At 38.7% G+C, this 72,089-nt stretch overlaps 2 protein-coding genes and 1 long non-coding RNA gene across 10 annotated transcripts; 2 read left to right on the forward strand and 1 right to left on the reverse strand.

The window, feature by feature from the left end:
* Nucleotides 1-9,433: 9,433 nt before the first annotated feature.
* On the forward strand, nucleotides 9,434-10,917 carry LOC110863870 (dnaJ-related protein rsp1). The gene is made up of 4 exons (XM_022113118.2): nucleotides 9,434-9,714; nucleotides 9,814-9,865; nucleotides 10,211-10,278; nucleotides 10,357-10,917. The coding sequence occupies exons 1-4, from the start codon at nucleotides 9,580-9,582 to the stop codon at nucleotides 10,810-10,812; spliced, it is 711 nt and encodes a 236-aa protein (XP_021968810.1). The 5' UTR covers nucleotides 9,434-9,579; the 3' UTR covers nucleotides 10,813-10,917.
* Nucleotides 10,918-34,352: 23,435 nt separating this feature from the next.
* LOC110865048 lies at nucleotides 34,353-39,302 on the forward strand. Of its 8 annotated transcripts, none has more exons than XR_004860362.1 (9): nucleotides 34,353-34,576; nucleotides 34,683-35,369; nucleotides 35,452-36,065; nucleotides 36,167-36,368; nucleotides 37,202-37,246; nucleotides 37,498-37,572; nucleotides 38,229-38,314; nucleotides 38,396-38,805; nucleotides 39,043-39,302. It is a non-coding gene; the product is annotated as an uncharacterized LOC110865048 (long non-coding RNA). The 8 variants fall into 8 exon arrangements; XR_004860361.1 differs by having other exon boundaries at nucleotides 34,683-34,978; nucleotides 35,218-36,065; XR_002550330.2 differs by having other exon boundaries at nucleotides 34,683-36,065; nucleotides 37,202-37,572; nucleotides 38,396-38,462; nucleotides 38,630-38,805.
* Nucleotides 39,303-39,479: 177 nt separating this feature from the next.
* Nucleotides 39,480-41,241, reverse strand: LOC110865047 (extensin-3-like). The gene is made up of 3 exons (XM_022114241.2): nucleotides 41,181-41,241; nucleotides 40,998-41,082; nucleotides 39,480-40,886 (listed from the first exon to the last, which is right to left on the reverse strand). The coding sequence occupies exons 1-3, from the start codon at nucleotides 41,184-41,186 to the stop codon at nucleotides 39,733-39,735; spliced, it is 1,245 nt and encodes a 414-aa protein (XP_021969933.1). The 5' UTR covers nucleotides 41,187-41,241; the 3' UTR covers nucleotides 39,480-39,732.
* Nucleotides 41,242-72,089: the final 30,848 nt, after the last annotated feature.

Below are 72,089 nucleotides of genomic sequence, written 5' to 3' on the forward strand. Positions count from 1 at the left end.
TGGGATAACCAATCCATCCCTATGACGATGTCGAAGCTTCCAAAGACTATGGGAATAAGGTCGATGGAGAAAGCTTGACTGGCTAAGACAATACTACAACCCCTGACTATCTGCGTGGCTTCTAAACTCTTACCATTAGCTAGTTCTACGACGTGTTTGGTGTTTAGGGGTGTTGGTGCACGTTTTAACAATTTACTGGCTTTCACAGAAATATAACTTGTATCCGCACCCGAATCAAATAAAACAGTAACATAAATATTGTCGAGGAGAAACTTACCCATAACTACGTTGGGATCGTTCACTGCGTCGCCTCGACCTAGCACAAAAGCGCGTCCCCTAGCTTCGTTGCCATTATTGTTGTTGTTCCCACCGTTGTTGTGCCCGTTGCCCTGGTCGTTGTTGTTGCGGTTCTGGTGCTGGTTCAACTGAGGGCAATCGCGTTTGTAATGACCTTCTGCCCCACACTGGAAACATCCCCGGTTTCCACGCTGTGGTTGCTGCTGCTGTGGGTTTTGAGGAACCGGTGGCGGAAGTTGCTGATTCTGGTTCGCAGGTCGTGAGCTCCTGCAATCTTTGGCTTCGTGCCCTAGCTTGAGACATCTCTGACAACGTTCTTTACGACACCTCCTACTGTGGTTCCTGTTACACTTGTTACATAGTGGGTGAACTCCCCGGTATCCACCCTGCCCCTGACTGCCAGATGATTGCTGACTCGAATTCTGGTAGTCATTCGTCCTGCGCTGCTGTGCTTGAGACTGAACGGAAACTGATCCCCTGCTGGAATCCCCATCCCATTTCCGCTTGTTGTCGTTGGGTGTAGCAGAAGTAGCAGTGTAACACCCCAACCCGGAAGGGCTGACGTGTCACAATAACGGTAACATAAACAAAAGTCACAATTCCATTTATTTATTTGATAAGGATACAACCACACGACTATTAAAATTAAGATTAATATACAAGCGGAGACATTCATCTTAATTAACTAACATCTTCAGATTTATTCCTAGGCTTTATTCTTCTCTCTTTTCCCCTCCCAAAGTAACCTGTGGACCTGTATATACAAAAAGTTTACGGAATGAGCCGAATGCTCAGTACGGAATTTTAGGCTCAAATAACAAATAATGCTTCATATGAAATCTTATCCGGATGGAACTTTAGGCGAAAATGATACGATGCAAGAACAAAATTTCATAATCATATCTTACGGATGTACCCATGAGCAAACTTAAAACGTGACAATACACAGGTAGCTACTCCTGCATAATTATCACATGAGATGGCGAATTGGCATACCCGTTATCCACCTCCTTATACTTAAATTCTAGGATCGATCCATACGCCTCCTAATAGCCTTATGTACCACACTTGTACTTAAGAGACGCCGTGAACTGATCTCTCCGTCACGGATGGAGCACATGATGTCGATGCCACAACAACATGCTCGTGGGACACTCCACGAGAAGCGATACTCAGGGTATCAGAGTACAAATGGTCTTATTCACATAACTTATAAAACTTATTTTCATAACAAAAACGGAACATATATTGGAACATGCGATAATGAGTATAACAACATAATACTATCGCATGACATGAAAGTTAAATCAAATGATAGGAATCGAACGGACTGTCAAATGAATCGATAATCAAAGACGTGAGGAGTTTTTAACAGATATAGTAACTTAGTGGTTTATAACAATTTGAATATGAAGCAATAAAGAGTGGGGTAAGGATCCGTACCTTAATAACTCCAAAGTGAAGCTACCTTGTGCTAATATTTTAGATTTATACGGGCAGCGTTTAGACTACTGATTAATCTTTTAACCTAATTTAAATAACATGCACACAAACTAGGTTAGTAACTTAATACAGCATTTACGTCAATTCACGAGATCAAACCCTCACAACTATTATCAAGTGCAATACTTAATAATTCAGTCGGATTCACAACGAATAACAGAGCATAGTCCGAATTCGAACAGCACTCAAATATTCAAGTTGAAATCACGACGAATAATCAAAGTACAAGCTCAATTTGAGCAGCACTCGGACAATCGTTGGATAGTTATAATCGATCGGACGTTGAATCGTAATAGCGATCGAGTTATTACCCTGATTGCGGCAGCAATTCGAGATCGGTGTGTGTTTTAATAGTATATAGAGTATAACTTCGTAGGTAATTCGACTTTTAACGTCGATTTTGTGCCAGAAATCAAGTCCCAGACCCGACTATTTATAGCTGGAAAATGTACTCCTTCGCGCCACGCGAAAGAGACATGTGTACCCGTCGCGTGGCGCGACGGGTCTACTTTCTAGCCTAGGTTGCTTCGTGTCTAAGTAGCTTAGCTGAGTTGGTTTCGCAGGAAATTTTAATTCAGACAACGAATTATAAAGATAATCGTCAACTAGGTTTTACCCCCCTGAGTTTTAGGGGCCCTGATCCTGATTCCGATTGTTTCGAAAATTTTAGGGTTAGTGCAGAATTACTTGGGTGTCTTAATTAGGGTTTTCTTAGTGGTTAATGATTTTAAATTTATGGGCATTACAAGCAGCTGGAGTAGTAGTTGCACTGACGCGTTTGGGCAGCTTGTTCTGTTCTACTGCCTGATCTGTGAGTCGATGAGCAAGACGCTGGATGTCTTGGATGTTGTCGAGGTTTGCCGATGTAACATGGCTCTGGATCTCTGGCGCAAGTCCCTTGAGATACAACTCAATGCGCTTCACTGGAGGGTCCACCATAGTTGGACATAGAATGGCCAGTTCGTTTGACCGCTTTGTATAGGCTTCAATCTCTGACCCCGTCATTTTCAAGTGATAAAGCTCGTTCTCCAACTTGTGGATGTCATCACGCGTGCAGTATTCCCTCTTAATGAGTTCCTTGAAGTCGTTCCAGGGTGTGGCGTTAGCAGGTGCCAACCCTAAGATCTGAACTTGGGCGTTCCACCAAGTTAGTGCTATTCCTTCTAGCGTGCCAGTGGCGTATTTCACCCTGCGAGCCTCAGGGCATTCACACATCTCGAACACAGACTCGAGTTTTTCAAACCAGTGGAGTAGTCCCACTGCCCCTTCCGTGCCACTGAAAGTACTTGGACGACAGTCCATGAAGTTCTTAAAAGTGTAGACAGGCTGCTGCGCTGGTTGACCTATTGTGTATGAATAGGACGAGGTTAAATACGAGAGTTAATGCAGGATCTAAGGATCCTAGTGTGAGTCTATACTGCAGGGTATACTACCTGCTTGAGCAGCTGCAAGTGCCGCAGCAACTTGAGCTTGAACGAGAGCCTCTAGCTGGGCTTGAGTCATGTTAATTCGTCCAGACATGATCTTCATTGTAAAAGTAGCGTAAGTGAGAATGGTTCGCGAGTAGGGCGATGACAGAAAAGCGTAAGCACGTAGGTATTCTCATGTAATAAAGTCATGTGTATCTAAGCGTAATGCGAGCAAAGTTCTATATAGTTCTAGCATGCAGGCAATAAACATAAACCTTATTACCTAGGATGTCGAGTCTTGCACGTGGAGCGAAGCGTCGTTGTGAATCGTTGAGAGCACTGTTCTGGTTATAGTCTGGTTTTAATAAAAACGTTTTTCCATATTAAAACCGAGTTCTCTATAACCAATGGCTCTGATACCAATCTGTCACACCCCCAAAATCCCACACGCGGAGTACCACCGCTTGGAGGCGTGACGTGACCAGGATCAAGCCATCAATCATATCAAACATATCATTTAAGTGTAAAAGTAGAAAATGTATCTCATCGTGACATGACTGATGTTCATAACCAAACATTATTTAAGTAGCGGAAGCATAATAATGAAAACCCAAAATAAGTTATAAGTTCAAATATCGTTCACGACCCGTATCCCACAACGACCTGCTCCTCCCTGTGCAAGCTCCATAATGTACCTAAGGTCCTGCAAGGCATGCAGCAGATAATCAACAACTAGTTGAGCGAGTTCACAGAAAGTAAGTTCAGTAATAGTAATGGTATAGTAAGCATTGCGTTCGTTCATGTATTCATGTATCGTATTAGTTCGTATCGCAGCCCTCTAGGCATGTATGCGAAGAATAGGGAAAGTTCTCAAGTATTCTAGACTATGTATATTTGTATCGCTGACCACCCCGGCATGTGTGCGAAGTTTAGTATGTATAGTTCGCAGCCTTCCTGAGGCATGTGTGCGAAGATTAGTCATAATATCGCAGCCAACCCCTGGCGTGTGTGCGAAGATCAGTTCAAGTAGGTATACTAGTCTAGCCGTAATCTTATCATTTACCATCCTCACCCTGAGGACCATATCATTAGGTTCCATTAACTAAGTACGCGCGAAATAATCATCCGATCCCATTCCCACCCTGGGAACCCCATGCCTTGGCTGTGTGAACTCACCTTGGGTTGCTCGGCAGATACACAGAAAGTACAGGTAAGCTAGTAAGTGGTCAACCACGTCCTATCATGGTTATTATACAAGTCAAGTTCGTATATAGCACGTATGTTCTACACGTATTGTACACAAAAGCAATCATGGAAATTCACATACGTAACAACAGTCCAATAGAAATCAGATAACAATTCTAAGTATTTGGCCCAAACAGTTGGGCTTGTAACAGTAAAAGTCCAATAGCAAACATAGTCGGTCTCGAGTCGAGACTATCGGTCTCGAGTTATGCTGGTGTCGAGATCTCGAGTCGCAACGAATGAGATCTCGAGTCGCAACAGGGGTGTTCTCGAGTCGCAAGAGAGCTGGTCTCGGTTTGTCATGGTCCGGTCGAGATCACACGGTCTCGAGTCGCAATCCGGACCCGCAACCAGTGTCTCGAGTTGTGCTGTTTGTGTGCGAGTGTTGTGGTCTCGAGTCGAGACTAAGAGTTCTCGACTCGCAACCTTGGTCGAGACAAGCAGATTGTAACAACTTTCCATAATTCTTAGCAACAATCATTCCGTAATATCAGCAAACATCTATGGCAGTTTCACAATCAGATCAAATCAGTAGTTTATTCAAAAATTATGAACATTCATATCATCATCATCAAGAACAACAATCGGATCCTCAACATGCAGAACATATGACCGGATTCATGTGATTAATAGACTATCATGCAACCTAAATCCTAACCCTTTATCATAACATCACAACCGGTTAACAACATATATTCGAACAAGAACAATGACAATAGTAGTAGCCTTCAATCCGGTTATCATGCATTCATAATATCATACAACCTATGAACCGAGTTACTAGCATGCATAACCCTAAAGTAATCATATACAATCAAAACAATCACAACATCATCTAATATAAACTAACCGATTATATCATCAACATCACCAAGCATGAAATCGGTGAACATATACTAACCGGGTGAAAGTAGGGGATCGATTCGGTTCACGAGCTTCGAAGGGTGTTTGCCGTCGGGTTCCAAAGCACACGAGAGAGAGAGAAGTAGAGATTAGGGTTTTGTGTGTATAGAGTGTTTTGTAAAAGTGTGAAAGGGTTACAACACTCCAAGGTGTTAAACGTGTACGGTGGGTGGGCCGAACCCTCACTTGGGCCGCCCTAAAGTCCGAATACAAGTGATACGGCCCAAAGGGCTTGTGCGACCGGTTGGGCCTTGTGCGATCGGGTTATGGTGTACGGTTTGGGCTCGTTCACTATACTAACATTTAATACACACATATCACATAAACATGCATTCATTCAATTAAAGTAGCTCATGTAACATTACAAAATAGGTCTAAAGTACGAGTTGTCACATTATCCCCAACTAAAAAGAAATTTCGTCCCGAAATTTGGTATGCACTCACTGAGGAAGCTAGGTAAGTTATATCGTTCACTAGTTTTCCTGGGGTGTCACAGCTTCATTGTCTGTGATGCACGACTTTGGTCTGTACAATTCATGGTTCTTTTGCAGACGGTTGAAAACTGAAGAATTCTCTTCATGGACGTCTTTGCTGCACATGAGAAGGGTGTTCATAATAACTGCCTGTTTCATCATAGGTGTCGCGCGTATCGTGCGCGCTTTATCTTCTTTGAGAAGCGTGCCTCTCATGTTGCCTTTGTACATTCTCTTGGTCTGGTGCGCTCTCTGCCTTGGTGTGGGAGTCGCGATAAGGGATGGTTCCGCTTGCAAAATTTCTTGTTGCGCGCTCAACTGCGAGTACACGACATTCAAGGTTGCCTGCTGCTTGGCATACCAGGAGGCGAGCGTTTCCATTTCTGGAAAACCCAACAGCGTAGATACGCTCAGTGGTGCTGGAGTTGAAGGGCCAGCACCGTGACTGTTGGGGTAACCATTTGGGTGGCACGAACGCCACTTGCGTGGATAGCCCCATCGTTTGCGGTTTCTCCTTCGGCAAACTCGTCAATGGATAGGTTTTGGACGTGCGACGTGTCCTCCCCTATTCCCATTGAGAGCGTGTGCCGAAACCAAAGTCTGGTACTCCTGGATCATCCATCGATCGAGAGAGCATAATAGCTTAGAAAAAAGAAGATGAAAGTGATTGTAAAAAATTGGTGGGCGCCAATGAAGAAACACCAAACTAATCTGGTGATTAGCTTGTGGTATGTGCCTCAACAAATAAGGTTAATCTTCTTAATCTTCTCCAAGCTGTGATCGGGTTCTTCCTGCAAAACACTAAACACCCCGCTAAGCTCATTAAGAGGAGGGGAATAGGGGGTTCTTCTCTTAACCACTCTCCGGCATGCGAATAAGTATATGTTTTAAAGAAATAAGTGTGTGATTAATAGTGAGAGAGTAAGGAGCAGAATGAATAAACCTGTAGATGAAGGCACCTATTTATAGCCGGAGTAGTGAAAAAGGAGATGGGCTGATGGGCCTTGGGCCAGGAGTCGACAACAAGGAATATCCTTCTTGTCTGCAGCAACCGTTAGTGCTTCTGGGTGAGGACGGAGTTGGCGCACGTTGAATGGATCCACGTGTCCTGACCGTTGTCCTTGTTGTCTCCCTACCATCAGCGGCTGAGTGGAGATTGTGGAGCAGATGTCAGCGCAAGCTGATTGGTGCCACGTATGCGTCCTTGTGTACTCTTCTGTCTCCTGTACGATTGCTAATCGTGGAGCACGATCGAATACATCCTGTTGGACGCTCATTGGTCCACTGCTCTGCCACTCGTACCTTTGTACTGTCCTAGGACTGTCCTAAGATGACCTGCGCTCCTACCCTCCGCACGGCCTCTGGGTAAACCCATTTAACCGGCGCAAGGTCCAGGAAGTGAGGGCTTTCATCGAGGAAGTTAAGTGTGGAATTTGGTCCTGTCTTTGATTAGGCCTCGCGCGCGACCTATGTTTCACCTGATTAATCGGCGCGAGGTCAAGAAAGTTTGCAGAATAATGCAATAGGAGTATGGTCCAGCGCGTGACCTGATTGGTCGACGCAGGTTTCTGGGACCGTACCCCTTCACATGCATGCTTTGATTACAAGCTATTTTATCGACCGGTAGAGTATTAAAACTTAGAAAGTGGTTAAAAACCTTGGATGGGTTTGGGAAACTTCAGTTGGGTTTCATTTCACCAGAATAACAGTAGTATTCAGATAAAACAATTATTATTATTATTATTATTATTATTATTATTATTATTATTATTATTATTATTATTATTTTATTTTTATGATACATATTAATAGTAACTGGTCATGAACAGTACACCGAAAATTTTGAGAATTAATTATACAAATTATTTTATTTATTATTTAATTTATTAGTATTTATTTTATTATTTTTAGTAGTATTATATTTATTATTCAACTTCATCTTTTAATACATGTGAAGTGTAATTCACGATGAACAGTGAAATGTAAATTTTTATTTACTACATTATAATATTGTTATGATATTGTATTATTATAAATACTTTTTATTATATTTTATTTTGCGCTTATAATTTTTAACATAATACTTTTTTATAAAATTTTGAATACTTCATTATGATATGCTTATTTTTATCTACATCTAGATATAAATTTTGCTCAATACCGAAGAACTACTTTTTCGATATCGTAAATTGTAGCAAGTGTCAGTGTCGTACCGGAATTGTGACGAACCGAACCAATTCCAACCGAACAAGATCCTCAAGGAAATCGAATATCAAAACGTGTACCGATATTTGTTTTTATGATTTTTACCGATGTTAAAAGCGTGTCGATATCTTTTAAAGTCGTACCGGTATTGTGACGAACCGAACCGATTTCAACCGAACAACATCGGCACCGGCATCGAATATCGAAGCATGTACCAATAGTTGTTTTTATGGTTTTTATCGATGTACAATGCGTGTCAATATCTTTTTGGGTATATAAAGACTTTATTTTTTTTTTTTTTTGCTTTCTCTTTCAGTCGCTATACCGAGTGTTGGGACGGTATGGTAGCCATACGATCTTAATTTATCAAAAGCAAAAACAATAGAAATAAATACCGGTAATAATACAAATGGTGTTCAGTCGGTTTCAGTTCGATTTGGTACGATAGCGGCGCAACAACCGTTTTCAATAACGTTTGTATGTCAATGTTGAAAAGGTAAACATAGAATGCAAACCAACCGAATGATACTAACTAAACAACATCGGTACCGGTATCGATTTTCGTTTTTATTGATTTTGGTCAATATAAGGTTTTCTCTTTCGATTACTATAGCAAGTCCGGATACCGTAACGAACTGAACAGATACTAACTGAATTCCCGTCGCAAAGCGCGGGGGAATTCACTAGTTATTATTATTTTAAATTTTGTAGTAAGATAAACAAGACAAGAATAAACGACCTTTACATGTGTGAAATATTTGGAATTCCTAATTCTCTAAGTAGATAGTTGAATCGTGCGTCGTCAAGTGTTGCGGCACCTATAAATATTAAGATTTTACACATGATCACGTATATGTCTGGTCTTGTACAGTTGAACATCAACATCATTATTGGAGTGTTGTGGCATTTGTGTAACAGCCAGTCATGAATGCGATGCAAAATATTGGGCCAAAATGATGGTGGGCTTGAAAGTATGGGCTATTCGGAAAACTAGTTGGCGTTGCTACAACTTGTTGAAAGGTAAACCCATAAAATAATGAGCCAGTGGACGAACTGTAGATGCTCGGCTCAACGCCTCGAACTGAACGAGCTCTATTTTTGGTTTAATTTTCAATGACTACCCAAGTCTCGATTGTTGTTGAACGGAAGCCGCAAGCGGAAGCCAATTGGAAAGTTGCGGTATCATATCATTGATACAACATCAAAAAAGTGTATACTTAATATACTGTAAATATACAAATTAATATCAGATTTTTGAATGCTACAAAATTAATAAGGCACCTGTCAACCCTTCGTATTGAGTGGTTCCTTTTTTTTCAACTTTTATTTGGTAATTTAAATAACAAAAAAAAAAGTGTACCCCAATACCCCAAGTCCCAATTAGTCCCGACTTTCAAAATTTGATTCAAATCACCGCAAAGGATGTCCTCATTTTTCTTAACTGCCCCACCTTCATAGTCTTCTTTTCCCTTTTTAAAATTCTTAAACCAAATATTCAAAACCCAAAACCGAAACACCCCATTCTTTAATCATCTGCAAATCTCATGGTGCAATCTGAATCAGATTCAAAAGTCAATTTAATCAAACAGATATGTGACATATCAAACCATGCGAATTCATGTGTCCATCATGACACTTTCGACTCAGGCCCTTTCATTGATTGGTATATTCTTCTTCAAGTAAGCATCTTTTTTTCCTCTTGAATTCTTTTATCTTTTCCTTTTGGTTCCCGTGATTCGAATATGTTTTGTTTGATTTGGTGTTTGTTTCTTCAACAGCTTGAGGATAATGTGAATCTTGATACAATCAGAAAAAGGTATCATAAATATGGTATGTTGCTTTCTTTTTATATTAGATTATATTTAAAACTTTGTAAATATGTTGTCCTTGCATTAACAACACCATAAACCCTAATAATGCATGTGTTTTGGAAATCGAAACATGCATGTAGTGATTATAGGGGTTGGCTAAACGTACCCACCATTTTCGTTTGAAAACATCAAATTAAGGTGATATTCCTTTTTCTTTTTTTTCTTTCTTTTTAGTGTGAAAATAAGGAATATTAATGGTTTGACAACTTTATGGATATAATTAAAAATAAAAGGAATACATTCATTTCACTTGAGCCTTTATTTCACAATATGAATACGGGTTTGATTCATAGTTAATCTACAGCCTTACTACTCCATCCTGATAAGAACAAACATCCCAAGGCTGAGTTCGCTTTTAAGCTCGTATCGGAGGTTTGTTCTTAATTCCCTTGTACTAAAATCCCATCACACAGTCACCAAACCAAATGTGTTTTCTAAATCCTTGTACAGGCATATGCATGTCTCTCAGATGAAGCAAAACGATTAGACTTTGATGTCAAAAGATGGAAAAATCTCTGCAGGGAGTGCATCAAAACACCACAATCTAGAACCAAAGTGAAAGGGCCATCATCTCCTTCAGATAGATCAAGATCTAAGAAGATATCCACAAGAATGAAAGAAGTTAAAGCTAGATTTATGGAAGAAGCAAGAGTGATAGAAAAGTGTTTGAAAGTAAATGCAAATGTTGATCTTTTTGATAAAGAGATACCGGTTTTTAATCCAAATAATTATGTAAATCAAGGGTATCCTCACTTTCGAGTTGGGAGGCGCAACGAGCTCAAGAACTCTAAGTTGTTGAAGAAAGGATTCAAATTTGATAACCAGGAGCAACGTGCGAAAGTGAAATGTGATTCTCCAATATTTCAATGTAAACCAAATAGGTCATCAGTCAAACTTCAATCATAGTTAGCAAACTCTCTCTTAACCTAGTCATTGCTTTAAATTTTCTGCTAATTAAGTTGAAGTGTACAAAGTTCTTGAAATTAAGTTAATATTCCAAATTAACTGAAAGTGGAGTTTATTGCATAGTCTCCATGGTTTTCATGGGGTTGTTGAGTTTCGATTATTAAAAATATGCAAATTTATTTGGTAAGAAGTAGATGATGAAGTTATGTAGTAGTAGTTGAATTGTTTGTTGTTAGAATCACTCAACATATATTTGAATGGTTGAACTACTAGTTTTAAGGTGTATCCAACGAATGGATAACATCCAATCTCTAATACCAATCAATACTATCAGTTATGCCCACAAGGGCTATAATGCATGTTTTTTTTTTTTTTTTTTTTTTTTTTTTTTTTTTTGATTGAAACGATAAACTTCATGTATTAGGTTATGACGCTTCCCAAATCAGTGAGCCTCATTTTGCCTCACTCTGACCAGATTATGTTGTTTTAACCGGGCCCACGCTGACTTCAGAATTTGGCTTTTACGGGCGTTCCCCCAGGAAACCATACCGCCGGCTGCCACTTGATAGACGTTGTGCCGCCACAAGAGCAGAACTCTCTGACATAACACACTGTGGGATGAAAACCCAGATGGGCTCGAGAATCGAACTAACAACCTTGCACAAGGTCTAGTACAAATCCTTTGCCTATATCCATCCTAAAATAACACAACTAAGAATTGAACTTAGGTCTCAATTAGAAAACCTAAGCATCCTAAGACTAGGCCACTTGTAAGGGACTATCTCATATGCATGTTTAAATGTGAGTTCTCCCCCATCCACATCTGTTTTATATTTGAATAATAAAACCTTCAAGTGACTAGTAAAAAAGTGTTGGGTTGTGAAGACATTTGCTTTGGGTGGAAGACCCATGTTGCTTTCTTATTTCATAAGCTGTTTAACATAGTTTTTTCTCTGTATTTTAGTCTTGTATTGTAATCTTGGGCGTTATCAGCTTAAAGAAATAGTCTACTTGCAACTCATTGACGTAGGTCTCTAGGGGGACCGAACAACATAAAATATTTGTTTCATGTGTTTATCGTTTTATTATTTTATGTCTGCGTATTTATATTGTTTTTTGTATGTTGGTTCTGATGTGCCATTTAGCTTTGGCTTGTTAAGTGAATGCACAAAATTGCACGGAAAACGATTTGCATAAGTTCGTGGGTATTAGGGGAGTGGGGGTGGTCACTAGTGATAGAATTCCATCACTCATAAACATCCAATCAAGTTCCGCCATGTCATCAACCATTATTTCATCACTCACAACCTTTTTAGTGACGGTGGTCATCACTCACAACACCCAAAAATAAACCCCCATGTTCCCTCACAATTTCCATTTTCCACGGCGTGATAAAATCCACTCGTTATAAATTTCACTCGTTATAAACTATGGTGGCGGCGGTGTTCTAAGGTCCATCACTCGTTATTTTTGGCTATCACGGAACATTAACGTTCCACCCCACCGCCCTTATGTTTGAAGGGTTTGGAAGAATCGTCGTTAGAAACCAGGTTTGCGATCAACAACAAAGTCAGCTAAATGAGCCGTGATTGACTCTTGTGGGGATAAGAAAAAAAAGGGGGTTTCTTGGTGCAATATCTCCACGTGAAGTTTTTTTCCTTTGGAAATTGTGTCATTCAAGGAAGCTTTTTTGGATTTTTTATTCACTTCTGATGGTAGTTGGTTCATGGAAAAAAAATTATGTAGTTTCTATTTGTGGTAATCACATCAAGAAACTAAGAGATTTTTTTTTTTCTTTTGGCGGTTGTGGTCGAGATTAAAGTCTCGCGTTAAACTCTTTGCAATCGCAAGTAGATCGTGTAGTGATTTAGGGTTTGTGGTTGTCGACTGTTATTAGTCGAAGGGTTTGATCGAAGGTTGCTAGGTCGGTTTGAATTCATGAGATAGATGGGGTAGGCTATTTGATTGCGATGAGGTTTTCATCGGGAGTTGAATTTCAACTGTGATTGAGAAACGTCTTTGGAGTCTTCAGATTATCGAATATGTGGCCGAGTAAGGTGGGTGGTTCTGTCACACCCCAGATTTCCACATGCAGAGTACCACCGCGATGCGTGTGACTGATCAGGATCAAGCCACCAATCATGTTGAACAACATAAATAATAAAACAGTTTTTCATCACAACCAATACGATTAGTGACTAATAATGTCTAAGTCCAAAGTTTAAGTTTAAAAGAACGTTTAAAGATAACAGCGGAAGCATAAATTAAACAGTTCAAGCAAAAGTTTAAAAGTTCATCCATAATATTTATTAAGGGTTAACACGACCACTACACTCCCCGCTGCAAGCTCCTGAGAAATCACTGGGTACCTGCAAAGCATGCAGTAGGGTATCAACATAAAGTTGGCTAGTTCACGAGTTGTCCAATTTTAGTTCCAAAAACGAGAGTTGTTCGATTGTGTATTTACAATCATGTTATGGGGAGCTACCTCATCTGTAAGCCTATTAAACTACATGATACCGAATACTGGTAACTGTCAAGTTGTTGTGCCCCAAGTCAATGTCTCTATCATCATTAACCAAGTAACAAGGCATAATAGTTCACGCCCGATCCCCCTGGTCACAAAGTGAGGTTTGTCAAACTTAATAGAGCTATCTACTAATATCCTCCCCCCCCCCCCGGACGATTAATCGGTAATGTAAGTGGGGAATTAATGATAGAGTTTCGTTTAGTTTGCTAAGTCATGATTTATAAATAATATTCAACCGTATTCCCCCTGGGAATGGTAGTTTAAAAGTATCCTTCCCCTGGATAGTAGTCCGTCCGTGTCCCCCCCCCCCCAGGACGCATGCTTTTAGTGTGTGTGAACTCACCTTTGTTTGCTTGGCAGATAATTTACTTGTTTTAAAGTTGGTTAACCATGTCCTATCATAGTTACCAAGTTTGATCAGATTCGTATTCAAGTGACATCACGTATTTGTACACATAGCACATAAGTATCATGTAATTTAAACACACGGACTTATTGTAATTTCATCAGGTGAACAGTAACAGAGTTTAGCCTAAGGTGTGCCATAAATGTGCGGCCCACTTCCAAGGTGTGCGACCTGTTTATTAAGTGTGCGGTTGTCACACCCCAAATTTCCAACCACAAACCCAGTGGGCCCGGTGGGGAGTATCGTGACGTAAGATTGGTATCGTCATAGTCAATATTCACAGATAGCACAGTGGAAGTCTTGGAGTAAAATTATTAATACAAACCAATTGTCCAAAGTTCAAAATAATAAATACAAATGGCTCGTAATAATAAGAATCCATAGGCGGATCATAAAATGTACAAAAGATGAAATCAACAGACTAATAGGCTTATGCAAAGGAGTTACAAATTCCTCTTCTAGCATTACCGAGCAGCTTCCAACCTATTTATGTATTTGTACCTGTAACTTAGTCTTTTGAAAATACGTCAATTTTCACTAGTAAATAGAATCAACTAACAAATTTTGAAAATATTTCAAAATTGATTTAAGTGCACAAGGCACATGAAAAATCTTTTAATAACTTGGGATAGTTAAAAATGATCTTGTATACAGTTTTACATGGCTGTCAATACATCTGGGACCCAGTACTAAACACTGACACATGATTAACCGACTCACCAATTAAACCCACAAAGGGGTATCCCCTGATCAACGAGTAAGAAAACATTTTATATAAAGCATTAGCATCTGACGGGTGTATGCCTACACCCCATGCTCAGTCGTGGCCATTATTACTTTAATGAGCTATGGATATCTAGGACACGGTCGCGTTAACCCCCAATGTTTAAGTTATCAGTCAAAATGTATTAAAACAGGTTATGAAAATTTTGTAGCCATAATCTGGCATATGATCCCATACCCGACCAAGCGGTAATAATTTACCGTATCCCAAGCCCGTATAGGGAAAATAGGTTTAGAGTATTTACCTGAGCTAATACTTGATACAAATGTAAGGTTTATAGTAACTCAGCCGTATTCAATTAAGTAAGCATAGGTAACAATCATAGTAAGGCTCTAGTCTGGAATAATGGTATAAAATAACGAATTAGAATGCTAACGGGTCTTATGTAAGTCGTAGGCTTAGACCGGCTAGCTTAAAGTATTAAAAACGATACGATACGCTAGATTAAGCGATGACCGGAATAGAATGTAGTTTAAACCCAACAAGTACTAGGACTTGTATAATATGGGTAAACTATTAACATTCTGGAAATTGAGATAAAAATGATAAGGTTAAACCCGTTTTGGTAAACTTATGTAAACTAGTTACATAAGCCTAACCGTACGCGTATAAGCAATAACGGGTAACCGGATGAGTCATGAACAAGTTCTACATGCCAATATACTTTAAACAAGTTATAATATTAGTAGTATATCAACTTGTATGCTCGTTAAGGTTTTAAAAATAAATTGTGCCTCATAAGGGCGTTTTAGTCATTTAGCGACTTATAAAAGGAACTTGCATATAAACTGATGTTATAACCATAAACATTCTGGAAAAATAATTTATTTATGATATAATATCAGTAGGATATTAAACATATGTGTGTTTTATAGTTTAAGACCAAACTATGCACCATAGGTGCTTTTTGGTCATTTCACACATGGTTTAAAAGCTTATTTGGGAATCTGAGTTTATAACATGTACCTACTGTAAAAATAATTCAAATAAGTTATAAAATCAGTAGATAACAACTCTTGGTTGATAAATATGGTTTAAAATCATACTATGCGCCGAAAGGGCGTTTAAGTCGTTAAATGACGATATTTGTGATGTTTTATCAAAACTGATGTTATGAACAGATAGTGTCAAAATATTTTATTTATAATGTCATAACAGTAGGTAATTAGTTTCGTATCACATTTATGATTAAAAACCATTTTAAGTGCCAAAAGGGCATTATTGCCATTTAAGGACATAATACAAGAACTTGTACATAAACTCAGTTTGTAAACTGACTTGATATCCCAAAATATTCTATTTATGATATTACATCAGTAAGTAGTAAGTTTCATAAGGTAAATTATGTTTAAAACCATTTTAAGTGCTAAAAGGGCATTCTGGTCAATTAAAAGCATAATTTATGATATTATACGAAAACTCAGTTTATGACCAGTTTAATAACATCAAAATATGTTACACATGTTAACATATCAGTACATAAGTCATTTGCAAGTTCATTAGTGACTAAAACCTTGTTTTTAATAAAAAGGGCAAATTAGTCAAAGTATGGCATAATAACGGAAACTTGCATAAAACTCGGATTACTATTATGATCATGTAATATAACCTCAGGGGGTTATGCAACATAATATAATGATCATAATGGAACCTTAAATCAGTATCAAACTAATCTAATTCGGGTCAGAATCGAAAGTCAAAGCAGAAGTCAAACTTCGAGACTTTCGGTTGCGAACCGACCCTAACACTGGAATTGACGAGCCGAACATGTTTACACATGTTCTAATAATTATTACCAAGTTGTTTAAGTGCTAAAAATAACTTAGAACACCTACATTATCAAATTATGATTATTTCAAACACTGACCCATTTGACTTTTTAAAACAACAAGTTTGACCCGTCAATTGTCCAAGCATACGTGATTTTCAGGAGGTGCCTTTTTGAGAGATTAACACCTACCTAATTACGACCACGTAGCCATGTTCGTCGCGAACAATGGCTGGACCATTAAGGTCTAAACTGAAAGTCAAATCGTTTATTAAAAACGTTTGACTTTTGGCTTTAAAAAGCCTATAAATGAAAATGCAAGGAAGGAGATCACTTACAAGTGATCCTTGCACAAAAAAGAACTTGTTTGGAAGCTCCCTTTAGTTGGGAATCTCCAGAGATGAGAGGAATGAAGAAATGAGAAGCGGTGCAAGTTCAACAAGTGAACCATGGCCTCTATTTATAGTTATGGAGAGTAAAGGAGGTGATCACAGTTGTCTAGAGGTGTTATGAGAGGCCTACAGGTGTCCTAAAACGTGGCACAATTGATATACAAGCCCATGGTTTCGAATTGATCAAGTTTTGGTTGTATGTGTGGCCTCCAAGCAAAATTCACAGCTGGAAATCAACCTTCTGCCAGATACATGCCGGGCCATATCCACATCTCGCCGCGGGGCGCGACGCCGTCAATAATCTTTTAAAGTTTGGCAGGTTTAGCCCCTTGACCTCCAAACTCTTGTATACTTTTATAAATATTTATAAATAGCATAAATAGCCCCTCAAGTTATTATTTGACACACCCGAGAGTATGACCGAACATTGTTAGGCTCTCGGTTCGTTAAAGGGTCACTCAGAGGTATAAATTAACATGTCGACGCCTTTAATCCTCCAAATAACAATCTTTCGATTTAAATCACAATCGGTTCCTCTCGTCCAACAAGTGGCTCATTTGAGAACACGGATACCGTTAAAGGTCACTCAGAGGCATAGTTTAAGCATGTTGACACTTTTAGTCCCTCCACGTTCATACTTTCATCATTCGGCAAAAATAGTCCCTCCTAGCCAACATTAGGCATCATTAGGAATAGGGACACGTGTCAATATATTATTGGACACGATTTTACGAGGTGTTAGTGCGGTCCAACACATGATCTAGTGGTACAAGTGTGTGCGACTGTAGGCCCAAGTTAACATATCAGTCCATTTAACAGAGTGTGCGGCCCACCATTGGACAACCCAAATAGAGTGTGTGGCCTGTCCAAAGTGTGCGATCATGCAATGTGCAGCTATACATTGTGCATTGATAAGTTGTACGACAAAAGTGTGTGGTCTTCCTAGTGTGCGACCTTGCTTAACTTCCTTGCACCCTGTGCAATCACAACTTGTACACTAGAGTGTACGGTTCCAGAGGTGTGCGACCCTTTGTGTCATGATGTACGTTGTGCAGTTTGTGTGGTACCTTTAACGATTGTACGGCATGGCAACAAATTAAACAAAATCATTTCATGCTCAGATGTTTCACCGAATCAAAGCAGACAATACAAAATTATAATTCTTACAACAATCATTTTACATTATTTTCAACATTTGTTTGTGTAGCTTTTCGTTAGCCCTAGTTATGAACTATCTATGTCAAAATCAACCAATCTCATGCTAGCGTGTACATCCTAACGTAATTTATGAATCAAGAATAGCGTTCACCGAATCATCTTCATAACAATCAGTATTCATTCAGATTTACAATCAGAATCCAAAAATCTTTACAACAACACATTCATAAAGATCTAAGCTTTGTGTCACACCCCAACCGATGGCGGAATCATCGGGGCATGGCACTGAGCGAAACAGATTGTCCAGAAGTTTCCATAACAATTATCATCACTACTCAATTTAAATAACACATCCCATACCGTGTCCCAAATAACAAACAAATTATTACAGATAACAACCAGTCAAATGTTCTGTTCCGACAACTCAGATTTAAAGTAAAACAAATAAATATTGTTCGAATGCTCCTAAAGACCCAGCCTGACAAGATCAACAGACAACTATGCTACAGTTGCTTTTCCTGACAGACAACTATTTGTTGGGGGCCTCTAGAGCTTTATTCTAGCCTCGCTTTCCTAGCAAGCAAACATCTTAAACACACAGAGGAAAACGAAGCATGTTAATTATCGACATGGACCTATCGATACCAATGACTGCGGGTTGACCGTTCGAGACGGTTCGCAATACATGATTACCACCGTAATCCATGCAAGTAATTGTCCTTAACAACCCCCGTGTGAACGGGTGCTGAGTCCAAACTATAGTACTACGTCGTTAAGGTAGGTAGACAGCATTCCACATGTAAGCACAATCAACAAGCATTCATTTAGTCACGTAATACATGCATATTGGTTAGCGTTCAAATAGTTTGAGTAGTGTGATCGATTGTGTTTTGATGTAAGTAACGTATGTAACACCCAAAAGTGTTGAAAGCAAAAAGGGATCGAGTATACTCACAGTTGTTGATTGATGGATATAAGGGAGCGCTTGAGTAGGGTTAGCCTGAATAGTTCGATAGCATAATGATGAATACACGTAAAATGGAAACAAGTGCAAGTGGGTCGAACAGCCTGGTCGATCGAACAGTAGGTTCGATCGAACGGGTTGTTCGTTCGGCTGGACAGTTCGTTCGGACAGTCTGTTCGATCGGCCGGTAGGCTCGATTGGCTGGATTGTTCGAGTGGATTGTTTCTTCCTTTGAGTAGGATGTGTTTGTGTATGATGGTTTGAACTTTTGAATTTTCGTTGTAGTATTTGAGAACACTGAAGTGTTCTTACCTTTCAGGTCAATCGATCGAACGGTCTGTTCGATCGGCCGGCTTAACCGATCGGTTAGGAACTTTAGTAGTAGTCCTCAGCAGGATGTCAATCAATTGAACAGTATACTCGATCGAACAGCATACTCGATCGATCAGCATGCTCGATCGGGTGGCATTCCTATACGTCGAACGAATTGAAAATCGACTAAGTGTTGAAGCATAGTATCTCATGATCCGAAGAGTAATTTTGACAAACGGCCTGTTCGATCGAACATCATCTCGTTCAATACTACACCTCATGAAATTGTTAAAGTGTGGGGCCATATGCTAGCCGATCAGCTGGCCTGGTCGATCGGCTGGCATGTCCGATCGGTTGGGCTGTTCGTTCGAACAGCCTAACCGTTCGGCCAGCATCCTGACCTGGTCGGCCTGTTCGTCTAACACTTAGCTATTTTGATTATTTGACGTTATATTGAGGTAGTTTGACAACGAGCTTAACCAGGGAACCTTCGTTCTTACTTGTTTCTCCGGCTCGGACAGGAATCACCCAAGTCCGGCCGGTGAACGGTTCGGAACTGCGGTTTAACGTTTATCCCAAACTCGGTGAACCTCGTAGGTAGAATCCGAATCTTAAATCACACAACCATTGGAATGATTAGTGAGTTGGTTCAAGCTCCGTTTCTACCGGTTTGAAGGCATTGAGTGTAAAAGAGTTGAAAGAAAGTTGGAAATCCTCCTTTCAATCCTTTACATCATGTAAATGTTTAGATCTTTGATAGATCTTAGCTTGTTTATGTGGAAATCGGTCAGATCCGAGCTATTCATGGTGGATTGAGGCCAAAGCATGATGTTCTTGAAGAACACCATGATGACATCATCCTAGAATGCTTAGATCTTGATGATTTCACGGTTAGAAATCAAGATTTGAAAGATAGAAAGGTGTAGGAGCATGTTTTGATCAAGAAAGTACAAGATTTAGGATGAAAACTTACCGGGATCGGAAGAAATCTGAGAAAAGTTGAGGAGCACGAGCTGGTCGATCAGAGAGTTTCCAAAAGTTGAAAGAATGACAATGACAGCCCTATTTAAAGGCTCCAAAAGAGGAAAGGGCTGGCCGATCGGCCAGGCATCCCGATCGGACAGCCTGCTCGATCGGACAGTCTGTCCGATCGGCTGGGTTGTTCGATCGGCTGACAGCCTGATCGATCAACAGCCTGGTTCGAGTGTTCGGTGCGACGATTTTTGATATTTCGATTTCGATTGAAGACGAGACGGGCACGATATAGTTTCCTATTCAAATTACTTTCAGTCCCAACTACTATATCTAACATACAATCATCTATATTTCACCCTATCCTTACGTTACCATACGTCATAATTCGATTTCGATTGCATTCGATTTGAGATTCGAGTTTCGATTTGAGTTTCGGTTGATTCGATTGAATACCACACAAAACATAAAACAAGCAGGCACAGGTAACACATAAGGCACACACACAAGTAATATAACACCAAATTCGCATAGTTCGAGATTCGAGTTCGATTGATGATTTGATTAGCTTGATTACTGATTGATTAACTTTATCGCATTGTTACTTCCTACTATTCACAGTCGTAAGTCGGTTCGCGTCGATCAAACATTCGATTACCTCGATTCTTTCTTGACTACAACTCTTACTCCACATAATACAAATAAAACATAAAATAAACTAATTATAGCCAAAGAAAGTCAAAGTTGACTTGGACTTTGACTTTGACTTTGACATTCGAAAACACGGGGTGTTACAGCCTCCCCTTGTTTAGGGAATTTCGTCCCGAAATTAGGCTCGAAGCTGCACAGCACCGTGAAGTACCAATTTGACGCTCTAGATCTTTATTTGAACAACTGCGGGTACTTGGCCTTCATGTCGCTTTCGAGTTCCCAAGTGAACTCCGCGCCTCGTTTGCCTTCCCATCGGACTTACACGATAGGGATGCGCGAGCGTCTGAGTTGCTTGGTCTGGCGATCCATGATTTCGACAGGCTTTTCCATGAAGTGTAGCGTTTCGTTGACCTAAAGATCGTCGAGGGGTACAATCAGATCATGGTCAGCTAGGCATTTTCGGAGGTTTGACACATGGAAAGTCGGGTGGACGTTACTGAGTTCCTCCGGTAGTTTGAGTTTGTAGGCGACTTTTCCGATCCTTTCCAGAATCTTAAAAGGACCAACATATCGAGGCGCTAGTTTCCCTTTCTTGCCGAATCTGACTACACCCTTCCAAGGTGATACCTTTAGGAGTACGTAATCGCCAACGTCAAATTCAAGGGGCTTGCGTCTTCTATCGGTGTAACTTTTCTGTCTTTCCCTGGCCTTTGCCAAGTTGTCTCAAATCTGGAGGATTTTGTCAGTCGTTTCTTGTAGTAACTCGGGACCGGTTAATTGCGAATGACCGATGTCGTGCCACACAATAGGCGAACGACATCTTCTTCCATATAAAGCCTCGAATGGTGCCATTTGTATGCTGGCATGATAGCTGTTGTTGTATGAGAATTCGACCAACGGTAGGTGTTTGTTCCAACTACCACCGAAGTCTATGACACACGCGCGGAGCATGTCTTCAAGAGTACGGATCGTTCTTTCAGTCTGTCCGTCAGTTTGAGGATGGAATGCAGTACTTAGGTTAAGCGACGTACCAAGGGCCGCTTGAAACGTTTCCCACAATCGCGAAGTAAACCGAGCGTCACAGTCCGAAATGATGTCACGAGGCGTACCATGATTACAAATGATCTCGTCGGTGTAGATTCGGGCTAGTCATTCTACTTTGTAGTCTTCCCGTATTGGCAAAAAGTGGGCTGATTTGGTCAAACGATCAACTATAACCCAAATGCTGTCGTGACCTGATGGCGTGGGCGGAAGTTTGGTTATGAAATCCATAGCTATATTCTCCCACTTCCATATTGGGATTGGAGGTTGTTCGAGTAAGCCAGAAGGTCGTTGATGTTCAGCCTTAACTCTCGCACAAGTCAGGCAACTTCCAACATAGAGGGCGATATCTCGTTTCATACCCGGCCACCAGTATTTGTAACGAAGATCCTGGTACATTTTATCGGCACCGGGATGAATAGAGTATCGGGACTTGTGGGCTTCGTTCATTAGAATCTTTCGCAAATCGGTCCGCTTAGGGATCCAAATTTGGTCCAGATAATAGAAAATCCCATCTGCTTTGCTTACAAGCTGAGCTCCATCGTGATAGATCCTCTCCTTCTTCAAGGTGCGTTCATTAAAACAAGCATGCTGGGCTTCGCGGATGAGAGCTTCGTGGTTGTGCTGGGCTTGGGTATTGCGAATACTGAGCAAATAACTCCGTCTGCTGAGTGCGTCGGCTACAACATTTGCCTTGCCCGGGTGATAACAAATCTCACAGTCGTAATCGTTAAGAAGTTCTACCCATCGGCGTTGACGCATGTTAAGTTCTTTCTGATTAAAGATGTGTTGTAAACTCCTGTGATCGGTGAAGATCATACACTTGGTACCATACAGGTTGTGTCGCCAAATCTTCAATGCAAAAACAACCGCGCCTAGCTCGAGATCATGGGTTTTATAGTTCTTCTCGTAGATTTTGAGCTGACGAGATGCGTAAGCTATAACCTTGTCCCGTTGCATGAGAACACAGCCAAGACCAAGGTTGGAAGCATCACAGCAGACAATGAAATCGTTGTTTCCGTCCGACAATGTGAGAACAGGAGCATCGCAGAGCTTGCGCTTAAGGGTTTGAAAAGCAGACTCTTGTTCAGTTCCCTAAACAAAAGACCTGTCTTGATGGGTAAGAGCGGTAAGCGGCACAACGATCTTGGAGAATCCTTCGATGAATCATCGATAATAACCCGCTAATCCAAGAAATGACCGGACTTCAGACGGGTTCTTTGGCGTAATCCAGCTTTTGACTGCTTCAATCTTCGCGGGATCGACATGAATACCCTGACTATTCACGATGTGACCCAGAAACTGAACCTCCTCCAACCAGAATTCGCACTTGAAGAACTTGGCGTAGAGTTGGTTCCCCTGGAGTAACTCGAGAACCAAACGTAGATGCTGCGCGTGTTCGGCTTTCGACTTGGAATAAATCAAGACATCATCGATGAACACGATGACGAAACGGTCAAGATAAGGTTTACACACGCGATTCATCAGATCCATAAACACTGCGGGCGCGTTGGTTAGACCAAAAGGCAAAACAACAAACTCATAATTGCCGTATCGAGTGCGAAAAGCGGTTTTGGGTATATCTTCCTCTTGAATTCGCAATTGATGATAACCTGAACGTAGATCGATCTTCGAGAAACACTTGGCACCTTGCAACTGTTCAAATAAGTCATCGATTCGAGGCAAAGGGTAACGGTTCTTGATGGTCAGCTTATTCAATTCCCGATAGTCGATGCACATCCTGAACGACCCATCCTTCTTTTTGACGAAAAGGACTGGCGCGCCCCATGGAGAGGTGCTCGGGCGAATAAAGCCTTTTTCAAGTAACTCCTGGAGTTGGTTTGAGAGTTCCCTCATTTCGGATGGCGCGAGTCGATAAGGGGATTTAGCAATAGGGTTAGCTCCAGGAATAAGGTCAATACGAAAGTCGATATCACGAGTTGGCGGTAGTCCAGGAAGATCATCAGGGAACACCTGAGGAAATTCACGAACCACTGGGACGTCTTTGACTTCAACCTTCTTTTTCTTTTCCTTCTCTGCTACTACAATGTTAGCCAAGAAAGCGCTGTATTCCTTGCGGAGATACTTGCTAGCTTGGACGCAGGACATAAGTTTGAGGCCTTTCGAAACTGTTTCACCGTACACACATAATAGATCACCATTCGCGAGCGAGAATCGAATCATCTTTTCGAAACACACAACTTCAGCATGGTTTTCGCGAAGAAAGTCCATGCCTACTATGACGTCAAAACTTCCGAGTTGCATCGGAATAAGGTCGATTAGGAAGATGTGATTGTTGAGCTCGAGGGTACAATCACGAAGAACAGAGTTAACAGCGACGGTTCTTCCAGTAGCAACTTCGACTTCGAATGACGAGGGAAGATAAGAACGCTTACGACTAAGGAGCTTCTCGAATTCAAATGACACAAAGCAGTTATCGGCTCCAGTATCAAACAAACATGATGCATAAATACCATTCACAAGGAACGTACCATTAACCACGTTGTTGTCAGCCTGGGCTTGACGGGCGTTGATGTTAAAGGTTCTGGCACGGGCTGCTTGCTGTTGCTGCTGCTGGGGTTCTTGTTTCACAACCCTGTTCGGGCACATGTTTGCAAAGTGGTTAGGATCACCACATGCAAAGCAGACTCGAGCATTGACCGCGGGTGCTTGAGCTGCAGGTTGGCCTTAAGGGGCTGGAAGTAGAGCTTGATGAGCGGCGGCTTGAATTGGGGCTTGACGGGGACCATAGCGATAATTCGCAGTGAAATGCCCGTAGAGGTTGCAGTGGGCGCAGAAACGACAGGCGATTCCCACCGGATGATGGTATGAGCATGTCGGGCAGAGCGAATGGGGACCTGTGTAAGCGCGCTTAGCGGGCGGCGCATTGATCACTGGAGCTTGTCGGTGGTGAGACTGCTGCTGAGCCGGTACGGCTTGCAGAGGAGCAGCAGTCGTTGTCACAGCACAGTTCTTCTTGCTGGAGCTGTTGTTGTTGTTGTGCTTCTTCTTTCTTCTTGATGACTTGGAGGGTTGAGCAGTGGGGGTGTCGACGGTCGATGTGGCGGTGGCTTGGTGCAGAGACTTGGTATGCTTATCCCAAAAACCTGACTTTACCCGCTTGTCATTGATCTCAGCGGCAAGCAGGTAGGTTTCTTCGATCGACGACGGCTTGGCGGCATGAACGAAATCGGCAACACAATCGGGTAGAGCTCGAATATACTTCTTGATGGCCATGTCTGACGTCTTGACTTGATCGGGACAAATGATGCTGAGCTGTTTAAAGCGTGCAGTTAAAGCAGCGTTGTCTCCATCCTTCTGCTTTATGTTCCAAAACTCGTCCTCCAGCTTTTGGTGTTCATGGGGAGGGCAAAATTCGTCCATCATAATAGCCTTTAACTCCTCCCAAGTCAGCTCATAAGCTGCATCATTTCCGCGCTTGTTTCGTTCGGCCGTCCACCAGTCTAGAGCTCAGGACTGGAAGACACCTGTAGCATTGAGGGTGCGGAGATTCTCAGGACAGCCGCTTTGAGGCAGAGTGACTTCAACTGAATCGAACCATTGAAACATGGCGGTAGGGCCATCTTCTCCGGTGAATTCTTTGGGTCCGCATGCTTTAAACTGTTTGAAGTTGAAACTAGTCCTGTTGGCATCCTTAGGAGCATCGATTTGCGACTCCTCGGACGACTTGCTGGCGTTTTCGAAGACATCGCTCACAGCTTTTGCCACACTCTTGGCGATGATAGTAGCGAGACGCCTGTCTCTCTTCTCTTGGTGAGTAAGTGGGGTTTGGTGTCCAGATGACGACAAGGTCTGCAACAGACATCGTCGTATGTCTCAGACACAACAAATCGAATCTCACCTCACACGTCTACTACTTACTAAAGCTTAGAAATACGTCAAAACATGCATCACATAATTACTTAAACACAAATTCATAGATTCACATAATCACAGAAGCACATAAGCACGTAGGCACGTAGAGCACAGAGACACCTAAGCACAGAAGCACATAAGTATTTAATCGCAGAGGCAGTCAGAATACAAAAACCTATCATTCAAAGCTCGCGAGTCGTTCCTATATAGCGATTGCGTATAGTATATCGAATAGTATCGCATAATCATATAGCATGTCGAATATAGTATAGCGTATATCGTTTCATAGTATTGTCTAGAATTGCAACGACTTGTTAGCGTTTTGAGATATGATAGAAATACGAGTCGTGTGTGTTGATCGAAGTGATAGCAAAAATCGGGCGAACATCAAAATTAATCACATAAACAGGTAAATACACATAAAAACACGTAAAATCAACGAATCATCAGAGTTGGCAGTTGCGGGCTCAGAATCGAAACACATGAAATCGAGGAAATGGATTGTCTGCGGCTACTAGACATTGACTACCCAAAGCGATTCGACTATTCACAATAGACTTGTCGTCACTTTTCGACTTTCGGGATCGCGTTTCTGTCTCGATTCTTGGGCATTCAACACGTATCCCCTAGGTCATACTCGTGAGTTCAGGTCGTTGGAGTCCGTCGAGGATTTGGTGAGATGAGTAAAAGTTGGAATAAGTTGCCAAGGTTCGGGTTTCATCCCTGGCTTAGCAATTTCTTCCTTGTTTTAGTAAAATTTGAGGAGATCATTCATCAAAATATGGATTTCCCTCCTATTTTGGTATAATTCTCCTCGTTCGTTATCGAAAATAATGAGGAAATCATCGATAGATTGATAAAATCAGCATTGATCAAACAATTTAGTCGGGAGTTTGCGGCTTTCACACCTAATCTCGACTAAATCGCTTGACTTTACTTGAAAATTCGAGTGCAGTGATAGCGAAGAATATTAGAATCTAGCACATAAGCTTGGTCTGTTGGTTCCTAACTATAGTCTAGGTCTCTAAGACAGCGACCCGAACTAGGTCGTGTCCTACCTAATTCTCTATAGTTATGGCTCTGATACCAATCTGTCACACCCCAACCGATGGCGGAATCATCGGGGCATGGCACTGAGCGAAACAGATTGTCCAGAAGTTTCCATAACAATTATCATCACTACTCAGTTTAAATAACACGTCCCATACCGTGTCCCAAATAACAAACAAATTATTACAGATAACAACCAGTCAAATATTCTGTTCCATCAACTCAGATTTAAAGTAAAACAAATAAATATTGTTCAAATGCTCCTAAAGACCCAGCCTGACAAGATCTACAGACAACTATGCTCTAGTTGTTTTTTCCTGACAGACAACTATTTGTTGGGGCCTCTAGAGCTTTATTCTAGCCTCGCTTTCCTAGCAAGCAAACATCTTAAACACATAGAGGAAAACGAGGCATGTTAATTATCGACATGGACCTATCGATACCAATGACTGCGGGTTGACCGTCCGAGACGGTTCGCAATACATGATTATCACCGTAATCCATGCAAGTAATTGTCCTTAACAACCCCCGTGTGAACGGGTGCTGAGTCCAAACTATAGTACTACGTCGTTAAGGCAGGTAGACAGCATTCCACGTGTAAGCACAATCAACAAGCATTCATTTAGTCACGTAATACATGCATATTGGTTAGCGTTTAAATAGTTTGAGTAGTGTGATCGATTGTGTTTTGATATAAGAAACGTATGTAACACCCAAAAGTGCTGAAAGCAAAAAGGGATCGAGAATACTCACAGCGGTTGATTGATGGATTGAAGGGAGCACTTGAGAGTAGGGTTAGCCTGAATAGTTCGATAGCATAACGATGAATACACGTAAAATGGAAACAAGTGCAAGTGGGTCGAACAGCCTGGTCGATCGAACAGTAGGTTCGATCGAACGGGTTGTTCGTTCGGCTGGACAGTTCGTTCGGACAGTCTGTTCGATCGGCCGGTAGGCTTGATCGGTTGGACTGTTCGAGTGGATTGTTTCTTCCTTTGAGTAGGATGTGTTTGTGTATGATGGTTTGAACTTTTGAAGTTTTCGTTGTAGTATTTGAGAACACTGAAGTGTTCTTACCTTTCAGGTTGATCGATCGAACGGTCTGTTCGATCGGCCGGCTTAACCGATCGGTTAGGAACTTCAGTAGTAGTCCTCAGCAGGATGTCAGTCAATCGAACAGTATACTCGATCGAACAGCATACTCGATCGATCAGCTTGCTCGATCGGGTGGCATTCCTATACGTCGAACGAATTGAAAATCGACTAAGTGTTGAAGCATAGTATCTCATGATACGAAGAGTAATGTTGACAAACGGCCTGTTCGATCGAACATCATCTCGTTCAATACTACACTTCATGAAATTGTTAAAGTGTGGGGCCATATGCTAGCTGATCAGCTGGCCTGGTCGATCGGCTGGCACGTCCGATCGGTTGGGCTGTTCGTTCGAACAGCCTAACCGTTCGGCCAGCATCCTGACCTGGTCGGCCTGTTCGTCTAACACTTAGCTGTTTTGATTATTTGACATTATATTGAGGTAGTTTGACAACGAGCTTAACCAGGGAACCTTCGTTCTTACTTGTTTCTCCGGCTCGGACAGGAATCACCCAAGTCCTGCTGGTGAACTGTTCGGAACTGCGGTTTAACGTTTATCCCGAAGTCGGTGAACCTCGTAGGTAGAATCCGAATCTTAAATCACACAACCATTGGAATGATTAGTGAGTTGGTTCAAGCTCCGTTTCTACCGATTTGAAGGCATTGAGTGTAAAAGAGTTGAAAGAAAGTTGGAAATCCTCCTTTCAATCCTTTACATCATGTAAATGTTTAGATCTTTGATAGATCTTAGCTTGTTTATGTGGAAATCGGTCAGATCCGAGCTATTCATGGTGGATTGAGGCCAAAGCATGATGTTCTTGAAGAACACCATGATGACATCATCCTAGAATGCTTAGATCTTGATGATTTCACGGTTAGAAATCAAGATTTGAAAGATAGAAAGGTGTAGGAGCATGTTTTGATCAAGAAAGTACAAGATTTAGGATGAAAACTTACCGGGATCGGAAGAAATCTGAGAAAAGTTGAGGAGCACGAGCTGGTCGATCAGAGAGTTTCCAAAAGTTGAAAGAATGACAATGACAGCCCTATTTAAAGGCTCCAAAAGAGGAAAGGGCTGGCCGATCGGCCAGGCATCCCGATCGGACAGCCTGCTCGATCGGACAGTCTGTCCGATCGGCTGGGCTGTTCGATCGGCTGACAGCCTGATGACGATTTTTTATATTTCGATTTCGATTGAAGACGAGACGGGCACGATAGAGTTTCCTATTCAAATTACTTTCAGTCCCAACTACTGTATCTAACATACAATCATCTATATTTCACCCTATCCTTACGTTACCATTCGTCATAATTCGATTTCGATTGCATTCGATTTGAGATTCGAGTTTCGATTTGAGTTTTGATTGATTCGATTGAATACCACACAAAACATAAAACAAGCACGCACAGGTAACACATATGGCACACACACAAGTAATATAACACCAAATTCGCATAGTCCGAGATTCGAGTTCGATTGATGATTTGATTAGCTTGATTACTGATTGATTAACTTTATCGCATTGTTACTTCCTACTATTCACAATCGTAAGTCGGTTCGCGTCGATCAAACATTCGATTACCTCGATTCTTTCTTGATTACAACACTTACTCCACATAATACAAATAAAACATAAAATAGACTAATTATAGCCATAGAAAGTCAAAGTTGACTTGGACTTTGACTTTGACTTTGACATTCGAAAACACAGGGTGTTACACTTTGGTTGCTCAATAAATCCCTAATCTTTACAACAACACCTATACTCTATTATGAAATAATTCTTGTCTAAATATCAACATGTTATTGTGGAGAATAGCATCATATTCACAAACATCACACAGAAACATCAACATGCGAACATCAATTTAACTCAAGCTTATTGTTCCATTTAACATTCATCATGTATAATCATTCAAGTAACTGTTTCATCAAGAATGCTCATCAAAGGTGCAAACACCGAATACACACTAAGCTAGGATCTTGTGAAGAGAGCTGTGTGTATAAGAAGGATCAGATCTTCCAAGAAAACAAGGAATCTGGTTGGTGAAAACTGGTACGCAGCAGGTTTTCCAATGAAGAACAAATAGAATGTTTTTAGGGTTTTTAGAAAGAGAAGGTTAGAGAGAGGGAAGGAATGTTCTAGGGATGATGCCCTAAATGATTGCTGCCAAATCTTCTCTGATGTCGGTTAAAAAGCCCCTTTTATACTCATGTTGATGTCGCACACTTTTAAGTATGCACCCCACAAGTGTGCGGCATATTAGGGTTTGTGATGGGCTGAGGTTGGGTCTGAAAGGGAGGAGTGTGCGGCCCTAACCGTATTGGAATGTGCAACCCAATAGGACGAGTTGGGGAGTGTGCGGCCAACGCGTGGTGTACGAGACAGATGGAATGTGCGGCTGACTTCATAAATAATAACAATACTAATTTCACACATTAACCACATAACACACATATAATCAATCCGTTATATATCAATTTAATCTCGTTTACTAAATCCACATAATCATACGAACAATAAAATCATGCAGGAAAACACGAAGTGTTATAGTTTTTGTGACCAGAGAGGTAGGTACCTGGTTTCGAGTTTGGTTAATTTATATATTAAATTTTGGTTTAGCTATTAATTATCAACGGTGCTTGAGTAATTGGGTTTTGTGTAGTTAAGCATATCAGGTCAATATTTGTTTGAAGGAGATAATTTGAAGTTTAGCGTATTAGGTCAATATTTCTTAATGTGTTTTTTGAAAGCTTTTAATCCCATTGGCTTCTTGAAATGGCATTGTAATAAGGTAAACACACTGTTCAATTTTCGTGACTAACTGGATGTGCTTTTCTGGTACCAACCCAAAGACTTACAAACCAATCTTTTGCCATCCAAAGTGTGCCTAAGAGTCAAGACTACTTACTTGTGATGCAGTTTGATTAATATTTCCCAGGGAAATTACAATTTTTGTCCTTTATATTTGTATCAAATTGCAATGGATAGCCTTTAAATTTAATAATTATAGTCACAATCCTTTATTCTAAAAACTCATTACATCTTTAGTCCTTTAGCACTAACCAAGTTAAAATTTTCAGTTAAATCTAATCAATTAAAGGTAGTTTTGTAATTTTACCTTTTTACTTAAAAATATATTTAAAATGAACAGAAAAAAAGAACACTAAGTCTCTCTCTCTCAATAACCCAGATCTGTTAATCACCAACCCACCCCCACCACCACCATTTAAGAACCCTAGAACTGCCCTCTTATAACAATCCCAAAATTCGATTTATGTAATCATAGTTAGACATTAACATGTTGGGAATTTTGATCAAAATATGAAGACAAGTATGTTAGGTGCAAGAATTACCTTAAATCGATGTGGTCAGGGGGCTACGGCCAGAGCTCACGCCAGCACCGGCGGCCGTGTCAGAAACATCATAGAAGATTTTTCTTACAACATAATGAAACCATAGTATACATGTACTAACCTCCACAAGATTGTTATTACACCTAACCATGAGTGATTATGGTAAGGAATGTTTAGTTTTCTTAGGTTATTGCAGCACAATGATACCAACTCATCCCAAAAGTAAACCACTGACTGTTGGTTGCAGTGGGTTTTTTCATGCTTTCTTTACCTTATAGTTTCAGTTTTGGGATGCTATGGTTTCGGTTAATATCTGCTTGTGTTTGCTTGTATATAATCTAGAATGTTATGGTATATGATGTTTTCGAATGGTTTTTTTTTTTCTATTTGTTATTGTGGGATGGGTTTCGGTGTGCTAGTGCAAGATATGTTTAGAACTCTATGTTTTATTTTATTAAAATATTGTTTTTCTTAAATATATTTAGATTAAAAGACTAAATTGCCCAAATCAATTAAAAATTTTAACCTGGTTAGTGTTAAAGGACAAAAGATGTAGTGAGTTTTCCAAATAAAGGATTGTAAATGTAATTATTGAAGTTAAAGGCTATCCATTGCAATTCGATATAAACATAAAGGACGAAAAGTGTAATTTACCCTATTTCCCACATAAACATCAAGTAATTTTAACCTGGTTAGTGTTAAAGGATGAAAGATGTAGTGAGTTTTCCAAATAAAGGATTGTAAATGTAATTATTGATGTATGTAGCTACATCCTTCTTCATGCCTAGCCACTCGTAAAATTATTTAAGGTCATGGTACGTTTTATCTGTACTCGGGGAATCGAATACTTAGATTTGTGTGCTTCATCCGTAACCAGTTGTCATAGGTTATGAAAAGTCGGAATCCATATTTGATCCTTAAAGTAATATATTTGGACGGTTTTGGTTTCAAAATTTCTATCATCTCTGTGTAAGCCTTCATTTGCCAACTGAGATTCACTTAGTGCTTCGTTCTGGGCCGCACGGATCTGCTCCTTCATACTCTTCTGTATAATCATTCCTAGTGTTAGTACACGAAGCGGTTTGACTCCTTCCTTTCGACTCATTGCGTCGGCTACCACGTTAGCCTTACCCTGATGGTATCGAATCTCACAATATTAATCATTTATCAACTCCACCCACCTCCGTTGCCTCATGTTCAACACCTTTTGATGAAATATGTGCTGCAAACTCTTGTGGCCCGTGTAGATTGTGCACTTTGTTCCATACAAATAATGCCGCCATATCTTAAGTGCAAATATTACTGCCTAAGGCTCCAAAGCATGGGTGGTATGATTCTTTTGGTGTAATTTCAATTGTCGGGACGCATATGCAATAACTTTGTTTCTTTGCATTAATACACATCTCATGCCTCTACGGGATACGTCACAATAAACTACAAAGTCATCGGCTCCATTGGGGATAGTGAGAATGGGCGCATTGCATAACTTTTGCTTTAACAATTGAAAAGTTGCTTCTTGTTCTTCTCCTCACTCAAACTTTCTGTCCTTCTGAATTAGGAGAGTTAAAGATTGCGCAATGCTGGAGAAATTCTCAATAAAGCGCCGATAATAACCAGCTAAGCCTAGAAATTGGCGAATTTCTGTAAGCGATATGATCTAGGCGCTTGCCAATTCTTGATGGCTTTCAACCTTGTTGGGGTCTACTTGAAACCCCTGTTGGCTCACCACGTAAACTAATCCTTCAACCAAAAGTCACAGTTTGAAAGCTTCGCATACAACTTCTCCCGTCGAAGTAACTCCAAGATCAGCCGCAAATGCTGCTCATGCTGCTCCCTACTCTTAGAATAAATCAGAATATCATCAATAAAGACGATGACGAATTTATCAAGGAAAGGTTTACAAACCCTATTCATGAGATCCATCAACACCGCAGGTGCATTAGTTAGCCCAAAAGGCATAACGAAGAATTCATAGTGTCCATATCGGGTTCAAAAGGTAGTTTTTGGAATATCCTCCTTCTAGATCTTGACCTGGTGGTATCCCGACCTAAGATCTATTTTTGAGAAGTACCTTACTCCCTGAAGCTGGTCGAACAAGTCGTCTATTTGGGGAAGTGGATACATGTTCTTAATGGTAACTGTATTCAACTCCCGATAATCGATGCACATATGAAAACTTCCATCTTTCTTTTTGACACACAACATCGGTGCTCCCCACGGGGAATAACTAGGTCGTATGAAAACCTTGTCTATCAAATCTTGCAGTTGACTAGACTGTTCTTGCAATTTAGATGACACTAAACGGTAGGGTGCTTTAGTGATAAGAGCTGCCCCCGGTATCAAGTCAATACGAAATTCGATTTGTCGAGGAGGTAGCACTGATATGACATATTCACTACAATGAAGTATGAAATCACACCCCATAATCTGAGAGTCACTAAAAAAAAAAAAAGAAACGTTGCCAATCGGTAATTGGTTCCAAAATTTTTGCTAAAGTGTTGTAGGTAACCAAAGCAAAATCGTCATCAATATGTTCTAACATGCGTTGCAAAACTGTCACGGGTTTGTCCCAAAACAATAGCTAAACCGACTCTAATTAAGTTTTGCTGGAAAACTTTTGCAAAAAATCGTCTGTAAATATCTAATATAATGTTATAACGTTTCTAACAATCAAAAAATCCGCCACCCTATATATTTCTGATGGAAAAAGCAATCTAAAAAATTGCGTCAAGTTGTTTGAGCTAGAATCGTTGCACAAACATCACAAATTGCCTTTTTGCGGTTGTTTTGGCAGTCCCTATTACCCCTTTATAATAGTGTTTAATCTCTTTTACATTTTTCTTTTTCAACAAGAGAATAGTTGAAAGTTACTCAGGATCAGTGATTTAACCATATACGTAAAAACTAGAAATTATATATTATAATTTTGCAACACATGTGGGCTTTAGGTGTTTGTAACTTCTGCATTAAGGGTTTCATGTGCAAATAGATGTTGTATTTAGTATTTTGGTGTTTGTACCATGATATAGTAAGGACACGTATGGGCTATACGTGTCTACGTTTTCCTCTTTTCTTTAACCATGTATTCAGGTTTGCCAGTTTACTAGTCCTTTTCACTAACCCCTACCTCACAAAACCCACTGTATCACATGAGAGAGAGAGAGAGAGAGAGAGAGAGAGGAGGAGGAGGAGGAGGAGGAGGAGGAGAGAAAGCCCACACCCCCGCGACGGACGGCAACATGCCGTTTCCGCATCGCCCCTCATGGTGGCTTAAACTTCTTTGCAACATGAGGATTTTTTTGAGCTTTTCAACATACACATCTGCTACAATTCGCCTAAAAAGTTTTGTTACAAAGTTTGGCTATGATTGTATCGTAAGAAACTGTTAGGTTTTGAACCCTCCTACAAGGTAAAAACACTAACAATTAGGCTCTTCTGATTTAGAGCTATGTTGGTTTAATGTTGTTGAATGTAAGCCCTAAATTTTTGGATGATATCTGATTTTGTTGTTTTAGTTTATGATGGTGATGTATACCCTAAAATTTTGGGGTCACGGCGGTGGTTTGAGGCTGAGGTGACACACGTGACACGACCCATTGTTGTTGGACTTTGTAGCAATACCAAGGACAACATCTAGCAAACCATCCTCTTCCGATTTATCACCAGTCAAATCCTATGGTCTTACTTTGCACCTGTAATATGTATCCTTTAAAAACCGACTTTTGGTTGTGTAGGTACTATAAATAAAGCTTGGTAGACACAAAAGTGTATCCAAACTACAGGCAAATGATATACATTCTAAACCATTCAGGTACACTGGCAATTGTTGTACTATTCAAATGCTTTGAAACTTACATTCAATTGATTGCATGTGTTTCTTGAGGCTAAGAAACATGACCGATAAAGATTAACGCAATGATGATTCAAGTTATTCCACCATAATATTATGTAAGGTTGATATGATCCGATAATGAATAGGGTCATTAAAGTGTGAGATTATTGTTGTTACACTTGGTCTATTTCATGCATTGTATACTCATTTGTTACCAGGTTTGAATCCATCTCAACCCGAAATTTGTCAAAGCCATTAAAGATCCTCACAACTGATAAAACCATGGTTGCTATGACTCAGTGATTATAATGATTATCAGAAGACCAATGAATGCCATATACTTACTAACATTTTGGGACCAAATGCTCAGGTTTGAGTTATAAAGTTGTGTACTTTCATGCGCTTAATGGACTTCCTTTGAACTGTTTGTTTTGGATGTATGTTTTCCGAAGAAAACCCACGTTGATAGGGACATCATGATGGCCAATGTTTCAAACCGTCTACACGCATTTGTTAAAGAGACTATAAAAAAAGAAGTGGGTCTAACAGTATATTCTGGTACGAACATTTTGGATTAGCACTGAGACGATTGAGTTTGAGTAATTGCGTATTATATTTAATTATTTATTAATTGTTGATATATAAAGCAATTGTCTTTTAATTATAAATTATCAGTTTGTAATACATGTAGGCACTACCAGGTTGTATTTTGTGCTTTAGGTGAGTCTTGTACTGTTTCATGTTGTACAGTTTTAAATAGTGTTTGTACATGGTTTTTGTTTGTCTATTGGGTTAATTTGGCGATGGGTTACGCGTGTAAAGATCTGGCCTACATCCCTTTTCTCAGACCCCCACCACCTTCACGTTTCCACTCTTCTTCTCCAGACAAATTGAACTAAAGGAAGAAACCTAGATCACAATCATCAAACTCAACAGAGGATTCATAGTCATCGTAGCCATGAAACAGAGGATCCGTTATCATCTTCATGTATTGTTTCCGCGGTGTTGTGCGGGAGCCAGCCGTTGTCGGTGGTCGTTTCAAGTTCGCCCGGTCTCATAATTGAAGGTTTGAAGTTTGAACCCGTTCCAATATCGCTCGGGTACCAAAATCGCAGGTTAGAAGCATCCTTGAAATTGAAGGTTTGATAAAGTTTATTGAAATTGCAGGTGTCATAATTTAAGGTTTGAACCAATTCCAAAGTGGCAGGTGTGATTGAGACGATTCTTGAAATAGGAAGATTCAAAATCTTAGGTTTGTACCAGTTTCTAGACAGGGAAGAGAGATGCATCAAGAGGAAAGCAAGCTTCTTCATCGGATATAGATTAAATTATAAGGGTTTCTAATATCGTAAAGCCTGTTCATCCCAAGGTATATATATATATTTTTACATAATCTAATTTAATGTATCTATATTGTTTATCTAATATATTTGTGTTTGTTATAGAAGTCAAAGTTTAGAAGTTCTACTCTTGGCATATTGTCAGATTTCTTGATTGCTTAAACTTTTTTGCAGTTGTTGATTTTGATGACTTTACATATGTTTTAAATTTTCTTTTTATGGCCTAGGTGTCTTTTTTAATGTTAATCAATTTTGGGTATGAAAGTGATTTGTGGTAAATTGGATCATCTTTTGGATTAGGGATGAGCATGGTATCGGACCTATCGGTACTGTGCCGAACCGTTACCGGTCTCAAAAAGCGGGAACCCCGGGTATCGGTACCGCTGTACCGGTACCGAAAATGATCGATACCGGTACCCGACGACAAATGCTCATCCCTACTTTAGGATATATAAAAATGGCCTTGCCTTTTCACTTTTATACACAGCCGTCCCCGAGAACTCTCAAAAAAATTTAAGCCTCGGGCGACAAAAAAAAAAAAAAAAAAAAAAAAAAATTGGGCCTAAAATTGTGGTTGGGGAAATGAATGAAAAAAACAAACCCTTGATGGTGGAGTCAATACTTGAATTTGAGACTTACATTATTTTGAGATGGTTTTTCCACTCCACCACCAACACTTTTTTACATAATGAGTAGATGCATATATTAAATATATATTTAAGTATATATAAAAGCTCATAGGAACCTTTTGGGCCCTTTAAAAATTTGGGCCTTGAGCGATGGCACGGGTTGGGCGGCCCAAGAGCCGGCCCTGCTTTTATAACATCAACTAATCAGATCATTGTGTGTTGTTTGTGAACAGTGTTCGCCAGATGACATGGAACGGGCCGGAATATTGACTGTTTGGGTAAGATTTGGTTGGGAATGGGAATGAGGGTTTTTATACTACAAGTTATGAGTCTTTGTATGTGTTGGGGCATTGTCAAGGGGATTTAGGGGGTGATGATTGTGGGGAGTGTGTGAAAAGTGCAGTGCAGAGGGCTGAAGTGGAGTGTGGGGGTTCAACTTCTGGGCAGATATATTTGCATAGGTGTTTTGTGAGTTATAGTTATTATCCTAATGGGATACCTAACCCTAAGAAATCATCTTCTTCTTCAGCTTCATCTTCATCAGATTCTTCGTATTCTTCTTCATCAGATTCTTCGTATTATTCACCATCTTCTTCTTCATCAGGTATGGCCGATTAAGTGATTTATGCCCATCTTCATCTGTTCAAACAGCTGGTTTTAAGTAGGCCCGGAAAAAACGGGCGGGTCGGGTAACGGGTCAGAACGGGCCGACTTAAAACAAGTTCAGTTTAGTTTGGGTTAAAACAGGTAATGCTCAAAATAGGCCGGTTAGGTAACGAGTCAGAACGGGCCGACTTAAAGCAAGTTCAATTTGGTTTGGGTCAAAATGGGCTATGCTCAAAATAAGTTGGGTCAAATGGGTTTTGTTCAAACAACTGATTTTGATTAGGCTCAAAAAACGGGTGGGTTGGGTGACAACTCAGCTCAGAACAGGTCTGGTCGGGTCAGGTAATGAGTCAGAACGGGCCGACTTAAAACATGTCAATTTTGATTTGGGTCAAAACAGGTTGATAAAAGTAGGTTCAGGGTTGAAACCGGTCGATTTAAAAAAATACCAAATAAGCAAAATTGTCAGGGTAAAATAAAAAAGTTGTTAAAAAATATATCCGGAATTGCTATATTTGTACAGTAAGATCTCAGTGGCTGTAAAAATGAATCATTAAATAATTACCCAAGTGAAAAAATGATATTTTATATTTTGAATTGCTATAAAAACCATTATATTAGAAATTTGTGTAATTTCTTTATGTGGGTTTGTAGGAACAAATTCAAATACAGGGAAGACAGTGGCAATTATCTTGGGAGGGGCAGCAGGAGTTGGATTTTTAGTAATATTTGTATTATTTGTATGTCAACCAAACTTTAAATGAGTGATTATAAATTTTATTTTCCTAATTTTAATAATTTTTAAAAAATTTTGGGTGCAGATTATTTAAAGGGAGATGAGATGAGAGTTGGTCACAGGAATCAAGAACCAAAGATCTAATTTTTGAGGTGGGTTCTTTCTTTGGTCTTTTTCAAATCCATTAATAAGATTTTGTTTTTGGTTAGTCATTTATCTTAATTTTTGTTTACCCCAAGCTAATAATCATATTACATAAAATAATATAATAAGGGAAACTGGTAGAATATTATATTTAACACTCAAAAACTTTAAACAGTTTTTTTCTTTTCCTTTCCTTAAGCCGATTTACGCTCCAATACCCCTTCTTCTGGACCCTTTTTAAGCGTAACTGTTGAGATGATGATCTCTCAAAGTTTGTTAGCATGTGTACATGGAGATAACAAGAGCAACTTAGGCCATATATAAGAGGTGAGAACGCACACATTCTTCCATGTAAGTTCTAAAGATATTTTTAACTATGACATTTAAAATTTGGTCGACATATTATTTGATATATTATTTGCGTATATGCCAACTACAATCTCATGTACTTAAATGCTTATTACATAACTTAGGATTATTCACTTTTAAAGTGCTTACTAAACTTCTATTTTCTGCATATATGCAAATTATCACTATTATGAAGAATAGAATAAACTAACTATGTGCTCTATTGTTGCTACTGTTCAGTTGGCAAAACCAGGTTTGTGATCTGATGGAGTGTTGGTCTAGAAGTGTTCTGTCTTGGCACTGGACGACGGAGGCGAGGCTGCTAAATGGTTCACTGACTTCCAATTATAGATGTAGCTTGGTTTGTAAAGAGTACTTGATGTTCACTTGGTCTCAGTGACGTGTATAGTGTACATATTCAAAGGAAGCCTCGAAATATCACTATCATTGGTTTATTTAGGTGAAACTAAATAAGAAAATTTGTTGCGACTTTTTAATCATCTTTGTTATTTTATACCTAAAAAGGCTTATAGAACGCTACGGTTTAGCATGCCGCACCCGCGGCGCAACGCGCGCGGACTTTAATACTAGTTATATATTAAATAGAAGATACAAATAATCTTTATATTTGTAAATTGTAATTGATCAAATACAATTTGTTTAACGGAATGGTTTGACTTACAAAATTCAGAAATAAAAAAACTTAATTAAAGATGAAAAAATAGTAATGTATATTTATTCACAATAATGAATTGTATCATCCACAGAATGTAGCATAGATTCTTCCTGCACTTACAAGCTACGAATCATATTCTTCCCATCAATATTCAATTCATCATCATAATGATAATAATCATCGTCTATCACATGTTAATCAACCTTTTTATTCTCCATTAACTTTCTCCCCAAAGAAAAAAGTGTGCCTTTCCTCTAGACAATTGTACACGCATTTGGATTTTCATCACTGAATATTGAAGTAACATTACCATTCCCATTTCTACTGCTGTGATACTCACCATTGTAATTAGTGTAGTGTGGTGGTGATTCTAAGCGGCCGTAGTTTGAGTACGACGACTGTGACGGTTCTGGTCCGTTGTAGTGTGTGTATTGTGATGGTAGTTTGGGTCTGTGGTAACGTGTGTATTGCATTGGTGGTGGTTCTGGTTTGCTGTAATGTGTGTAATGTTGTGGTGGTTCTGCTCTGGTATAGTGTGTTTGTTTTGGAGGTGGTTCGGGTCTGTTGTAATGTGTGTAATGATGTTGTGGTGATTCTGGTCTGGTATATTGTGTTTGTTGGGGTGTTGGTTCTGGTTCTGGTCTGGTACAATGTGTTTGTTGTGGCGGTGGTTCGGGTGTGCTGTAATGTGTGTAATGTTGTGGTGATTTAGGTCTGGTATAATGTGTTTGTTGTGGAGGTGGTTCTGGTCTGTTGTAATGTGTGTAATGATGTTGTGGTTCTTGTCTGGTACTATAATGTGTTTGTTGGGGTGGTGGTTCGGGTGTGTTGTAACGTGTGAATTGTTGTGGTGGTTCGGGTTGGGTGTAATGTGAATATTGTGAAGGTGAACGGGTGTATTTATAATTTGTGACATAAGGTGTAGGCTTGTAAGTATTATAGCTGTGGTTCACATGGATTGATTGTGGTGGCTCGTGTTTGTATACAGGACTCGAGTAATGATCCATCGATGATGCTCGTTCATGACTGTGTCTGTGAGCATGGTCAGGTGGGTAGTGGTGGACAAGGTGAACCTCTTCAGTTTCTTTTGATCGAGAAATTTGTGGTGATGGCGGTTCTTGAGCTTGTGGTGCTGGTTCGGGTTCTGGTTGAGGTGGATTTTCTGGTTCTTTGGGTGGTTCAGTTGGTTCGGGTGTTGGAACTGTTTCTGTTGGAGGTGGGTTTGAAGGGTCCGAAGGAGGTTCCTCATCTTCGAATGGTGGTTCGGTTGGAGGGGATGGTTGTGTTTCTGAGCAAATGGTTGCAAGTTTTCTTGTTTTCTTGATGGCCTTGACAATTTTTTCAGGATCTGCGGACCCGATTATCGTCAGTTTTTGTTGAGGAATGTCAATATAGATATCTTCTATGCCTAAAAATTAACAAAACACATGATCAACAACAAAAGAAAAAGAGAAAATAAGTAAGTGGAAATTTGATATGACAGCTGACATAGGGAGAGACGTATAACTGAGTTACTTACCTTTAATGCGGTGTAGAGCCTTCTTGATTTTTTGAACGCACCCGTTACAGTCAATTCGAACCTTAATCTCTGTAACTTGTGGTTTCTACATGCATTTTCAAAAGAAAATTTTAGCATTTTGATCAAATTAATGCAGTTATTAGGACTAAGAATGCATAATTCGAGATGGGTTTTAGAGGGTACCTCCATATTTGGAACTAGAATGTAGAAAACAAAGAACCGAAGGGATGGTTTGTACGGGAGAGGGTGGAAAACAAAGAATGAACATATGGCATTTATTAGTGCCTGAAGAGAGAATATTTAAAAGGCGCGCATGAGGTGTGAGAGTTACTTTAGTTCTATAAAATCTACATATATTGTACGCCTGAAAATAAATATGATACATGTAAATCATATTTTAAATATTTATTTAGTGATTGTATTTTAGAAAAGAATTTACTAGTAAAATAATACTAGGTTATAACCCCGTGTATTACACGGGTTAAATAAATAAATTTTATATACTAAATAATAAAACAATATATCTTTAAAACCTCCTTTATTGCACGGGTTGAATAAATATAATTTTATATATTAAATAATAAAAAGTTATATCTATAAGAACCATATTGTACGGGTTGAATAAATGTAATTTTATATATCAAATAATAAACCACATGTATTACATTAGTTGAATTAATGTAATATTGTTAACCAAATAATAAAAAAGTTGTATCTTTAAAACCCTCGTGTATTACACGGCTTGAATAAAGATGATTTTATATATCAAAAAATAAGAAAAATATATTTAAAAAAACTAATGAGTATACTTGGTACACGATAAATATGGTGATTGTGGAGATAATTATTGAAAAGAAAATACAGTGGTCAAACATGTTATTCAAAAAGCAAATAAGCAGCCATTTGAGTGATAAAATATAAATTATATATAAAAAGCCCGTAATAAATATAATTTTATATATAAAGTAATAGTTAAATTATATACGATTTGTTTAAAATTATGTAATAAAATAGATATAATTTGTATTTGTACTATATAATAAAAGAAACCAACTTTGGGACACTTGTCATCATGTTATGTGTAATAAAATTATATCTATATCATATGACAAACACATACTTTTTATTTGTAATATACAAATTTACTCTTATTCTTTTCGATACCTTTATTATAACAATTTAACTAAAATAACATTTAACTCTTTTTTTTTTATAACAATTGTAAAAGGTACATAAACTATAGAGAGAGAGGCGTAAAAAACTATATTATGGGTCATATCTGAAACATATCTACAGCGTCTACTTGGTTATTGTCGTACTCTAGTTAAATTTGGTTAGAAATTGAACATCTCTTTACTCTATATGTTGTGTTGTATTAATACAAAACTAACTTTAAACAGAGAAATGTAAAAACAAATGTACGAATGTTGACCATATATAGTGAGTTATACGAATATGTATTAATTTCTATCTTGTTCTTATAGTGTCTTGTCTTTATTTAAAAGTGAGTATGTATTCAACTATTAGAAAAATCAAAATGGTTATCTAATGGTAGTGCTATGTAAATTTGATCGTATCCTTCGTTAAATTATTATATATATTAATGAAAATAAAAATAAATAATAATAAAATAATATTTAGTATAAGAGTTATCTATAATTATTTAGAAGAGATTAAATTAAATAATAATTATCTATAAGATATTAAACTAAATAATATTTTATAGGAGGGTTATTCATAATTAATAAGAAAAGATTAAACTTAAATAATAATTATCCCTAAGACATGGCCTAATATGATAACAAGTGTCCCAAAGTTAGTTTCTTTTATTATATAGTATAGATTATTAAGAATGATTAAAATGACAGTTTTGTGTAAAAGAATCGGTTCCATTTCCCCCCTTTATCAATACATGATAAGTTTAATTTCCTTTGATTATCATACATGATAAGTTTTACATGCAAGTAAAATAATATTTTCAATTCTAAGGATACTTACAGTTTAATATTTTAGTTATTTTAAATTTTTAATTGGATGGTTTTACAAGTGAGCTGTTAAGAAAGTTGGTTGATTAGTATAAATTTTTTCGGCAGTGAAGAAAAAAACACTATTTTCCTCAAACAACAAGTTTTATTAGGAAAAGGCAATCAAATAAGTTACTAGAGGCTATAGAAAGCCAACAACATATTACAGCAGTATTGTTCGGGCGGAACACAAATAGCAAGTCCTATCTAAACAATTGAGTTTAAACAGGGCCGTCATTGAGAATCCTTGAAACGTTTTAAGCCTTCGACAAGTAAAAAAAGGGCCCAATGAAAACTCAAGTTTCAACTTATAATTCTTAAGCATCAAAAATTCAAGTTTCAACCTTCAGTTATTAAATAGGGTAGATTACAGTCATCATCCTTTATTTGGAAAACGCATTACACCTTTCGTCCTTTAGCACTAACCAAGTTAAAATTTTCAGTTACGTCTATCCACTTAAGGGTATTCTGGTCATTTTATATTTTTATTTAAAATGTTCACTAAGGGGGTGGGGGTGGTCACTAGTGATGAAATTCCATCACTCACAAATATCCAATCATGTTCCGCCATGTCAGCAACCACTATTCTATCACTCACAAGCATTCTTAAGTGGCGGTGGTCATCACTAGTGATGGGATTCCAATGTACAAGTATTAATACACAGGTAAAGGATCAAATAAAAACAAAATTAACGTACGAAACGTACGCATTGAGGGAAAAAGCAAAAAGTGGCGGTGTCATTTTGGTAATTATGAGCAACTTCCAAATTACTCTGGTAGAGTAATTTTGACTTCTGTAGAGTAATTTTGAGCATCTGTAGAGTAATTTTAGGAAATGTAGGGTAATTATCAAATTACTCTAGTAGAGTAATTTTGACTTCTGTAGGGTAATTTTGGGAAATGTCTTGTAGAGTAATTTTGTTAGCATTTAGTTATGGGGTTTAGCTTTATGGTTTAGTTTTTAGCTTTTAGTTTGGGTTGGGGGGGGGGGGGGGGTTTAGGTTTTTGGGGGGTGGGGGGTTTAGGTTTTTTTAGGTTTTTGGGGGGTTGGGGGGGGGGGGGTTTAGGTTTTTGGGGGGTGGGGGGGGGGGTTAGTGTAATTTTGATAATTACCCTACAATTTTGATAATTACCCTACACGACCAAAATTACTCTACTTGAACTTTTACAATGGTTTAGGTTTTTTTAGGTTTTTGGGGGTGGGGGGGTTTAGGTTTTTTTTTGGGGGGGGGGGGGGGGGGGGGTTAGTGTAATTTTGATAATTACCCTACAATTTTGATAATTACCCTACACGACCAAAATTACTCTACTTGAACTTTTACAAAATTACCCTACAGAAGTTCAAAATTACTCTACTAGAGTAATTTTGAAGTTGCTGATAATTACCAAAATGCCACCGCCACTTTTTTGACTTTCTTTCACTTCGTACGTTTCGTACGATAACTTTATTTTTACAGGAACTTAACTCTTAATACACAATGTACAAGTCATACACATACCTCAATAATTCTTCAACGCATGATAAAATCCACGCGGTAATCCTATCACTCGTTACCAAGGTGGTGGCGGCGGTGTTCGTTAAAAATAACGAGTGATGGGGTGGCCATCACGGACCACCCCCACTCCCCTAATAAATAAACATAATCTTCCCCAATTCATCCTAACCCTAGAATCTCTCCTCTTCATCTCTCACCAACCAACCTCTACCACCACCACTTTCTGATGAAGATGCTGGAGATGAACAAATGAAACATCCGTTTGGGTCAGATTTGTTGGAGATGCTGCTGAATTGAAGCTATCATCGATCTTCTGGGTCCGCCACTGTTGGGCCGTCACCCCTTTGTCCATGCCTAAGGCTGGTTTGAGGTTCAAATTTCTATTCCTGGTGGATATCTAAACATATTTCTTCATCTCCAAATCAATTGAAATGTAGTGTGTATGAATCACCGTCTAAATACACTGAGTGGAGTGGATATCAGCACCTCATCTATATATCAGTTATCAAGGTCAATGTGAGTGCCACACCATGGGAATAATATTAGCTCTACGTCCGAGCAAAGTGTATCAAACCTATACTATTGACGTTCAATATATGTATATCTTAAATAAAATAATACAAGCCCAATTGTCACAATCGTCGATTTGGTAGGTTGTCGAGAAGCCCATTTAGCACATTAAACTCCTCCATCTCAGGCTTACTTTAGTACCAGGCCCACTAAACTTGAACCATATAATGTGCCAGTAACATTTTTTATGAGATTCCATACTTAACTAGAGGTGCGCAAACTGGTTAATTTTAATAACCGGTTTGGTTAACCGATTATACCGGTTAATTTGACTTTTTGACATTAACCGGTTAATGTTTTAACCGGTTATTAATTTAACCAGTTATTTTCAATTAATAACCAGTTTTTTTTTTGTTTTTTTTTAAATTTTTGCGTTAACCGATCTTCTAGTTAAAAAACCGGTTAATAACCGGTTCCTATACTGAAATCAATAACTGGTTACTAACCTACGGTTAAAAATAACCACTAACCGGTTATTTCTCGAGGTTATTAACCGGTTATGGTTTCGGTTAATAACCGGTTACGGTTAATTAAACCGGTTACGGTTAATTAACCAGTTATTTTGTGCACCTCTAGACTTAACTGTCCATAATTACTGTATATTCTTCAAATATCCGATTTTGAACACCCCTAGGGGTGGGTGTGGGTTTTATAAATAAATATGTTATGTTTTATTTAAAAGTAACGAATTAAAAAAAACAGAAAAAAAAAACAAGACCTAATAGGTAAAAAGACCAAAACACCCCTGATTTAACAAAATAAACAAAGTCATTTGGAAAGAAATGACAACATAATGAAACGTCAGGGGTCAAGTTACATAAAAAAAATATCTTAGTTTGGATGTAACAGAGAAAAGTGTTCAAAACTCAGGTACGATTTTGCCATTTTACTTTATGTCAAATATAATAAGTTTACTTATATTTATAACAAAATACGTGAATATCAATATAAATAAAAAATACATGTTCAAATAGTAAAATATTTCAAAATTTGATATTCATTTCTTGAAAATGATATTCATTCTTTTTCTTTAATATGATAGAAATAGGAATTATGTTTTATTTTTTTTAGGGTGAGGATCAAATAGGAAGTTTAATTTGGCTAGAAAGGATAGGAAGCAATAGAATTATGACATGTGACAAAATTTAAAATAAAGAGAAAGGGTATTTTAGTCAATTGTATCCTTTCTTCTTCCTTCTTCTCCCCATTAACTTCAAAACCCACCATTTTCAAAACCCACCATTTTCAAAACCCACCATCTTCAACCATTTCTTCACTTTCTATCTCAATAATCACTACATTATAGTGCGATTTTCGTCATCAATCAATGATTCAAACACCCGATCAACGTGTTCTTCAGCTTTTTTTAAGAAAACACAGTTTAATTTCATTCAAAATCTCGTTGTTTCCCGTGATTTTGAAGATAATCACTCGATCCGTTCGATTCGATCACTGATAAGTGTTTCAATCATTCAAATTTCGTCAATCGTTGAAGAAATCGGCTTCGATCCATGTAAGAAATTCTTTAAATTCATTTTTACGATCTGGGTTTTTGATTTAGTCATTGCGCTTTACGATCTTGGGGGGGTCCGGGGGCAGCGCCCCTGGTAGGAGGGTCCAAGGGGCGGCAGCCCCTGGCGTGTAACAACCCGCACGTTCGTGCGTTGTTGCTACTCGTTATACTCGTTACGCCTAGCACCAGAGATTCGGATCATAATGTGGCTATATCGCTTATATCGCTATATCGCAGTATTTCCGCATACTTTATCGCTATAACACTTCACATCGCACGTACTAACACTCACGATGACATTGAGTGAGGACCTACTCTTCCCTCCTCGATTGCCGTGATGTGTCGCAACGCGACGCATATTCGAAACGCGCAACTCGAATATCGCAACGCAGACTTTGAAATGTGGATATTTATACGACCCTATGTGATTAATTATAATATGTATATGAATGTGGGTATGAAAAGGTGTGACCAAACTATCGCAACGCTTAACGATCAAAATGAAACATCGAAACGCAATTCGCCGGATACCACCGATCGAGTGGTTGATCGATCGAGTGGCCAACCGATCGGATTGCCACCCGATCGGACAGCCGACCGATCGGACTGCCACCCGATCCATGGCACTCCATCTCCTTCACTCCACTTCACCTATAAATAGCACTTGTCACATCACTTGAATAGTGATGTGACAGCTCCCGTTCGACCAGCGCACTTTTGGCTCTATTTCTCTCGATTTCTCGCGATTCTTGTAAGTTTCTACCTCAGATGTTGTACTTCTATGATCTACATGCACTTCTTCATCAATTTATCTTTTGAATCTTAACTTTTAACTGTGAAATCAATAGATTTGATGTGTTCTAGGATGATGTCATCGTGAAGTTCTTATGAACTTCAAGTGTTGGCCTCATTCCACCAAGAACCACTCAGATCTGAAGGATATCCGCATGATTAAACAACACTTCCGCTTAGATCTACACATATTCATGGATAAAAGGACTGAAAAATGGTTTTTCCAACTTTCTTTCAACACTTTTACACTCAATGCACTCAAAACCGATAGAATCGGAGCTCGTTCCAACCATCTACTTGTTCTTAATGATGTGTCAGCTCAAGATCTCAATTCTATCAAAGAGACTACCGATTTCGGGTTAAACATGGACAACCGTCTCAAACAGTGGACTGATCGGACTAGGGTGATTCCTGTTCGATCGGGTCACTTGGGCCTTGATGGGGTCTCTGTTGTTTAGCGCGTTGTCATACCGTCTCGAGAAAACCGCAAAACTTTCACAACAATCAAGTGTCAAGACGATCAGGCCGTCGGAACGGATTGTCGCCCGATCGGATTGCCACCTGATCGGACAGCCGTCTGATCGGCTTGCACTTGGCCCCACACTTAAACATTAATTCAACCTTTTAAGTTTTAAACGTCGAACGGATCTCCGTCCGATCGGATTGCCATCCGATCGAACGACGACCCGATCATGTGATGTTTTTAACTTCAACACTTAAACAATTTTCAACATGTTCAACACTTAGTCAATTCCAAACGGATTGCCACCCCATCGGATTACAATCCGATCGAGTGACAAACTGCTGTGAACTTGTCCTCACCAAAGTGTCCTACTAATCGGATTGTCACCCGATCGAACGATCGTTCGATCGATCGACCTGAAAGGTAGAGATACTTCTCTGTTTTCGAAGTGCTACAACGAAAACTTCAAAATGCAAACCATCGTACATAAACGGATCCTTACCAAGCAAGGTGATAATCCAATCGAACGGCCATCCGATCGGATGACCATCCGAACGGAGTGCCATCCGATTGACTGGCCAGCTGGTCGGATTGCTATCTGGTCGGATTGCCATCCGGTCAGATTGCCATCCGATCGGATTACCATCCGACACTTGGTTCACCGCCACCGTTTAACGCACTATTTAACGCTTACGCTATCAATCTGTAATCAGGCTATTCTCAGACGCGCTCCCTTCAATCCAACCAAGTTGTGTTTACTTGCTGAACATCGACTGTGAGTATACTCGAACCCTTTTTATCGCATTTTTGGGTGTAACATACGTTCCTATCAAATCAAACTTATCAAAACGAATCATACAATTAAACTATTTATCACTTGCGAATAACTGTTATGCATAATTACACGTGATGCTAGTTACATATGTGTTAGGACTTATACTCGCAAGGTCCCGCCTTAACTAGTATAGTACTATAGAACCCGACGGAGTCTAGTTAGGATGAATAGCAATCGCAATCGCAGCTCGAGTGACTTAGCTGGTAGTATCTGTCTTTTTGCATGTATGTTGAGGTATCCCGTTTATGTATTTGGTAATTCGCAGCACTTTTACTATTTACGCTACTCTATCAAAACTTGTATACTCGCCAATACTTTTGTATTGACGTTGTTTTAACGTATGTTGCGGGTTTAGTCGCAGTCTACATCAAATCAAGCTAGGAAGTCTAGAAACTCACCTAAAATCTAGGTTGTCGGATTTGTATTGTTCGAGAGGACAAGAAATCTGTGATAACTTATGTGATTGTATTGATTGTTAGTATGGGATAACGAATGTAATAAATACTGTCGCAATATAGTTGTTATGGATTCTATTGAGCAATCTGATTCGCCTAGTGCCGCGCCCCGATGATTCCACCATCGGTTGGGGTGTGACAGATTGGTATAAGAGCCATAACTATAGGGAATTAGGCAAGACTTGACCTAGTCCGGGTTGATGTCTTAGAAACGACCTAGTCTATAGTCTAAGTACCAACGGGCCGACTTGCACGAACCCAGTAGGATTTGCACGGGCTTACTTGATACTCTCATTCGAATCTGCTAAAACTACAACTTTGTGTGAACACCGCATACTACAGCTTCGTACGAAGAGCCTTTCCTAAGGCTGGAATACTACTTAGCCTTTCCTAAGGCTGATACAATACACACGTTTTCAAAAATACTCGCATAACACAACAGAGTGATCCAGTCGAGACCAGGTGTGAAAACCAAGAACTCTCGATAAGATCGCTCACTCAGCGCATTTTTCTAGCACGAGAACTTTCCGTTGGGCTAGGAGTGACATCCGTAACTCAACGAAAGTCTCCATTTCAGAATCTAGTGGAACTCCCGAATTTATCCAAAGAGCACGACCACAGTTAGGAGCGAAGTTATTAAGTCAGGGGTGAAACCCGTATCTTAATAAACCGTTCCACTCTCTATAAAATGGTTTTCAAAAGATCTCACCAAGGACTCGACCATAACGATGACTCGAGCCACGCAATGACTAGGAAGACGAATGCCATGAGCTGCATCCCAGTGGAAGCATAGTCTTCCAGGGCAACGCGCGTGCACGAACTTGTTGGGTATAGTTGAGTTACCTTGGGCAGTCGACGCCTAAACACCCGACGCACTCTATCTATTTTTCTAGCATACGAATCGCCGATTTTACGCTTTGTGGAATCTATTTACGCTTATGTGGTTACGACTTGAAACTTTACGCTTTATCGATTTCTTGATTTATCAATTTTCTCTCCCTGCTTTTGCAAACGCACAACACGCACAACCATTGCAATCTAAAACGAAAACCAAATGATCGCAACAAAACTAATGCTTAACTTTCAGCTCTCGCTCTCCTCCCCAATGCGTCCTCGCGTATTCTACACCGATATGTATGTGTATAAGTGTAAACTACAACTATCTATATCTAAATACAAACACACCATTGTGTGAGAACTTAGGAATCTCGTGCCTCCTATGTGGCTCCTACGTATGAAATCTATTATACTACCGCATCAAGTTTTGAACGCGCTCAATCGCATCGCAAAACTCAAAAATCATTATGATCGAATCTCACTCCAAATCTCTCTCTGTCTAGATGTCTTCAAACGACTCCACCTCGAGACAAACAGCTAGGAGAAGAGCCAAACGAAGCGCCGAGAAGAGGATTGCCTCGCTTGTGGCCAAGGAAGTGGCCAAGGTCATTCCTCAAATTGTCGCTCAAGTGCACTCTCTCAGCAACTCTCGAACCTCGGAAGACTCTAAGACGGAAGCGCCGCAATCTGCTTTCCTCTACAAACACTTCAAAGCCTGTGACCCAATGGAGTTCACGGGTGAAGGAGGTGTATCCCAACTACTCCAGTGGTTCGATTCTATCGAAGTTACCCTTCGTCAGAGTGGGTGTCCCGATAGTTTCCGTACTACTTGCGTAACCGGAGTATTACAATCGCGAGCACTCGACTGGTGGACAGCCAACGTAACAAATGTGGGATCTCCGCAGCTTACGCCCTCTCTTGGAATGAGCTGAAAGAGCTCATGAAGGAAGAGTACTGCCCTCCCCACGAAGTCCAGAAGCTAGAAGACGAATTTTGGGAAATCAAGCAAGTCGAAGGTGACAACGCTGGCTACACCGCAAGGTTCAAACAACTTAGCATAATCAGCCTAGTCAAGTCAACACTTCAGAGAAAGCCATCACGAAGTACATTCGCGGCTTGCCTGGGTGTGTGGGTGATTTTGTCGAAGCTGCAAGACCTGCTACCTTCGAAGAAACCTACCGCTTGGCCGCAGAAATCAACGATAAACGAGTATTGGACGGATTCTTCTCCAAGAATCCTATCAAACAAGCTCATCAAGCAATCGTCATCGATTCTTCCAACGATTCCTCCGACGATTCTTCAAGTGAGTCCTCAGAAGAATCCTCCGACGACACCACATCATCTCAGGAAGCTCACCCCAGCCATAAACGAAAGACCATGAGCCCAGACTCTTCAACAACTGGACTGTCACAACCAGAACCTCTCCAAGTAGCTCCAGTTCACTTGAAACGCGCCTACAACGGAGCTCATCCCCTGTGTTTCACGTGTACGTATCATCACCCGCCAGAAGCTAACTGTCGCTATTGCGCGAATTGCAACTGGTATGGTCATCTTACGCAGCACTATCGCACGGGACCGCAACCTTGAGGAATTTCAGCAACAACTACAGTCTCCACAGAAGTACTCCATAACAACGTTATTTTGCTTCTAATGTTGTTGTAATAATACGATTCATCGCCGTCAATTTCTTTTATGTGTGGAAGCTTATTTGTCTCTCGACGCATGTGGATTCTATTTCTCTCTTGTACTCGCGCACAATCTATATATGCTAGCACTATGTACTATATAATGTATTTTACCCCTACTATGCCTTCTTGAGATAAGGTACGATAAACGTGCAAGAATCAAATTAATCACGGGTGCACACGGGATTATTTTGGTTAGTGCACGAAGATCGTAGTGAGTTTCAATGATGCCTTAACGTTTAGGGCATGGTTAAGTGTGGTGGATACGCCGCTGGTACTTCCTATATATAAGCGTCTTGACCATGTTTGACGAAGTATGACCCCTATTCACGGAACAGAGGCGCATGGTTGAAACCTGACGGTGTTTCGCCATGCTAACCGAAGTTTTGTGAAGAAAGTGCCATGTGGAGTTGGAACGTGGACCTATTATACTATTGTGATTATTTTCGACACACTACACTACATCGCAAGGCGTAACAATCTCAATCGCAACTCAAGCGTGTGATCGCAAGACTTTTCGTAAGTCAACACGCTCGCAATCGCATTATCGCTAGAATCTATCCCGCAAATCGCAATCGTTCATTATGTGTCTCGCGTTATCGCTTATTGTGTGTTTGCAATCTCAATCGCTTATTATATGGATCGCTACTGCTTATGGTGTGTCTTCGCTTAATCGCATATTTTGTGTGTATCGCTTTTTCGCTTACCGCTTACTGTGTATCGCTTGCTCTGAATCGCGTATCATGGATCGCTTGACGTGTACCGCTCATCGATCGTCACTCTTCGCCTTAACGCTTCTCGCACCTATCTCATCGCTTCGATACTCTTATCACTTATCGCTATTTGTGTTATCTGTGTTATTTGCGTTATGTTAGCACACATAACCTCGCTTCACGAGACGAAACTAATAGGGCAAAGACATGGTGGTATTTTAGCCGTATCAATAGGCTTTCGTGGAAAAGGGCATGTGGGCTAATGTTAGTTAAAATTATGGTGTTTTTAAATCTAATCGAATCGCATGTCTCCATCGCTTGCAACACATCGACTGTCGCTTTTCGCTTGTCGCGTATCGCTTTTCGCTTATCGCCGCTGTCTTCGTTTATTATGCTTGGTGTTTGGTGTTTGTCTTATCGATTATCGCATATCGCTCATCACTTATCGCACTCGCTCGTGTCATTAAACTGAGTTCGAAAACGACTTCATCGCTCAGTTCGCCCTTTCAAGACTTAATCCAACCCTTTCCCGTTTGGATCGAGTCATCGCAAAACTGTCTGTACTATGTCGACACGGATGACATTGCCTCACGAGACGGAAGCCATATGGATAAAACATGGTGGATACGCCGCTGGTACTTCCTATATATAAGTGTTTTAGCCATATTGTAGAACTTTCGTGGAAAAGTGCCATGCGGGGCCAACCTTAAAATTAAATTTTTGGTATTATTAAAAAGGCTTTGTTTACACAAAGTTTAAACCAACTTTTCCTATAAAACTTTTTCCAAAAACCTTTGTACAAAACAAGATTTTCTTGTAACACTGGTGTGACAATCGACTCAAGTTAACGCTGCGTGGCGAGAAAATTTCGTAAAACGAGTCTTGAAACACTTTTAGATCTTTCGTAACCTAACCAAAACCCTTCTCATAGCGCTGGTGTGGACATCAATACAGTTAACGCCGCACCGTGAGAAGATTTTCATAAACAAGTTTTTCCTAATTAATCGATTTTTCAAAAATTTAAAACGCTTTGGAATCGCATTCTTGTGTGTGTGATCACGTTTAATTATACTAATCGCTTTAACTGTCGCACTCGCTTAGTCTTCGCAATGCTCTCGCGCGTTAATTCTCTGTCGATCGCTCGCTATCTCGTCGCTTTTATCGCTTACTCGCTCGCATCAACTCTCGCGACCCTTCTTGTGGATTAATTTCGGGACGAAATTTCCTAAAGCAGGGGAGACTGTAACAACCCGCATGTTTGTGCGTTGTTACTACTCGTTATACTCGTTACGCCTAGCACCAGAGATTCGGATCATAATGTGGCTATATCACTTATATCGCTATATCGCAGTATTTTCGCATACTTTATCGCTATAACACATCACATCGCACGTACTAACACTCACGATGACATTGAGTGAGGACCTACTCTACCCTCCTCGATAGTCGTGATGTGTCGCAACGCAACGCATATTCGAAACGCGCAACTTAATTATCGCAACACAGACTTTGAAATGTGGATATTTATACGACCCTATGTGACTATTATAATAAGTATATGAAAGTGGGTATGAAAAGGTGTGACCAAACTATCGTAATGCTTAACGATCAAAACGAAACATCGAAACGCAATTCGCCGGAGACCACCGATCGAGTGGCTGATCGATCGAGTGGCCAACCGATCGGATTGCCACCCGACCAGATTGCCACCCGATCGGACAGCCGACCGATCGGACTGCCACCCGATCCATGGCACTCCATCTCCTTCACTCCACTTCACCTATAAATAGCACTTGTCGCATCACTTGAACAGTGATGTGACAGCTCCCGTTCGACCAGCACACTTTTGTCTCTATTTCTCACGATTTCTCGCGATTCTTGTAAGTTTTTACCTCAAATCTTGTACTTCTATGATCTACACGCACTTCTTCATCAATTTCTCTTTTGAATCTTAACTTTTAACCGTGAAATTAATGGATTTGAGGTGTTCTAGGATGATGTCATCGTGAAGTTTTTATGAACTTCAAGTGTTGGCCTCATTCCACCAAGAACAACTCAGATCTGAAGGATTTCCGCAAGATTAAACAACACTTTCGCTAAGATCTACACATATTCATGGATAAAAGGATTGAAAGATGGTTTTTCCAACTTTCTTTCAACACTTTTACACTCAATGCACTCAAAACCGATAGAATCAGAACTCGTTCCAACCATCTACTCATTCTTAGTGATGTGTCAGCTCAAGATCTGAATTCTATCAAAGAGACTACCGATTTCGGGTTAAACATGGACAACCGTCTCAAACAATAGACTGACCGGACTAGGGTGATTCCTGCTCGATCGGGTCACTTGGGCCTTGATGGGGTCTCTGTTGTTTGGCGCGTTGTCATACCGTCTTGAGAAAACCACAAAACTTTCACAACAATCAAGTGTCAAGACAATTAGGCCGTCGGAACGGATTGCCGCTCGATCGGATTGCCACATGATCGGACAACGATCCGATCGGCTTGCACTTGGCCCCACACTTAAACATTAATTCAACCTTTTAAGTTTTGAACGTCGAATGGATCGCCGTTTGATCGAATTGCCATCCGATCGAGCGACCACCCGATCATGTGATGTTTTTAACTTCAACACTTAAACAATTTTCAACTTGTTCAACACTTAGTCAGTTCTAAACGGATTGCCATCCGATCGAGTGACAAACTGCTGTGAACTTGTCCTCACCAAAGTGTCCTACTAATCGGATCGTAACCCGATCGAACGACTGTTCGATCGATCGACCTGAAAGGTAGAGATACTTCTCTGTTTTCGAAGTGCTACAACGAAAACTTCAAAATGCAAACCATCGTACACAAACGCATCCTTACCAAGCAAGGTGACAATCCAATCGAACGACCATCCGACTGGATGAACATCCAAACGGATTTCCACCCGATCAACTGGCCATCCGGACGGATTGCCATCCGATCGGATTACCATCCGACACTTGGTTCACCGCCACCGTTTAACGCACTATTCAACGCTTACGCTATCAATCTGTAATCAGGCTATTCTCAGACGCGCTCCCTTCAATCCAACCAAGTTGTGTTTACTTGCTGAACACCGACTGTGAGTATACTCGAACCTTTTTTATCGCATTTTTGGGTGTAACATACGTTCCTATCAAATCAAACTTATCAAAACGAATCATACAATTAAACTATTTATCACTTGCGAATAACTGTTATGCATATTTACACGTGATGCTAGTTACATATGTGTTAGGACTTATACTCGCAAGGTCCCGCCTTAACTAGTATAGTACTATAGAACCCGACGGGGTCTAGTTAGGATGAATAGCAATCGCAATCGCAGCTCGAGTGACTTAGTTGGTAGTATCTGTCTTTTTGCATGTATGTTGAGGTATCCCGTTTATGTATTTGGTAATTCTCAACACTTTTACTATTTACGCTACTCTATCAAAACTTGTATACTCGCTAATACTTTTGTATTGACGTTGTTTTAACGTATGTTGCAGGTTTAGTCGCAGTCTACATAAAATCAAGCTAGGAAGTCTAGAAACTCACCTAAAATCTAGGTTGCCGGATTCATATTGTTCGAGAGGACAAGAAATCTGTGATAACTTATGTGATTGAATTGATTGTTAGTATGGGATAACAAATGTAATAAATACTGTCGCAATATAGTTGTTATAGATTCTCTTGAGCAATCTGATTCGCCTAGTGTCGCGCCCCGATGATTCCGCCATCGGTTGGGGTGTGACATGGCGGGGTCCAAGGGGCTGGTTCAGACAATTCACAGACAAAACTATTGTCCTGGTTCAATGCGTTTTAGAGAGAACACTTTCTTTGGTGTTTTTATGCCATTGCGTTTTAGAACTAAGACATTTTTATGTGTTTTCAGGCCATTGCGTTTTAGAGAAACACATTTTTGAAGTGTTTTTAGTCATTGCGTTTTAGAAAAACACATTTTTGAAGTGTTTTTAGTCATTGCGTTTTAGGTAAAACACATTTTTAGGTGTTTTCAGTCCATTGCGTTTTAGAGATAACACTTTATTTTGTGTTTTTAGGCCATTGCGTTTTATAAACAAGACATTCTTATGTGTTTTTTGGCTATTGCGTTTTAGAAAAACTCATTTTTGAAGTATTTTCTGGCCATTGCGTTTTAGGTAAAACACATTTTTAGGTGTTTTCAGTCCATTGCGTTTTAGCAAAAAGACATTTTTAAGTGTTTTCTAGCCGTTGCGTTTTAGAAATAAGACATTTCTTTGTCTTTTTGGTGCATTGCGTTTTAGGTAAAACACATTTTTATGTGTTTTCAGTCCATTGTGTTTTAGAAAGAACACTTTCTTTTGTGTTTTTAGGCTATTGCGTTTTAGAAATAAGAAATTTCTTTGTGTTTTCTGGCCATTGCGTTTTACAAAAAAGACATTTCTTTATGTTTTTTGGTGGATTGCGTTTTAGAAAAATGTCATTTTTTAGGTTTTTTTTTCCATTTCGTTTTACGTAACTGGGTTTTCAAAAAAAATTCAAAATATCGCAACAGTATACTCGTTTTAAAGATAAAAAACACTCGTTTTTTTGTGCAATTTTTATAAAATAATAATGTCGTATGAAAGAGTTATTAACGTTTAAAAAAGAGTTAATAACATAGTTAGTCCCTTTGGTTTGCACAAAGTAACATACTTAGGTACTAATAGTTTAAAATCACATTTTAGGGTATTAACTTTTCATTTTGTAACGTTTGGAGGTATTAACGTTATTTGTAGGTTTAAAATCACATTCTATTAGTACCTAAGTATGTTATTTTGTGCAAATCACAGGGACTAACTATGTTAATACCCAAGAAGTTAATACATCCAAACGTTACAAAATGAAAAGTTAATACTCTAGAAGGTGATTTTAAACTATTAGTACCTAAGTATGTTATTTTGTGCAAACCACAGGGACTAACTATGTAATTAACTCTTTAAAAAATGAGGGGGGAATTGGAGGAGAGATAAACTATTGTCTGGATTGACTAGAATGCCCCTAACAAACCCACGCGCCTCCAATTTTTTCCTTCAATTTCACTTATTTAATCTTAGCCCTTGATTAAATAAATAGATGGTCAAGATTACTTTCTAGGCTTCCTACCCAAATAAACTTCCTATTATATCCTAACCCTATTTTTTTAAAACCAAATTTGGCCCGAGTTAACCAACTACGTCTAATTCTAGCCGACCTAGACCACGTTTGATCAATTCCAAGTAATTAGACGGAGTTAAAGAAAATCACCTCGACAACCTAACTTGTAGCGATTACTCGGCGAGTGCTCTGCATTGTAGACCTTGTTTTATAACATTGTCTACATCCCACCCTCCCGGACTCTATAAATAACTTTGCTATTTGTGTGATTTACTGAGTATGATTGTTGTTTTTGTTGTATAAAGTGCTCTGCATTGTAGGCCTTGTTTTATAACATTGTCTACATCCCACCCTCCCGGACTCTATAAATAACTTTGCTATTTGTGTGATTTACTGAGTATGATTGTTGTTTTTGTTGTATAAAACAAATAATAACTTGATTAATTACTTATCAAAACAAAACTTTATAAAATGTATAAAATAAAAGTGATTAAAAAAAGAAAAAGAATATAATTTTGAAATAATATATATTTTTCCCAGTAAGCGGAATATAGACATTTAATCAAAGGTTAACAGAAATTTAAACTTTAGCGAAAAGGACTAAAATCTATGACAAACATGAAACATAAATGATGATCAATCTTCTAATTAAAGAAAATAAAAGACGAAAGGTGGACGTTGATATATAGCAAGAAGAGTAAAGTTTTAAGTGGATGCATAACATAACTAGTTTTGACAATTTTACCATATTACATTATGAGAAGTTAAAAGAAAATCAAGTACATAGTTAAATTGATGTATAATTAAGATAATAGAACACTAAATTTTGATGATGTAAAATTAAAAAAAATAAAATAAAATCACACAAGTCACAAATCACAATATCCCTTTTTTATAATTTTCAAGAACAAACTGATATTTTGAGATCTATAAAGAGAATAAACCAGAAGTTGGACTATGATTTAATAAGTCGAAACTTACATGTGCTATCAACCCTTTAGAAGATTTTCATGTCTTTTCTTTGTACGTTCCATATGAAAAGAATGGTTTAAATAAACCCAACCAATTAGTTGAGCCAAAGGTATCACATGGCAGATTTAGTCAAAAAGCTCTTTTAATAATAACAAACTAACTAATTAAGGTATCTTCTCTTGTTATTTCACCGGCCTTCTAAATCAACTTGTTATTTCCAGCCTATCCCACATATATACTTTTTAAGAAGAAGAAGAAGAAGAATCATCTCTTTGGAGTTGGTGATTCTAGGATTATTAATCAACTTTTGGTGATTCAATCATTTTTGATAACTTTTTAGAGCTTGTTAGTTACCTTGAATTGGTTATTCCATTTTTAATCAACCGTTGGTTGTTGCTTTTGGGTTCCTCTTTCCAGCTGTTTAATTTCTGGGAGAACTTTAGATGTCTGTTGCAAATCAATGAGTAGAGGCATGTTCTCATCAACATATAATTAGGAACTTTGTAGCTTGCATTTGTACTACAAGATATTCGACATTTAGCTTGGGTTTGATATAGGGTTTTAGCACCCTCAACACAAAATTTAGCTATAAAACCTAATTGTACACCTTAAAACTCTATATATACAACATTTTAATACATAAAATAATTATACACAAGTATATATTTAACATAGATTAATTAGACGATTTATTTTCTCTCGCCAGTTTCCAATACACACTTTCTTCTCATAAATTTGATTAATTACGGATTCAAACCCCAGTGCCATGATTATTGTTTCTCCACCGAAACTTTTCTCTAGGAGGTTAGTTCCACTTCTCTATTTTGGTTCCGTGTACATGAAGGGCTAAAAGCCTTCGCCTTGTCGCTTTCATAAAAAGTGCTTAAAGCGTTCACTTTTTGTTTGACATTCGCCTTATGTAGTCTAAAGCGCAAGACCTAGCGCCTTGTGTCGCCTTGCACCAAGGCAAGCTTTTTTAAACCAAGGCACCATGAATGGCTTTTAAACAAATAAAATAGAGCGCAAATTGATAAACACTTCAATAAATAGAATTCCCTCCAATGTAGTGTTTTTAAGCCGTTCATGTAAACCGCTTAAAAAAGTCATCTTTGTGAGCTTTTTTTTTTTTTTTTTTTTTTTTTTTTTGAGGCGCTTTTATTTTTTGAGTAAATTACAAAAATCGTCATTTATTTATGTCACTTATTGCAAATTGTGTCCTTTGTCTTTAATAATTACAGAAAACGTACTCGATGTTTGCAAACCGTTGCAAGTTATGTCCTTTAGCCCTAATTCAACTAAGAGTGAATTGCAAGGATTGTCCTTTATCTTTATACCCATTTGCAGGCGCTGTCCTTTATGTTTAAAAATGACGAGTTTTGTCCTTTAGCCCTAACCCAGTTAGATTTTTCTGTCAAATCTGGTCATGTGCAAAGCACATGAGGGTAAAATTGTCTTTTCACCCTATTCTTAAAAAATACATAAAAAAGAAAAATAAATAAATTATATATCATAACAAAAAAAACCATGTTCTTTCATTCTCCCCCTCTTCTCACATCTCCTTCTCTCCCACCACATACATAACCACCGGCACCTTCACCGGCGACCCCCATAACCACCGCCACCTGAAACCTGCTACCTCCATAACCACCACTTTGATCCTCCACTCTTCTGGTTCATCTTCCTCGGTTTTCCTCATCTATTCACTTCACACAGAAAACGCACACACAAGATAACATCAAGATGCAAGAAAAACACACACTCTGGCTACCACCATTTAACCACCGCCACCGCCGGTTCACCACCACCAGCCACCCAACACAAAACAGGCCACACCCTTTACCAAATTTCAAAACCCTCAAATCAAAACCCCCCAATTTCAAAATCCTAATTCAAACCCACCTTAATTATCATCTGAATTGGAATTCAAATCAGATTCTGGATGACGTTCCAGATGAAAAATCAAACCCACCTCAATTATCTTTGTAGATCTGGATGACGTTCCAGTCTTCGACGATGAGTAACAGGTCAGATCTTATAGTTGTCGACCCATCTCGGTCAACAAGAACAAACCCGAGTCTAAATCATGCAGAGATCGCCGGACATTTAGCAGCAGAGATCACCGGAAAATTGTCAACACTTGCCGGGCAGATTTCTTAAAACCCCAAATAAAACCATCAAAATAGAAACAAGCAGTGGAGTGTGTTTTTTTCAATTTGCAAATCGTTTTTTATTTCAGGGAGCAATCGGTGTTTGAGTTTTCCTTAGACAAAACAGTATTAGGAAGCAAATTTCTTCTTATTTGTAGATCTTGTTGTTGCTACTGCTTGCAATATTCAGAGAGATGTTATCATATGTGGTTGAAGGCTAAGTTTTGAGAATGAGAATGAAGGGGTGAGTGGTGGTGGAGTGGTGCGTCGGATGGTGGTGGTTTGGCAGGTGGTAGGGTGGATGGTGGTAGTGTGGGGTGGAGAGAGATAGAACTATGAGAAATAGAGAGAGAGTAGAACCTGCAAATGGTTGAATATTTCTTGAAAACCTTTTTGAAGTATTTTTTTAATAAATGGTTAGATATTTATGTTATTTACATAACCAGTCCCTGCATTGGTGAATTGACAAAAAAACCCTCATGTGCAAGGCACATGACCAGATTTAACTGAAAAAATTAACTGGGTTAGGCCCAAAGGACAAAACGTGCAAGATTTGAAAACATAAAGTACAAAACTTGTCAATTTTAAACATAAAGGACACCGCCTGCAAAGAGGCATAAAGATAAAGGACAATTCTTGCAATTCACTCTTCAACTAATTTTTGTAGTTAAATCTGACCAAATGGACCCCACATGACGATATTTTTATGGTTAAATCTGAACAAATGCACCCCACATGAGAGTAAAATGACCAAAATACCCTCATGTGGGGTTCAATTGTTCAGATTTAACCAAAAAAAAATTAACTGAGTTAGTGCTAAAGAACATAATTTGCAAGAGTTTGCAAACATCGAGTACGTTTATTGTAATTATTAAGGACAAAGAACACAGTTTGCAATAAGTAACATACATAAAAGACGATTTTTGTAATTTACTCAAAAAATAAAAGCTCCTCAAAAATAAAAAATAAACAAAATTTTTGATTCGGTTTTTTGTAATACTTATATACATCACTAAAATAACTAATCTAAGCCGAATACTTATAACTGACCCACCAATTAACCAACCAATGTTATTATGGGGCCTGCAACACATTTTCAAAACTAAGGTCATGGGGTGTGGGGCTTGTCCAGGTCGGCGAGCTCTGGCTAGGACCCGCTACACTACCCCTTCAGGCTCGTCCCGTCCTCATCGTCCTTCTGCAAGCCGGTGACGAAGGTCCTCCAATACACACAATGTATATACAAAGGGGTTCATCCCCACACCCTAGGCCTAACCTTTTAGTCTCATCTATCACACTCGTTGACGTAGACGCCTATGTGGCGGATCATCCTCAAGAAACTACCATCCTTCACACCCTTTAGCCTAAGCTACAGTTGATGTGCGGTTTCCATTGCACTAATAAAAAATAAATAAATGTTAAAATATGGAACTCTAGACACTACTACTACACTTTACTCTTTGGTCGCTTAGTGCCATTCTCCTTCAAGTGTCGCTTTCTTTTCTTCACAATTGAAACTAAAATTAAACCTTTAGTCCTCCTTCACATCGTCTAAGTTTGCGAACATCCATGCTCTACATTTTGCTCTAAATTCAACCCCTTTCTCTCATTTTCTTCCTATTCCCTTATATAAATGTTGATGAAGCACTCGACACCAAAATCAATACCGACCAAAACTCGTTGCGTGGTGCGAATATTTTTTATTAGTATATTTTTACATGTTTGGCACGTATATATGTCTATTAGATAATCTTTTCATGGGTTTTATGATCACAACAAAATTAAAGAAAGTCTATTAGCTGTGTATTACGAGATTTCTGATTATGTTGTGAAAAGTGAAACTAACCATGTTTGCGGTGAGAATTCAATACATATCAATTTGCTATGGTACAATGAAACACATCGATTGAAAATATTAAAATAAAGGGTAAATTACCTTTTGAGTCCTTGTGTTTCAGTGGTTTTAACTAGTTGAGTCCAAAAGCAAAAAGTTTAACGACCTGAGTCCCTATAAGCATTTTTATTAACCATTTGAGTCCTTTTGGGTCCAAATTTTAACCTTTTGAGTCCAATTTTCTGGACTCAAATCGTTATAAAATTAGCAAAATTGGACTCAAAACGTTATAAAATAAATGGCTAGGGACTCAGGGCGTTAAACTTTTTGATTTTGGACTCAAGTGGTTAAAACTACTAAAACACAGGGACTCAAAAAGTAATTTACTCTAAAATAAATATTGATATCAGGTGCAATAAAACAGATACCGGTACTAAAGTTGGTATGTTGGAATGAGTTTAATTGTTAGTGGCACTAGTACGGTAGCAACATTAAAAACAGGGGTAATCACGAAAATAGCCACTATTTGGTCAATTTTTCAAAAATAGCCAGTTGACACCCCATAAAATGCCGTTTCACGAATCCCCACCCGGCTCAAAAAAATCCTTTCAAGCAACCAATGGTTTTTTGCCACATGTCCATTTGTCCCTAGTAAGAGAAGTAAACATCATAACTGTTTCTGTCCTTGGTTAAGTTGCATATCAGTCAGACCCATTTTCTCTCTGAAACGGCTTCAGTGTGTGTTTGTGTGTGAGAGAGAAACATACTCATCTCCACCGCCACCATCACCTCCACCGCCACCATCACCTCCACCACCACTGCTCCGCCTCCTTAACCCATACCCACGTCCACCAAATCACCATAACACTACAACCGCCGAACCAAAACGCCACCCCCTTTTCCTCCTTCACTCCTCTGCCGACAAACCCACCATCACCAAGCACCACCTCCCGTTAAAGATCAGTGTTTTTGAGAAAGAGAGAGAGAGAGAGAGAGAGACAGACAGACAGTACTGGTTTTGAGAAAGAGAGAGAGAGAGAGTACTGGTTTTGATGGTGGCGGTGGAGGTGATGGTGGCGGTGGAGGTGACGGTGGCGGTGGAGTGATGGTGTGCCACGAGCCGGCACAGGTATGCTACGAGCCGGCACAACACAAGGTTCGAGCCGGTTCACCTGCTCGGAACCGTTTCAGCTGATCCGAGCAGTTTGTCGGACACGTGTCTCCATCAGATTGGTCATTGTTGAAGGAACTCCTTAAGCCGGTTCAGTTGACGGTGCCGGCTCGTGGAGCCGGGTCAGTTGGCCAAAATTGAAAAAACGGCGTGGTCAAGGCTACTTTCGTGAATTCCCCTTAAAAACATTCTACTATGACTACAAGAGTGCTTTCAAGATTGTTGGTCAATGGCACTAGTAAGGTAAGGTACTGACAATCGCTAAACCTTACGGTATCAAAAAAACAACTAGTTTTCAAATATAACCCCGTTTAAAATAAATATATAGAAATTTATACAAAAAAAAATAAATATCTTTAACTAATTAATTAGTCATAAACGCTATCATCATCCACACTAATTTTTTTTTGCCTACACACATCAAAATTTACCTTACACATCGAAATTTATTCTACACTTTATTTTACACAGCTCGTAATTAATCATACGCACCTCGTAATTTATCCTACACTCTAAATTAATTTTTTTAAATAGATATTTTGAAAATACGAAAACTTACAAGTTTTGTCCTTTATCTTTATACCACTTTTCAGGCAGTGTCCTTTTTAACGAATATTGACAGGCGGCGTCCTTTACTAGGTATTTTGTTGCAAGTTTAGTCCTTTACACCTAACCCAGTTAAAAAACCCTGTTAATTGTTGGGTGTAAAAGACTAAACTTGCAACAAAATACCTAGGTAAAGGACTAAACTTGCAACAAAATACCTACTAAAGGACATCGCCTGTCAACAATTAACATGGTTTTTTAACTGGGTTGGGTGTAAAGGACTAAACTTGCAACAAAATACCTAGTAAAGGACACCGCCTGTCAACATTCGTTAAAAAGGACACCGCCTGAAAAGTGGTATAAAGATAAAGGACAAAACTTGTAATTTTTCCTTGAAAATAAGTTAAAAATTTAATGTAATTTGCTATTAACAGGGAAGATTAAAAATTAATGACTTATGTAAGCTTACCAATATACCACTACAATAACATTAAATACAAATATTAAATAAAGTAAAATGGGACATTCTTATCGGTTAAAATTTCTTTTTTCTTCTTCTTACTAAGAATTTATTCTTATTTGAACCATACATATATATATATATATATATATATATATATATAGGGTAGGGTTCATGAGTGAACAATGATTTATTTGTGAACAAAATGAACTTATCCTGACCATTGATTTTGTAGATCTAGATTTTTTCTTTAATGGCAAGATTGTAATTATCTTTTGTAACTTACAAATATTTTAATGGACACAAGGGTATAATTGTATATTTCTATCTTCATTTAATTAATTAATTTTTTCTCTCTCCTGATTTCTCTTTCCAAATAAAAGAATATTTAATTACATTCTCTATAATATTTTTTCTCTCACATATTACCTAACTTAATATTTCATAATTTAAAAAAAAATACAAACATTATCAAATATTGTTCCAGCTAGAACACAATTAAAAATATTTAATTACATTCTCTATACATATATGTATTAGATCAATGTTTGATGAAAAGATGTATAGTGGAAACAATATGTAGTAATACACAAGTGTATAAGTCTGATATATATCGACATGTATACACTATGTACTTGAATAACACACAGGTGTATACGTCTGGTATATACCGACCCGTATACACATATGTACTTGAATAATATACAAGTGTATAAATCTGGTTTATACTAACCCGTGAAAACAAGATGTAATAATACACAAGTGTATAAGTCTTGTATATACTGACCTGTATACACATATGTTAAAAATCATAATTTAATTAGGTTTAATATTTAATTTTAAAAGGAACCTAACAGTTTATTAAAAAAATACATTAGCCCTTCAATCTTTTATAATTAAAATAATAAAGAAATAATTAAAAATGAGAGAGAGAGAGAGAGAGAGAGTTAAGAGAGGAGAAAATTAAGGGATTTAATTAAAAGTATTTGGCTAATGTCAATCTTACCCTTTTAATCTAAAAAATGATCAAGGGCCAAGATTAGTTCACTCAGTTCACTCTCAAGAAGTTGTTCACTCATGATCCTAATCCTCTCTCTCTCTCTCTCTCTATATATATATATATATATATATATATATATATATATCGGGATGGGTTAGTATAGAAACCCACTTTGAGTGAGAAAACTTAAAAAAAACTCTATGTTACAAATTTTTTTCTATATAAAAAAATTAGGGCATGAAACATACATGATTTCGAGCCTAGATAACAAAAAAAAATAAAAAAAGCGCCAAGTGATTATTTAAAAAGATAAAAAACGTTTCCTACATAGCAGTATGTCACAGTGATTTGTTACATACGTAACAAAAAAGTTATTTTTAAAAAAAGGTTTACTCGGCACTTTTTAAATTTTTATGGCTCAAAACTCTTAAAATACATATAATTACATGCGTTAATTTTTCAAAAAAAAAATTATAATTATGTAACATAGATTTTCCTCAATGAAAGTGGGTTTCTATCTGCTCGCGCGTGCGCGCGCGCACACACATACGCGCGCGCGCACATACACACACACACACATATATATATATATATATGTTCAGGTTCCTGTAAAAAAGATAAAGGTTTTGAGAAGTATGAGAAAATATTATGGAGAGGACACATCACATTGTTTAATTGTATGGATTAAGGGTAATAAGGTAATTAACTTCAAAACCAATTTTAAATATAAAATAGATTGTAATCGTTTTAGGAGTTATTTTGGGAGATAATTCTTTTTTTTTTACATATCAATAATTGATCATGATGTTTTAATATCTGAAATGTTTTTTTTTTTATTATTTTGCAGGTATAATACACCATACATATTCAAAAAACACCACAACTTGAATTGTAATACAGTCATGGTGTTTTAACATCTCAAATAATTGTATTTTTGTTTAAGCCATGGTGTTTTAACACCATCTAGGGATGATTTTATTGCTATTTCAGATGTTAAACCAGTACTGTAAAATCGAGATTAATCGGCGACTAGTAGCTGATTAATCGCTAGTCGGCCGTCTACTGATTAATCAGTCCATTAATCGCTAGTCGACCCCAATCGACCCTAGTTGGCCAAAATCAACCCTAGTCGGTCGGCCAAAATCGGAAAAATCACAGATTCCGGGCAAAACCTGCAATATTCCGGTCAAAACCTGCAATATTCCGGTCAAAACTTGTCTACTAAAAAAATTCCTATAAAAATATGTGTATATATGTATAAAACTTAAAATTATACATAAAAAGTCTTATCCAATTAATCATAACTAATCTCGATTAATCGCTAGTACCCACCCCACCGGCCAACTAACGCCTAGCGAGTTCTACAACCATGGTTAAAACACCATGACTTGAATAGCAATACAATCATTTTAGATGTTAAAACACCATGACTTGAATCACAATACAATGTTTTCAAATTTCAGATGTTAAAACACCATGACTTAAATCACAATACAATGTTTCCACATGGTTAAAACATCACACTTTGAATAACAATACAATTAAAACACCATTGTATGAGCATAGATAAACCACCATTGACTACAACATCCAATTGAAACGTAATTTTTTTCTCTATATAAGTATAGCAATATGGTATTATTTTGAGTAAATTACAAGTTTTGTCCTTTATGTTTGTACCAAATTGCAGGCGGTGTCCTTTGCCTTTAAAATTGATGAGTTTTGTACTTAATGTTTCAAAATCCTGCACGTTCTGTCCCTTAGCCCTAACCTGATTAAATTTTTTTGTTAAATCTGATTATGTGCAAGGTATATGAGGGCATTTTTGTAATTTTGTTTTTTGGGGAATTTGTGTAATTAACTTAAAATAAATACCCCACCATCATCTCATCACACCATTTTACACCCAAGCTTATAAACCCTAGAGAAAAAAGATCATCAGAGAGAGGGAGAACCAGACGGTCTCTGGCGATCGGTTCCGATTTGCTCCAACCAGAGGCGACACCACCCCTCCTTATCTTTCTCACCTCTCTTTCTTTCTCCCACTTACAAACATCCACCACAACACACCGACTTACCACCACCATCCACCCATACCACTTTGTTTCTCGCAGATCATCCAGATGTCACATTGAAGAAGCTGCGTCCACCACCACTAGCCTCCATCAGAAACCATGCACCACTCTTTGTTATTCGTAAATCTGAAATATGGTGGTTGTTCTTCACCACCGTTGTACTCTTCATGTCTCACTTGCCGGAATCCCAACCTTTAACACCATCACTGAAATGTTCGTCAGAGGTGGTAGTGATTATAGATCATAGAGACGATGGCGCTGCTAATGGTGGTAACGTTGGTCGCTTCAGCGTCGTTGATGGATGATGACGCCTTTCGGCGAAAGAGATGGTTTTGTGAAGAAAAGGTGATGGATTCCAACGGGGTGAGGGTGGCGATTAGGTCAGAGATTTTGTTTTTGTTAATGTTTCTTCCATTTTTGTAGATTAGATCAAACTTCATAGATTTGGGGGATTTTTTCAATGGCAGGTACAATGGATCAAGGAAGTGAACATGAAGGTTTGAATGTGAACCTAGTTAGAAGGAATGTGATTTGAATTTTGTTGCAGATTTGAATGTGGAGGTAATGGGTGATGAGGATGTCTTTGTTGATCTGAGAAACTAATAAGCTGGCTTTGGAATGTGTAAAGTAATATTTAACGAGTTTTTTGTTTAATTAATTATAATAAATAAGTAAACAGACTAAGGTATCCTTGTGTGACCATATTTAATAAGAAAAGTTATATGGGTTAGGGCCAAAGGACAAAAGTTGCAATATTATAAAACATTAAGTATAAAACTCATCAATTCTAAAGGCAATGGACACCGCCTGTAATTTGGTACAAACATAAAGGACAAAACTTGTAATTTACTTCACTATTTTTTTGAACGGCAAATTTGGATCACTGACGGACCACTGGTGTATCATCGTGCCTACAACAGAACCACCGATCATATCCTTCTCTGCTAGGCATAATGCCTATACACCAATTCAGGAGGAAACCCAATGGGAAAATCCCTTGTGGGAATCGAACCCAGGACCTATCGGTCTCAAAGCCTACTATATTAAAGATTAAAAACGTTCGTTATTATAGTGCAATGGTTTATTTTAAAGTTACGTATAAAAAGCTATTGACGTTTAAAAAAGATGGGGAGGCTTGCATGTGCGCTAAGGTTGATGATAGTTTCTTTATTTAAACCATACTATATGAAAAAGACACTATTACCCATAATCTAGCCAAATTAGTAAAAAGTAAAACATAGTTTACATTCTAAGCACTTTTTAATCTCAACTTTTAACTACAAGATCTAAGGGTTCAATAGAGAACACTAAAAAAGTAGGAATCAGGGAATCATGCATTTAATATGTTAAAAATTCAACTTAATATGTTAAAAATCAATTTAATTTAAATTTTTTCAAAGCTTTTGCATATATTTACATGTAGAAGCCTTTTTAATAAAAAAAATCATAAACTAAAAAAAAACAAAAAAAATTTAAAAACAGTAAAAAAAGGTAAAATAAAGTTTTATAAAAATGATTTTTTATTTGAATAGCTTCTACACATCTATATATGCAAAAGCTTCGAAAATATTTTTCGAAAAAAAAAATATTTGTAGCGTTTGAAATTGAATTTTTAAAATATGTTTCACATGTTAAATACATTGTTCCCCACTTTTTTAGTGTCTCCTGTGAGGACCTGCCCAAAAATGTCCCAAAATACTTCGTAAGTGGAAACTCGGACCCCTAAAACCCTAACCCTTGTGAAAAAATCAAGAGATTTCCAATTTGTTGATCTATCGCGGGCCGCGTAAGACTTAAGGAGAGTCTACGCGGGGCGCGACAGCTTCTCAAAACTCCGGAAAAGCTTTAAGGCCACGTGTAAGACACGTGGCAGACCTACGGGGTGACACGGCAACCCTAGCCGTAGCTAGGGTGGCCCTCGCGGGCAGCGTAGGTTGTTCTTCGAGTTTACGCGGGCCGCGTAAAAGTCAGAAACTAGCTATAAATAGTACGTTGCATGGCCTTTCATCTGTGCTCGGAAATTTACTCTAAAAGACGTTCTAAACTGCTTAAATTCGTGGGTTTAAGTGTCGAAACGCTGCTACGATTACAGGGTAATAACTCGATCACTGCTATGATACAATGTCCGATCGATTGAAACCGATCTGATGGATGTTTAAGTGCTGCCCGAATTCGGGCTATACTTTGTCATTCGTCGTGAGGGTTTTGATTTCGTGAATTTATCGTAAATATTGTATTAAGTTACTAACCTAGTTTCGTTTGCATTATTCAACTAGGTTACCAGGCTTATCAGTAGGCAAAACTCTGTCCAGTTAAACTTGCAATGTGAGTCATTCTGTTTTTATCAAAAGTTGCTTTGTAAACCCTAAATGTTTTCCAGTTATATTTTACAGGGATTAAGTCTTTGTTATCTTTAATTACTGGCGGTAAGTGGGGTATTATGCACATTACTGTTGTTTTATCACTTTTAGGTGAACGGACCTAACTAGTGATACACGTCACTTTTGGGTGAACGGACCCAATAGTGACATGACCACAGTCATAGATCCGGTCGAGTGACAACTGGACCAGTTAATTATAAAGATAGAAGCAATTGTAATCGCTCTTAATACTGTAAATTTATAACAATGTGCCGTTATGTACAAATTGAGTGACTCGCCAGTATTTCCCCGCTGATCAAATCTTTTTAAATATGTTTCAGGTGATTTACTGTGAACCAGGAAAAGTGTCGCGTAGCACTACCAGCTTGGATAAAGTGGCTCAGTAAATAAATAAACATGTTTTTGTGAAATCAGGGAATTTCCCAGTGAAATTCCTTTATTGTAAATTACGGGGTTTGTCCCGAAACATGAAATAAAATAAACGAGTGTTTTCAATTTAAACGATCCTGTTAAAATTTCCGCTGCCAAATTAAATACAAATACCACGGGTTTTCTGTCCCCCGGCATTCGAACCAGGAAACTAGGTCGGTGGCCGTGACAGAAAAAGGTGGTATCAGAGCCACTGATTCTAAGCCAATTAAGTATTTAGAAATACTTAATTTTTTCAGATTTGCCATTTTGTGATTCTGTGAAAATTTAATTTAATAAATAAAATTTTAACTTAAATTTGTGTGTGTTTCTTCATGTGTGCTAACAGCATGAATGAACAGTCGGAGGCACTTCGAAACTTTACAATCCATGCGACTGATATGGATATAACCGGAACCCAGACCGGTTATCAAGATGACACTGAGGAGCCAATGGTGTTCCAGGCCCAGCCACAGGAGAAACCAAAACCCAAAAAGAGAAGGAGGTTGTTGGATTAGAAACGCGGACGCAAGAAGAAACCTGCTGCCCAACGGGTAAAGAAAGCGGAGGATCCCAAAGGAAAGGGAAAGGAAGTTGGAGAGAGTTCCGATCAAGCCCAGGAGATGCCACCTTAGGAGGAACTTGATAGAAAGCTTGCAAATTGTGACCTCATCGGACCTGTCGATGAAACCCTTTTCAATTTCCCCGCCCAGTCTGAACTTCCAATCAATTTGGAACCTGCTATTCCAAACCCCATTGTCAACCCCCAACCTGTTACAGGGCAGCTAGAAGAATGGTGGACGAGCGACCTCCATTTTCAGAACTTCATGAATAACCCCAATGTTTACTTTCCCCAGTTTGATCCTGAACCTGTACCTTTCCCACCTATGAGCTCGAAGAATGTTGCTGAATTACGCCGCTATGGCGAGGAACTGGTGGATGCGGGAAACCGGATTCGTGAAGTGGGGGAAAATATCACATGGAAATACGACGAGAGTGAGCGTCGTTTCTGAAAGGCCAGCTACTGTAGTTGCATGTTTGTATAATAACAATATGTAGAAAAAAATAATATATATATATAATATAATGTATAATAATAACTAAAATAAAACCTTTGTAAAATAGATGGTGTGTATTGATGCATACTATTATAAAAATATATAAATGTCGCCAGGTCGACAATTTTGGCTATATGTGTTGACTTAATTGTGATGTGATTGCATTGTTTTGTTTAATTGTTATTCGATTTGTGACAATAACTTGTATATATTGATAATTATTCAGATGGAAAACGCGATAAATGAACCGGTTAATGAAGTTAATCAATCTGAACAACACAATGAGGATCATTTTTTAATAGACAAGATATTGAAAATATCGTTGCTCAGGTAATAGCCAACGCTATCCCCGCAATCGCCGCTGCTGTTAAGAACCCCGTTGAACCTTCACAAGCCAATCATAGCATACGCACTCGCGACGATAATTTTAGTAACAGTGTAAATGGAGGCGGTAATAATAATAATGTGGTTGAAGCCCCAATTCTTAAGAAAATGAAAGTTGCAACCCCTGGTTGCACTTATAATGAA

Source organism: Helianthus annuus, chromosome 6, assembly GCF_002127325.2.
Source record: "Helianthus annuus cultivar XRQ/B chromosome 6, HanXRQr2.0-SUNRISE, whole genome shotgun sequence".
NCBI lineage: Eukaryota > Viridiplantae > Streptophyta > Magnoliopsida > Asterales > Asteraceae > Helianthus > Helianthus annuus.

Coding starts and splice junctions, on each gene's coding strand:
- LOC110863870 (XM_022113118.2), top strand. CDS start 9,580: ATGGTGCAATCTGAATCAGATTCAAAAGTCAATTTAATCAAACAGATA. Junction 9,715..9,813: donor ATTGGTATATTCTTCTTCAA/GTAAGCATCTTT, acceptor TTTCTTCAACAG/CTTGAGGATAATGTGAATCT. Junction 10,279..10,356: donor CTTTTAAGCTCGTATCGGAG/GTTTGTTCTTAA, acceptor ATCCTTGTACAG/GCATATGCATGTCTCTCAGA.
- LOC110865047 (XM_022114241.2), bottom strand. Junction 40,887..40,997: donor GGCTCTACACCGCATTAAAG/GTAAGTAACTCA, acceptor GTTAATTTTTAG/GCATAGAAGATATCTATATT.